General features: G+C 35.2%; 4 protein-coding genes and 1 pseudogene across 4 annotated transcripts; 3 read left to right on the top strand and 2 right to left on the bottom strand.

Annotated features, from left to right (window-relative positions):
- The first annotated feature begins 4669 nt into the window (after positions 1–4669).
- LOC25496048 (cationic amino acid transporter 8, vacuolar) lies at positions 4670–5988 on the top strand. Its single transcript, XM_024786667.2, has one exon. It carries the CDS (start codon positions 5011–5013, stop codon positions 5746–5748), a length of 738 nt encoding a protein of 245 aa, XP_024642435.1. The 5' UTR covers positions 4670–5010; the 3' UTR covers positions 5749–5988.
- Positions 5989–10242: 4254 nt separating this feature from the next.
- On the top strand, positions 10243–12039 carry LOC25496047 (protein MITOFERRINLIKE 1, chloroplastic). Its single transcript, XM_013596318.3, has one exon. It carries the CDS (start codon positions 10302–10304, stop codon positions 11394–11396), a length of 1095 nt encoding a protein of 364 aa, XP_013451772.1. The 5' UTR covers positions 10243–10301; the 3' UTR covers positions 11397–12039.
- An 8518-nt stretch (positions 12040–20557) lies between these two features.
- On the top strand, positions 20558–23512 carry LOC112422752 (uncharacterized acetyltransferase At3g50280-like; annotated as a pseudogene).
- Positions 23513–26364: 2852 nt separating this feature from the next.
- On the bottom strand, positions 26365–30392 carry LOC25496043 (receptor-like protein EIX2). Its single transcript, XM_024785858.2, has 2 exons — positions 26975–30392; positions 26365–26604 (listed from the first exon to the last, which is right to left on the bottom strand). Exon 1 carries the CDS (start codon positions 30331–30333, stop codon positions 27133–27135), a length of 3201 nt encoding a protein of 1066 aa, XP_024641626.2. The 5' UTR covers positions 30334–30392; the 3' UTR covers positions 26365–26604; positions 26975–27132.
- Positions 30393–47648: 17256 nt separating this feature from the next.
- Positions 47649–48784, bottom strand: LOC25496042 (receptor-like protein EIX2). The gene is made up of 2 exons (XM_024786396.1): positions 48292–48784; positions 47649–47749 (listed from the first exon to the last, which is right to left on the bottom strand). Exons 1-2 carry the CDS (start codon positions 48782–48784, stop codon positions 47649–47651), a joined length of 594 nt encoding a protein of 197 aa, XP_024642164.1.
- Between the last annotated feature and the right edge of the window lie 23305 nt (positions 48785–72089).

Below are 72089 nucleotides of genomic sequence, written 5' to 3'. Positions count from 1 at the left end.
TCCAACATCTTACAGAGTTGTCTAACCACATGTTGGAACATTGGTTCCAACTTACAGAACAAGGATATTTGTTTTAGCAATAATGCAGCCAACACAAATACCCAACATATTTACATAAAGATTTATTTATGCAGATAAAACGTATAAAATTTGCAACGGGAGTGATGCAAACATTGAACAATATTTTGCATATAAAATAAAAACTTATTTAACAGAAGCATTACATTGATTTTAATATTTTGAAAATAATCATGAGTTTTTTTAAAAAATAGTTTATTTACTTTCTCAAAAATGTATATAAAAATTCGTTTTCGCGTACATAAGAAAATAAAATCCACAACGATTCAAATATTTAACATTATTTTTTATATATTAGGAAAAAAATATTCAATAAAAACATTATATTAAAAATCCACAACGATTCAAATATTTAACATTATTTTTTATATATAAGGAAAAAAATATTCAATAAAAACATTATATTAATGTTGATCATTTCATTTAATATTTTTAACCAATTGATGATATTACCAATGTAATAATTTTTATATGGTGGTCGAGCCCGCTTTCATGTATGGGTATCGATTGACTATGTTGTAACTTGACAGGATGTTATTCTTTCCGTGATTGTTATGGCACGCCTTATGCTGCAACAATTACGTTTACGTTGCTCTTTTCGTGACTATGTTGTAATTCATTTTGGTTTCTTAAAATAAAAAAAATAAAAAATTATATGATTATCACAATGTTACAGTCCGGGTCTATTACTAATAACAAAATAAAATATAATAAGAAGAAAATAAAAGCTAACCTAGTAGGGACAAAAGAAATGTTTCATCATAAAGAAAAAAATAAAATAAATAACAAATAATAGTAGCAAGTCAGAGTCTTGCAGTTTGTACATTAATATGAAATTGATGGGACAAGACTTGAAGTTGTTCAGATCAGACATGAGATGAGAGATATTTGGTGTTAAATTACAAATATTTGGGTCTGTGGTGCAACATAAAAAATCCAGGGGAATAGTAACAAAATATTTTTGCAAAGGTGACAATTATTATGGAATAGACGAAATAATATCATATAATAGAGACTGAGCGTAAATGTACTAAATGTTTTTTCTACTTTTCTTTTCCCTTTTTTTTTTTTATTATGGAATAGAGGGAATAATATCATATAGTAAAGACTGAGTGTAAATAAACTAAAGTGTTTTTTATTTTTAGTTTTTTTATTAGGAATAGAGCGAATCATATAATAGAGACCGAGTGTAAATATACTGAATGTTTTTTCATCTTTTTTTTTTTTTGAAAGAAAAATGTTTTTTCATCTTGTGTGTTCAGTTTTTTTTTGAAGAAGAATTGTGTGTTCAGTTTTTATGTATCCACATTTATTGAGGTTCCAAATGTGGACTTTTTAATATTAGTAAACTTGAATAAAATATCACTATTATAAAATTTATTTACTTTTTACAAAAAAACGGTGAGATATATTTGAACCTTTTTTTTAAAGGTATTAGATTGAATTTATTTATTGAGTCAAATCAAAATATACACGTTTATTGAGTCAAAGATTGAGACTTGTAACATGAATGGAAGAAAATAAAGAGCATGAATTATATGTTAATAAAAAAATGTTAATTATAATTAAAATATATCTAATAATAGACACAATTTACTAATTTATGACTATAAATAAGGACATGTGAAAATTTGTTTTCAGTGTAGAATTTAAAACACACAAATCTTCGTAAATTTAATATAGATCAAAGAAATATAAGCATTGAGAAGAGTCATGGCAATGAACAAGATGAAGAAAAGTATCACCTTAATGATGATGATGGTAATGATTATGATCGTTGTGACTCAAGTTTGTGATGCAACTCAATCTATAGATATTAGCACTAAAGAATATTGTCGTCGCTGTGAGACGAATTGTTGTGTAGGATTTCACAATTACGCATGTGTTAAACAGTGTATGGAGTTGGAATGCCGTTGTTGCGTTACTGGTTCCCCAGCTTGCGCAAAATGATTAATTCTTTGCAGACTTGGACAATATTGAATAAATTATTTGTATGTTATGTGACACTTTGCACAAGAAAATAAACTCAATAATAAATAAATGAAATGTAATTTAAAATATTCATTGACCATTTTGTTTATCAATTTATTTTTATATTTAATTTCTTCTTCTTCTTTGTTTTAAGAGTAAATTATTCTTTTCTTCTTCTTCAGGGAAGTTTGAATTACAATTCCTCTCCTTTTATGTTGAATTATACAATATTTTTTGCTCACGTTTGTTACTAATTTTTTTTTAGAGGATTTAAAGTTCAATCTTTAACATTATTTTTTGCTCACATCTGTTACTAATCTTTTTTTAGAGGATTTAAAGTTCAATCTTTAACATTATTTTTCTTAAGAATTGTAGGGACCAAAAATATTGACAGAGACTAAAAATGATGATGATTTTTTTTTATAGGGACTAAAAATTAAGACGGAAAATTATATAAGGACTAAAATGTGTAATTTTATTTTGTAGGAACTAAAAACAAGATTCTGAATATTTATAGGACCATTTACTTTATTAACCCTTATTTTTAATAGTAGGTGTGCTTTAAACATAGAGTTTTTATTATGTTGGTATGAATGTCTTTGATATTGAATTTCGATTTAGAACGTGTGTGATGAAGAATACATTTATTTTTTCTATTATTCTTGACAATTATAATTTTTCGAGGAGATTGTTGGTAATTATTGCAATCTAAAGAATTAATTTTGATATGTAACCAAAAAAAAGAATTAATTTTGATATGAAGATACTCTGTAACATTCATTATGCTACCATCAAAATAATATTTTTGGATAAACCAAAAAAAGTGTAACATACCACTTTTGTTTTTGTTTTTATAAATTGAAAAGTAATTGAAGTTGGAAGAGAAAGATAAAATGCCGGAATAAAAATAGAACAAAAATAAAACTTCCTCAATTGTAAAAGTTAAAAGATGAGATATGTAACACTCCTTTGACTTGTTCTTGCCCTGCATGTTATATTATTGAACAAAAATTAACATTAATTATATGGTTTTTTCTAGATTACTCCCTCCGTTTCAAAATATAAGCAAATTTTACTTTTTAGGTTCATTCAATTAATGATGTATGTGGTTCATAAGACCACATACATCATTAATTGAATGAACCTAAAAAGTAAAATTTGCTTATATTTTGAGACGGAGGGAGTACCTTTGAAGAATGGTGGGTAATTTACCCACTAACCAATGAAAATGAGCAATTTGTTGGTGGGGTCAAGATAGTTCATGGATACCACTTAAAAATATGCTTATGTGGCTAATGTGTATTGGTTGGGGTAAATTACCCACCATTCTTCCATGGGTACCCTAGTTGTCACCTAATTATATATTTTCCCATCCTTTGAAGTCAAGATATTTCAAAATGGATGACATACCTGTTAGCCTGTAATTTCGACAGGCTCATTTAATATGGTCAACATTTGTTTGACCTTTAACTTTGCAGGAATCAAAGAGCTTTCTCATTTCAATTGGAGAATTTCAACAAGACATCAAGCCTAACACGCATAGTTAGATTTTCGACAAAACAAGGTTGAAAGAGAGATCGCGTCGAAGTCAGGCATTCAAGGCGGGAAAGCACGATTTCAAGCTTAAAGACGGTTTTCTTTAGTGGAAACGTGACGCAAGCAGTTGTCCAAAATTGAAGAAGTGTTGATCATGGGGTTAGTGGTTCGCTAGTTAGGTTTTTAGTATAAATAAGTGTTTCCAAGCCGGAAAATGGGCCACAAATCATTTATAGAATTCTACAACACTCAAACTACCGGCGTCTAAGGAAACGAGTTATACAGAATGTATATAAATTGATTTGTAGACCACCTTTATTTGAGTAGTTTCTTGGCCCTAAATTCTGGGGCGTTAGAGTAAGCCAGTTGAGCTTGAAAATAAACTTATTGAAATGTGAAAAAGTCTAGGAGAAATTTTATCCTCAAACCCGACCGTCCCAAATCGAGACCTACTACAAGAAATTAATATCCACAACTTTTTATTAATCTAATTCATTTAAGGTAGGAAAACACCCAACACCATATTTGATATCAAACGGACCTCTCCATGAGGTAATTAATCAATTTCAAACTAGGGTAATGATAAAGTTCAAAAATATCTCAGAAGTAGAGATAATATTTAGAGACTTGCATGTTACATATTAATATATTTCTACATTACAGGTTCGAAGTGAGTATCTATATCCCTATTATCCGCCCCGCACCCGTACTTTGAAATTGGGGAAAATCAAAACCCAGTCAAAAGGGGAAAACCTATCAAATCGAGATGAGTTCAGTAGAGTATCCGCGTATACAAGTTTTATTATTATGTTTAAGTTCCACAAGCTAATCATAATAGGAGCATGGGCTACCATATATCTTATCATAAAACCATTTTCAAAAGGTGAATTTGACGATAATAAATATAATTTTTTTTAAAATATCACTGTATTGTTACAATTGTCTTTTTTAAATGTCAATGTAGTTTTTAAATTAGCATTTATTCATTCGTTTAAGTTTAACCTCAATATCTTTTACTCCTATTTTTTATTTTTTTAAGGAATCTTTTACTCTTTATTTATTAACTCAAACAATTTGGACTACCGGTCAGGAAGCTCGTTCTGTTGCTGGTCCTTCCATTATCCTCTCCTACGCCGCTTCAGGATTCTCAGCTCTTCTTTCAGCTTTCATCTATGCTGAATTCGCAGTTGAAGTTCCCGTTGCCGGTGGTTCGTTTTGATTCCTAAGAATCGAACTCGGTGACTTCCTCGCTTTCATTGCTGCCGGGAATATTCTCCTTGAAGCTATTGTCGGTGCTGCTGGTCTTGGTCGTTCATGGTCATCCTACTTTGCTACAATGATAAGAAACGATTTGGATTATTTTCGTATCCGAATCAATTCTTTTAAAATTGGTTTCAATATGCTTTATCCATTAGCCGTTATGGTATGAAATGGGGTAAATATTTAGTGAGTATTTGTTCTTTGAAAGGAATGACAACAAGTTTGCTTGTTGGGTCAATGGGACAAGCTAGGTACACTACTCAAATTGCAAGGTCACATATGATTCCACCCTTTTTTGCACTTGTTCATCCCAAAACTGGAACACCTATTAATGCTACACTTTTGACAACTTTGTCAAGTTGTGTTGTTGCTCTTTTTACTAGTGTGGATGTTCTGGCTAGTGTTTTTTCTGTAAGTACTCTTTTCATTTTTATGCTTATGGCTATTGCGTTGCTTGTGAGGAGATATTATGCGAGGGAAGCAACGGATAAGAGTGATTTATGGAAGGTTCTTTTGTGTTTGTTTGTTGTTGTTGGTTCGTCTGCTGTTGGGACTGGGCTATGGAATTCTGGGTTGTTTGGTTGGATTGGGTATACCGTGGCTGCTTGTGTTTGGTTTTCGGCAACTTTGGTGATGAGTTTGCTTCCGAAGAAGAGGCAACCGAAGGTTTGGGGGGTTCCGTTGGTTCCGTGGGTGCCATCATTGTCAATTGCGAAGAACCTTTTTCTTATGGGATCATTGGGTTCTGAGGCTTTCTTTAGATTCTTGATTTGTACTGGTGTGATGCTTGTGTATTATTTATTTGTGGGTGTTCATGCAACTTATGATGTGGATCATGGAATTGGTCAAGAATCAAACAATGATGAGAGAATGGAAGGTGCCAATGTTGTTGTGTTTGCATAGTTTAGCCCTATTTGTTGTGGAATCAAGAAGAGTAAGTCTTTATGGTAATTGAAGAACAAAACTATGGAGCGATGGCCAATTGTGAATTACATACAAGTCATAACAAGCTCTTTATTGGAAAAAAAAAATGTGGTTAGTATAGACCATCTAGTAATATATATGTCAAATGAAGACCCAAATGATTAGGTTCATATATTTATTGATTAGTGTGCTGTGTTAAATGGAATAAGGATTGTACATTTTTTTTTGAGGGAAAGTAAATTATATCATTTCATTAAAAATCAGGTCGGTAATACATGTTGGAATATCATCAAAGACCTGGAAGTTAGTACTAGACGTGGCTGCCTTAGCTAGAGCATGTGCAACCTCGTTTACTTGCCTCCTAATAAACTCGACATGAGAGTTTGTTAAATAAGTGTTACAAAGTTGGACACTACTATCCATAATGGAACCAAACTCGGTGACATTTCCACGACCATTGTTGAAATAATTAGCTACTCTTTTTGAGTCAATCTCGAAATCAACATTTAAGAGTTGAAGTTCATGAATCCACCGAATCGCATGATGTAACGCCAGGGCCTCCCCAATATCAACATAGCAGACTGGAGTAAACCACATAGTTTTAGAGCGAACATGGTTCCCATCGGAGTCTCGGATGCACATTCCAAAACCTACCTTATTTGTTGTGTTGGGAAAAGAGGTGTCGACATTACATTTATATCTACCACTTCTTGGTTTTCTCCATCTAAGATTTGCATTGTCATTGAGATTTGAGGACCTCGGAAGGGGAGTGGCTTGTCTGGCCTTATAGGAGCTTGCTTTCGATTGGCCTTTCTCCAACCATCGAGAAGGTGTCTTGCTCTTTCCAGAATGGTAGTGGTTGAATCGGACACCTGTTGCCATAACTTAAGATTCCTAGCCTTCCAAATGCTTCACATTATAGGGACAATGATCTCAATTTGAGTTGTCGACAACCTTTACAGTAAATTGAAAATGATATAAGGAGCATTATCAAACTGGTTTAGGGACGGAGAGATCAAATGTCAAATGTTAGTTGTCTGCCAAATATCGATTGATCTCGGGCAATGAAAGAGGATATGATAACTATCTTCATGAGGATTGTACATATAATTGTTATATTTGATTGTTTTTAACATAGACTATGCTCTCAAATTCTTATAGGATTGGTTATTTGTGAAAGTTACTTTATTGTTGGCACAGTTTCTATTTTGCATAGCTATTGTTGCACGAAGTTATTCCCCAAACAATGTCAATAATAATAAGGCTTAAACACACTTTTGGCCCTTAAGTTTTTCAAAGTTGTGATTTTGGCTCCTAAAAAAAACAACTCTTTCCAGGCCCCCTAAATTTACTTTCTGTTGCAATTTTGGCCCCCCAAGCCAATTTTGACCCAGTCAACAGACACGTGTGTAATTTTTTTTTTAAATTTAATTTTTGTATTTAATTACAAAAAATAATTTTTTTGTTTTTTATTACAAATAAAAAAAATTTAATTACAATTTTTATTTGTTTTTTTATTACAAAAATAAAAAAATATTAAAAATACAAAAAGGTGTCCACGTCAGCGTTGACTGTGTCAAAATTGGGTTAGGGGGCCAAAATTGCAACAGAAAGTAAACTTAGGGGGCCTTGAAAGAGTTGTTTTTTTTAGGGGACCAAAATCACAACTTTAAAAAACTTAGGGTGCCAAAAGTGTAATTAAGCTTAATAATAATAATATCAATGTTCATTCTTATTCTTTATTAATTACTTACACACTTATGAGAGACCTATATCATTGATATTTTTTTTAATAAGCCTAAGAGAAAGGTTATGTATCAGGGGAAATCTGAAGCATCTTAATTAGGTTGGCACCGAACAGAAACCTCATTCCTTTACCGTATTTCCAATACATAATATTATTAAAAAAAAAAAAAAAGAAGGAAAAAGTATGTACAAAAGGGGGACTAGGCCAAAATTTAAAAGAAATATAGAAGTATGTACCAAAGAAAAGGAACTGAGAAGACTAAGGAAATATGAAAAGAAGAGCAGTACTCAAGTGTTCATCTATCCATTTTTTTTAGATATTTTATAAAAAATTGTGCGTAAATTACAGTGGATACTTTATTTATATATATATATATATATATATATATATATATATATATATATATATATATATATTAAAACTATAAGTATAAATAAATATTTGTGGACTTCAAATATAACAAACTCAAACTATATTTATCTTTTTTAATAACAACAATAATATAACAGTCATCCAAGGGAAGGGTAAGTGAGAATTTTCTTGGCCAATGCCTCATTTTTTGTATCAGATATCTAGGAATGTTCATATCACATAATGAACCACCTTTTATGTTAAGGCCACAATGCAAGTTCATTGGAATCTCTTGAGTTTCAACAATTGGCTTATCCAGCAATCCATCTGTCCAGAAACTGAAAGTATTTTCATTGCCTATAGAACTGGAGGAGTGTTCATATATTAAACTAAGATACAATTTCATACCAGACAAAATTGAAGATCAGACATTGAAGTTACTAAAGACCAACAAAGTTGTAAAATGGAGGGCTGAGTTGACCAATCTAGGATCTAAACCTCCTTTCTCCTTTGGTTTACACAGTCCACTCTAAGCTACAGTGCATATTTTTTGACTGATTAACGTTACCACTCCAAACAAAGTTTTGAAGCATTTTAGTAAGCTTTGGAAGTGTAGTTGCCTATGGTATACTGTGTAAAACTTACTATTGTTTATATATATATATATATATTTTTTTTTTTGAAGAAGTACTATTGTTTATATTAATAACTTGCCCCCATTATTGTGTATATTATTTAAGAAGTTACTTGAGGTACTATTACATAAGGCGTCTTTACGGAATATGAGAATATCATACGCATAAAGACAGTAACTCGGGGCCAAAAAGTCAATGGAGTTTAAGGGAAGTAATTAGACTCACATTCAAACTCTTATATAAAACGATATGTATTTTAACGACAAACATTCACATTCAAACTTTTTTTTAGTCAGGTAGTCTTGTAAGAGTTAACTTAAAATCAGGTTTCTGCAGAATCGTGGTACGATGGTTGGGCAACATGGTACGATGGAGGTTTCAGTTGTGAGGTAAGCACTGGAAAAATCGTGGCACGATGGGGTCGCATCGTGGCACGATGGTGCGCTGGCAGCGAAAAACAGAAACATATTTTTGAGTGCAGATTTGTTTCAAATTTTAAACGAAACTTTTACTATAAATATAGACCTTGTATCAGAGCAAACTTGGAGATAGAGGGGGCTGAAACAAAGGCTTAGAAAGGCAACAACAAAACTAGGGTTTGTATAGAGTTTGTCTCTTTGGAACAAACACTAGGTTTTGAGGGTTGATTCACCTTGGGAAACACTATTAGGATTGAGTCTCTTGGTTACGGGAAGAGGCTGGGACTTTGGGTAGAATTAGGCGGGAGACTTATTCTTGTAACCCATTGATTTCTCTTTTGTAACGTTACTCATCATATAGTGGATCGGAGGGCTGCTCTCTCCCCCAGACTAGGTCAATTTGGACCGAACTGGGTCAACAAATTCTTTTGTGTTCTCTCTTCTTTTTTCTCTCGCTGTTGTTTTCTACTTTTGGCTTGTGATTGTAATTGTTCCATACACTTTGTTTTGGTTGCTTGATTATTCCTTGCTCCACACATCAAGTTGTTATTGGTGTGATTTTTCATCGAATTCACAACAAATTTAATAGCTAGAATTCACCTTATAAGATAAACAAGTGGGGTGTCCGGGGTTCAAACCCGACCCCTGCATATAATAATGCATTATTCTACCAACTGAGCTATGCTCCCGGGACAAACAATATGTATTTTAATGACAGACATTCACATTCAAACTCTTATATAAAACGATATGTATTTCAATGCCAGACATGCCTTACATTAAACTTTTTTCTTTTTAGGAAATGCCTTAAATTAAACTATTTTTTTTGGTGGTGACCGAGGTTGAACTCCGGACCTTGCATATATTATGTATTGTCCATACCATTTGAGCTAAGCTCACGAGTAGGGGTGGGAATAGGCCAGGCCAGGCCAGACTTTAATAGGTCTGAGCCTGACTTACGAAAAAATTTACAGGCCTAAGCTTGGTCTGACCTATTTAAAAGCCTAGACTAGCCTGAAAGCCTACTTCAAGGCCTACTTTACATTAAGGTCATCAAATAGTCATTTGACCTACTAAATAAGCTAAACATGCCTTAAAGTCTACTTAAAAGACTATTCCAGTACAAATAAATTTTAACTAGATTATAGCCTACTTAAAAGTCTATAACAACAAAGCTTATTAAGGGACTAATGTTATTAATTTTTATCTTTGTGTTAACATATTTACAAGATCTCAATTTAAATTCCTTTCAAAACAACATATCTCAATTTAAAATTCACTTTAAACTTATAAATTCATTTAAAAAAAGATCTAATAGGACAAAAATGAAAAGATGATGTTGTTTGTTTGATTTCTCTCACACATTGTATATCTTCTTCCATGGATTCCAACATCTCATCCTCTCTTACACTTCAATCTCCAAAACCAAACCATCTCTCGTTCGATTTCAATGGCATCATTCTCACTCTCACTAACCCAAACCCCTTCGCTTCAATCTCCGACTCAACCCGGTTCAACCCCGGTCCAACCAAACCCCTCTTCAAAACCCTAACCGTCTTCGAACGCGCATTCATCGGCGCAGGTGCCGGCGGAATCGCCGGCGCATTCACTTACGCCTGCCTCCACCCTCTCGACACAATCAAAACCAAAATGCAAACCAAAGGCGCTTCACAAATTTACAAAAATACCCTTGACGCAGTTTCCAAAACCTTCACCAATAGCGGCATTCTCGGCTTCTACAGCGGCTTTTCAGCTGTTGTTGTCGGTTCCACGGCTTCCTCGGCTGTTTACTTTGGTAGCTGTGAGTTTGGTAAGTCATTTTTGTCGAAACGGAATTGTCCTAAGGTTTTGATTCCTCCGATTTCGGGGGCGTTGGGGAATGTTTTGTCGTCTGCGATTATGGTTCCGAAGGAATTGATAACGCAGCGGATGCAGACGGGTGCGAAGGGAAGATCCTATGAAGTTTTGATTAAGATTTTGCAGAATGAAGGTGTTTTGGGTTTGTATAGAGGCTACTCAGCTACATTGTTGAGGAATTTGCCTGCTGGGGTTATAAGTTATTCGTCGTTTGAGTATTTGAAGTTAGCGTTTATGAAGCATACAAACAAAGATTGTTTGGAGCCGGTGCAGAGTGTGATTTGTGGGGCGTTGGCGGGGGCGATATCGGCTTCCATAACTACGCCGTTGGATGTGGTGAAGACGAGGTTGATGACGCAGGCGAGGAATGAGGCGGTTGGGAAGGTTGCGGAGGTTATGTATGGTGGGGTTAAGGATACGGTGAGGGAGATTTTGAAGGAAGAGGGGTGGGTTGGTTTGACTAGAGGAATGGGTCCTAGGGTTCTTCATAGTGCTTGTTTTTCGGCTTTGGGTTATTTTGCGTTTGAAACTGCTAGGGTTGCTATTTTGAATGAGTATGTTAAGAGGAAGCAATTGGAGGAGGTGGATGTTGTTGTTTCTAGTAGTAGTAGTAGTTGAGTTTGGGAGATCGATTCGATTTTGTTGCGATTTTGATCTATGAAGCTTTGACACAGACTTGGACACTGGACGCAACACTGAGTAATATGAGAAAATGGAATAATTGAATGTAACCATGTCAATAAAACCAGACAGGCCTTCAATCTGAGGTATTGGTGCTACATAGATTTTGACCGTTGATGAGAATCTATAGTTTGAATATTGTAGTTCATGATATAATGAACCTGTTTGGTCAGATGCGAATGTTGTTGATTTTTTGTATGGATTGTTGATTGCAAGTTTATATTATAGAGATGATGTTGTTGTTTCTAATAGTAGTTGAGTTGGGAAATGGATTCATTTTCATTACAATTTGTTCTATGAAGCTCTCTGACTCAGACACCGGACGCAACACTGAATAGTATGAGGAAATGAAATAATTGAACATAACCATGTCTTAGTCGTGTTAGTTACATCAGACACACCTTCAATCTGAGGTATTGGTGCTAGATAGATTTTCACCGTTGATGAAATTCTATAGTTTGAATATTGGTTTCTGTAGTTTATGATGTAATGAACCTGTTTGGTCTGATATGAATGTTGTTGATTTTGTATGGATTGTTGATTGCGAGTTTATATTATAGATATGATGCGGTTGTTTCTATAGTTTGGGAAAGGGATTCATTTGTTGTAACCTTGTCCATTGATGAAATTTTATAGGTTAAAAATTGTTGTGTAGTTTGAGATACATATTGTTTAATTTTACATGAATGGTGTTGATTTTAGATACTTTTTGACTCTATGGATTACTGATTCTCAGATTTGAGCATTATATTTGGTTCTATCTTCCTTTATTTTATGAGGATTTAAGTTACTTGATTTCTGCAACGCTTTTTAATCATATAAGTGGATTTTTCTTTGGAAATTTGAGTTATATTGGTGCATGATAGGATTGTATATTGTAAATGTGCCACTAGAGTGCTATATCTAAGCTGAAATCACCTCTCTCTTTTTACATTGAATTCCTTGCAGTTGCAAATTCATGGTGTTTCATATATGGACCATTTGATCAATTGACCGAACAGTCTGTTTTCTAACTTGGTGTTTTGACTGATTTTGCAAAGTTGGTATACAAGCAGTTTGCGTCGATCATTTTGTATTTTTCTTCTTTTGAGTAGGAACCATTTGTGGAATATCTATGTTCAAATTGTTCATAATGTCCATTTGTAATATACACTGTTGCTTCTGCTTGCAGAATTACCATTTGATTCACAAAAATCCATCTCCACAAAACCGCATTTCATTTCATAATTGGACAACTTCAATTAGTTCCTCAATTCTTTTCTCCTAATTTGGATAGACAAAACAATTTCACATTTTATAATGCAACATGTTTTTCTTTGAGTTTATTCACACAAAAGAAGCAATATTTTAGGGATCAATTGAATTAAGTATAAGATTGTTGATGCAGTGATCTATAAAGCACTATATTTTTTAGGCATTAATTGAATTAAGTATCAGTTTGCTTAATTTTCATGAGGAGTTTAGTTACTTTACTTCATAAGACTTTTTGATCATATGAATGCAATTTTTCTTTGTGCGGAGGGGTTTAGGATACAGTTAGGGAGATTTTGAAGGAAGAAGGGTTCGTTGGATTGACAAGAGGAATGCGTCCGAAGGTTCTTCATAGTGATTGTTTTTCTGCTTTGGGTTATTTTGCATTTGAAACTGCTAAGATCGCTATTTTGAATGAGTATGTTAAGAGGAAGGAATTGGAGCATGTGGTTGTTTCTAGTAGTATCGAGTTTGGGAATGGATTTGTTTTCCTTGCAATTTTGACCATTGATGAAGTTTTATTGGTTGAATATTGATTTTGTGTAGTTTATGATATAATGAATCGTTTGATCTGATATGGATGTTGATTGATTTTTGATTTTTTATATGATGTTTTTTCTTGTAGTTGAATTTCGTAATTAGATTCATTTGTTGCGATCTTGACAGTTAATGAAATTTTATCGGTTGTAAATTGATTTGTGTAGTTTATGATATAATGAATATTTTGATCTGACATGTATTGTGTTGATTTTAGATACTTTGAGATTGCATGGATTGCCAATTGGAGTTCTGGATTTGTGGCATTGTATTTGGTTCTATCTTGCTTAATATTCTCTTTGGAAATGAATGTTAGTTATATTGGTGCATCATAACATGATTGTCTATTATGGAAAAAGTGCAACTAGAGTGCTATACCTAAGCTGAAATCACCTTTCCCTTTGTAAAATGATTGCTTGCATTCACACATTCTCGTTGATGCATATATGGACTATCCAATCTTGACCCAACAATCTGTATTTTGACTTTGTGATTAAGATTGGGCAAGGCAAACATGTGATTACATGAATATGTGTTTATCCTTATTGTAGTGAAGTGAGGTCCCTCCGTTTCTTGTGATCCTCTTATATTTTTGTGCTTGCATTGAAATATTGATATCTCGAAAAAGGAAATTGATGCAGGGCTTGTGCTGAAGTTTAGGCTTGGTTAGCACATGGTTACCACCATGTTAATCTATTTGTACATATGTATTGCTTTTTGCATGGATGTTCAAACATCTAAAATATTGAAACATCCTTTCTGTTTTTTGTGATCCTTTTTTTGAGTTTGAAATACAACATGCTTATCCTGATACCCAAAAAAATGATGCAAGGTTTGTGTTGAAGTTTAGTCTTTAGTTAAAAATAACCATAATAAGTCTAGAAATTAATTTCTAATAATTGTTTAGGTTGAACCATGTTTATTTATTTCTCTATAGATGGATATTTCATTGACATTTCAAAAATTAATGCATTAGATTAGATGCTTGTTGGTAGCTTGTCTCAGCTCTTAGATAGATTGGTCATACTAGTATATATGGTTTGAAAATTAATGCCAATTGTGTTTGCATTGATATATTGATACCTCTGAAAAAACAAAAAATAAAAGGATGTATAGCTAATGGCTTGTGCTGAAGTTTATAAAAGGTTTGAGGGAAAAATCTTTGTTTATATCTCAAATGGCCTCTCTTTGAGGCTGTAGCAATTTATATTCTAGCTGAACTATGAACAACTTTACTATTTAGGTAGGCTTTGTGGTTCTTGATTTCGGTATCTTATGAATCCTGGTTTTTTTCAATAATGAACGTTAGTCTGTTACTAGAGATTTTTATTTTAGAATACAGATGGATGTTTTTATTTTTTATTTTGAAACTTGATATCCGGTCCAAGGACCGACTAATTCGGATGAACAATCTCACCGTCCACTAGCGGGGACTCAATTGAAGCCAGAGCAAAGCCCTATATGGACTGGACCACTTCCGAAATTGTTAGCACCAGAATCTTGAGAGGAGCACACTCTGAGATCTTGAGTGATATATTGTTTATACCTTGCGAGTCTGTAGAAATATTTATAGTTACTATATACTATGTTGTAGTATATTGTATTTTAGTAGTTGTGTATCTGGAAGGCCTCCTAAGTGGGAATGATAGTAGAAGCTGGATTACAAGTTTAATGTTAGGAATAATGACTTGGATGTGGATACCACTCTTTTTAATCCGATTATGGTTTTTGATTAATCGAGTAAGAATGGTGATAGGGGCACAGTTTGGGCTGGTAGAAAAGTTGCTTAGTCTTTTTATTTTATTTTATGTTTTTCAGGACTTGAAATTAGTTTTATTTTCGGGATGAGAACACTAAATCATTGTCGGAATTGAAATTTATAAAAGCTTATATCATCCTTGCATATTTCCCTACATTTTATCGAGTAGATTTATGTCATGTCTTGGTAGAGAAACTGAGAAGAAGTAGAATGTACAATGTGTCAATCACTCAATATATAATAACTTGGGAACGCCGATGGTGGTGTTATTTGTGTCCAGGACTGCTTTTGCTGGTTTTTGCCCTTATCTGTCGGGAAGGTTTAAGTCTTTTGGTTTGGTTTTCTTGTTACTGGTGTCGTAGTATCGGGTTTTGGTGTGTCTTGTCATATTGTAACAAGGTTTCTTTCTTTAATGGTGGTGTTATTTGCCCTTATCTCTTATCGTATTGTAACAAGGTTTCTTTCTTTAGTTCTTAGTTCTTATTGTGGTGTTATTGTTTTTCTTAGTTTAAGTGATTGTTTGGTTGAAGGAGTATTGGGGAGGAATTTTCTCTTTATTTGTACTTCTTGGCAAGTATTTGTGGTTATGAAGTCTGTTATAAGTACAATTTCATTTGCTTTTCTAAATTAAGATATGATATGATAGTTTATTGTATCTCATCTCTCTTATCTTAACCATTAAACGAACTCCTAATTAAGTCTTTGATTTGAACTAAGTAGGTGATTAACTTCAAAGTGATTAATCTAGTGCTGAAGGCCAATTAACGAATCAGCTACCGTATAAAACCAGCCAGACTAAGCACTCTTTCAACCCTCATTCATTGCAAGACGACACACTATATATGGAAATATTAAAGACAAATTGATGAAGAGCAATGCTAGCATCAGTCGCTGAAACACTCGCCTTCAATCACTCACTCAAATATGCCATGTCACTATATTCACTAAACCATGTAATTGGCAACCGGTACAACTGGTTTTAAAATTCCAACACCCACATCTTGTTTTCTCTCTTTCAAACAACCAGCCACACCATCCTTAACCTCGTCTACGAAGCATCCCAAGACACCGACTGTTCATCGACAACCGTAAAACACCCCCTCATCTCATTATTACTATGTCTTGCTCTGTCAATTGATGATTTAATTTGAAATCTGGTTTTGACGATTAAAAATCAACCAACAAAAGATGGAGAAGCTAATGGGTATGTCGTCAGTTTGGAATCCACTGAGGTATCATGGCTGTGATCGATACAATATTGAAAAGACTATTATTTTTCCCATCCTCTGTCTTTCCTCGCGTGCCCTATTTTTTACTAATTTTATCCCTGATCCGGATTTCGTTTTTTCGGATGGTATTGTTAGAATTTTGCAGATGTTTTCGGATTTGAAAATCCGGAATAATGTTTTACCAGAAGTTTTGCAATTTTAATCTTCAAAATTCGTAAAATAAAATGCAAAAAAAATAAAAAAACAGAAATAAAAAGACACCAACATAAAAACAATTCATTTTATTAATATATGAACAATACATTACAATAATTTTCAAGCTTTTTAAGCTTATTACATAAGATCCTAAATCTATTTCTAATCTCCTATGAGCCTAATTCTAATCTCCTAAGAGCCTAACCACTAGTATGTGATGGGACATACCGGTAGTTTGCCTATTGGAGGAAAACCGGAGGAGGCGGGAAGAAGAAAACATGCCCCCTGAGGGAGATGGGGGGTGCTCAAACTTACGCCCAGACAGGCCAAGCTAAGAACCACACTGACCCACATGACCCTCAGATGAACTGCGCTTCGTTGTAGCGCGGTTCCATCCTCATTGACCTTTAATACAAACCCTGAAAGTTTTCAACGAGGCCCTTATCTATGAAAGGCCAACGATGAAAAACCATGGTTGTAGAAGGAAGAAGAGGGGGAGAGGGTGGGAGAGGATGGTGTGAGAAATGGTGGGGCTTGAAAGGCTATTTATAGGGAGGGGTGGGTCAAAAACGGTTGGGAGACCATAAATGCAGTCAAAAAACGCATTTTACCACATTTTTTTTACCTGACCACCGACAAAAAAGTGTGGTGCAAACCACCAGCCATGACTGATGCATTCCGGAATATATAATCCGGAATTCATATGAAACGTTGTTTTTTTTTTTTTTTTTTTTTTCCAGAAAAAAATCTGGATTTTCTTTATGGTTATGTGCAAATATCCCATGAAGTTTATAATAATCAAGCAAATTGACCCCTCTGACAAAAAAATTATTATTTTGCTTCCAATGAAGAGATTATTTATGGTTATGTGCAAATATCCCATGAAGAGATTATTTTTACTAAGTTACTAGTTGGGTCAAAGGGGAACCAAATCGGGGTTTTTGGATGAAAATTGGAAGGGTTTCCAAGAAGAAACCCAAAATTTGGATTCCCCTGTACTGGTGAACTCATTGTACCGTGATGTTCCATGTCTCTTAAAAAGAAGATCTATAATTGTATTTTGGAGCTCATTAATTTCGTTGAATAACAAATTTCTATAATATACAATTAAGATCTTATCAATATTATAATATTAAGAAAAAATTCGTAATGAACATATGACAATTCTTACAACATTTTTTCGTAGTTGCACATCAAAGTTGAAAGTATAACATAATCATTAATCGATAGAAACACTGTTGTTTGAAATGTGAAATATCTGTCATTTACAAAACAGGTTATATCTCTAAAATTAATTAGATGAATAGTTGTACAAAAGAATAATCATTGCTTAAAAAACTAATAAAATACATCCATTCTAATCAAAGTGTTTATTCCAATTTCTTTACGGTTCACACCATTTGTTGATTCTTTCATCACATTCAACGTTTGAGATCCACTTCTGCAACAACTAAATAGAAAGTGAATAATGATCAAGAATAATTGACAAAGAAAAACAGAGAGAAGTTTGTTTAATTGTTGTACCTATGAAAAATATTAGAAATTGATCCGGTCTTAAGACTTAGATCTAAGAAGAAAAAAATGAGAATAAGAAGTAAAAATGAATAAAATAAAAGAATGATCTCGAGAAAATTTTCAAAATTTTAGTATGAATCTCGAAATTGAGTTAGAATGTTGAAACCAAAAAGCATGAATCTCGAAAATGAATGAGAATGTTGAAACCAAAAAGCACAATGTATAGCAGTGATATGAAAATTGTGAGTTGTAACTTAAAATGGTGTAAAAAGTGTGAGCCTCAATACCAATATTATAGCAAACATGTATGAAGCAATCACAAAAAAAATTCTATGGATGTAGTAATTGACAATTAAATTGTACATTAATTATCAACAATTTGTATGATTAAATTAAAAAGAAAAAAAATACTCATGATTTTTTTAGGGGAAACAAATACTCATGATGTGCATCTTTATTAAAAAAAATACTCATGATGTACATCTCTATTTAATTTTTTTTTTATTTAAATGTGTAAAAAATTGTAAATGTGTTCAAAAACCAAATGTATAATTTTTTCATGAATGTAGAAAATAATTTGACTAATATTAGTTAATTGTGAAAACGACATAGCTCATTTTTTTTTTGGTTACAAAACGACATAGCTCATGTTGTCAAGTAAAATTTAACATCCTTGCTTTATAATCATAATAAAAATGAGACGAAAGGTGTACTGATTTTTTTGGTAGTGAAGGTGTACTAATTTTAATGTAGTAATAACAACGTCATTAATATGTCAAAACAAAATAAACAATGTCATTAAAGCCTTTTATTTGTTTTATTCGGCGATAATAAATTACGAAGATATTTTGAAGACTTCTGCTTAATGAAACGGTCTATATTACTCCATCTGTAAACATCTTTAATAATCTATTAAAAAAATATGAAAAATTGGTATTTTAAAAATATTAATCGAGACGAATCCAACATTTTATGCTATATTTTATCTTTATATATTAGTACAAAAATATGATCAAATTATATTATGTAAACAATGCATATTTTTAAATTATATCATTTAAAATGTGACGGAGTATTTTTTTGTTACCGATTTATATTATTTATTTTATGTCATTTAAATTATGTCATTTAAAATGTGACGGAGTACTTTTTTCTGAAGGAATAATTTTTTTTTATTTTTAAACGATATGAATTTGAAAAATAATGGACGGTTAAAATGGGAAAATATCATAGCAATGGAAATAGCATTTAATGAGCAATTAAATTTTTATCGCTCAAAAAAAAAATTGAAATAGAGAAATGTCACTTAATAAGTGTGCAATCAATGGAAATAGAATAACGTAAATTAATGGAAATAGAATAACTTAAGTGTGCAATATATCGCATTAAAAATACTTAAGGTCTCCTTTCACAAAAAATAAATAAATAATAAGTGTGCAATTAATGAAAATAGAATAACGTAAATTTTAATGAGCAATAAACACCGAAAATTGAAATAGAGCAGGACGAAAGTTATTGCTCAATTTGGTGTTTAGAGTGATTAAAATGAGAAAATATCATAGCAATGGCACGCTAATAATGAGCAATTAAATTTTTATCACTCAAAAATAAAAAAATGGAATAGAGAAACACACTTAATAAGAAATTTAATTGAAACACTATTTTGTTAAAAAAATAATAATTTGTCTAATACCATAAATATCATTATTACGAAAATAAAAAGTAAGAAATGTCTAACATTATTTGATGTTTTTTTTTTTTTTTGAATAAACACTATTATGCGTTATTATTAATAAAAAAACAAATTTGAATAATTCAATCAATTGTTTTATTTTAATCTTTGAATTCAAATATTTTAATTCAAACTATCTTTTTTGAAAGAATTTTAATTTAAACTATTTGATTATTAAAAAAAAATTATTTGATTCAAATTTGTACTTTTTGAATTCGAAATGTTTGATTTCTAATATAAATTCAAGTAATAGAATTTGATATTGTAAAACTTCCTTTTATACATGAACATTAAATACAAATATGTGAGGATGATTGTGGTGAGAGCATTTTGTGAGGATCAATATGGTGAGAGCATTTGTAAAAAAGAAAGGGACATGTGGCAACACCAAAACAATAGTAATTCATTTCAAGTCTATGAAATGGGTCATAAATTTATATTATATAGATATAGATTTTTGAAAACAAATAATTTACATTTAGCATGTGCAAGAGTACATCTCCGCAACTGTCACCGGACATATCTAAACTAAGTCAAAAGAGGTATATGAAACGGTCACACATCGGTCCCTCTCCAACTAGGTGTAACGGTTCGATTTGGATCAGTTTTTGGTAAAAAAATGTTCGTATCAATGAAATCTTCATTGTTTTGGTTTCGTTCAGTTTTTACTGTTTTTTGAAAAAGAAATCAAACCAAACTAATCGGTTTGGATCAGTTCGGTTGATCGGTTTGTTTGAAAATACAATTAAAAAAAATTTATATTTTCACAAATTTGTATTTCATGCATACAACATGCTCAAATATTTCATAGAACTTTGTTTTTCATGTTCTCTGTTTTTCAAACTACTTTGTATAACTAACATGAAAAAACTAACAAGAGATGGGCGATCTCAGAGGCGATAACAACAATGAGTTAGATGTGACCGACGGCTAGTGTTCTTTTTTAGTAGAAATGATATAGACCGTGAGGGATGAGATGAGATGATGATGGAAGAAAGTGGATGAATTAAGGAGTATTTTATGTTGGACTTTAATTTTGAGATTAATCATAAGTGTGTGTGAGGAGGGATAATATTACTAAAATGGGGAGTGAGGATAGCATCAGTTTGGTTCATTGATTCATTGGATCTCTAAATTAAAAACCGAGAACCGAACCAAACAAGATCGGATACATTTTCGGTTTAGTTCGGTTTAGGTTTTCGATTTCATTGGTTTTATCTAAACCACTTACACCCCTACCTCCGTGCATCCGTCCCACAAAATGAAGTGGCACCAACACCTACCCCTCTATGGATAATCATCTAATCTTTCCACCACGTTGAATATAATCTCCCTACTTCTTTTAATTGCCCCATTTTCTCACCATAAAGCGCCACTAAAATCTTATATCATAAATACCTTCACTTCACATATATCCTTCAACACCATTTATCTAGACAGAAAGAGTTTGGGCAAAATTTTAACCGCAAATTCACATGTGACATAATATATAAATAGTCATAAATCAAGATAAAAGAGGTTTGTCATTTTGACAATTAAAGTACAATTTGAAATAAGAGAGATGAAACATAACCTGTCAATAGTGTGCTAAATAAAATTAGGAGGTAAATGCCCTTTCTGAGACCTCTTTCGGTGAATGTTCGCAAAATATCAACATCATCAAGTGACTTGAATATCTTCCGCTCGGTGTAACATATGATCAAGTCATTGAACCACACATCGTTGATCTTATTGGTAACAATTCTTTCTCACATACTTATAAAATTATTTTACTAGATTATAGATGGGGTTTGACAACTAGTGGACTTCATACTTTTGCTGATGTTGGTAATAGCTTTGCTGCACCCGCTATTTTTGAAGATCTAGAAATTAGAAATTAAAATTTGATTTATTATGCCCTGTTGTAGAAGTGATTGTAAGTTTTTTTATGTATGAAGTGATTGTAAGTTGTAACTTGATAGTATGTCATTTTGTCTGTTGTTCTTTAAAGAACTTCCTTTAAAGAGATTTAATTCAGAAAATAAGCAATTTACTATTGTTCTTGTTCGAACACCGACAAGATAGTCAAGTCCTATATACCTTCTCAGTATAGTCAAGCAAAAATGGATTATAATAACAGTGCTAAAACAATCTTCTCAGTATAAGGAGTACCGAAAAGACAGCAAAAAAATAAACAGTTCACACGGAATACAACAAGTGGCTAGCCTATGTCTAAATACGACAATGGACTCGACCACCACATATGTTCATCAAATATATTTCTTAAAGTATCAATTTGTGTTAGAATTCGGAAAGTAACTTACACTCAAAAGATAATTTATTCATACTCATACAAAAATTACTTACTATATAGTAGTAGTACACTAATAACTTGTAATACGGAAAGATAAGGAAAGAACATAAAGCTTAAAAGCAGAACAATATATATCTATCATTGGCAATGACATATAACTTCAGAATCCCAATATCGCACTACCATGAGTTTTATAACCAAACTATCGTTGTTCAAAAACATGAAATCACACAATCATATCAACTATTACAAATCATTGGCATGTCTTCATCATCACACTTTGTCTAAACCAACTACGAGTGTCGTTCAAGTCCTCTCCACCACTAAAATCTATGCACCCAATAACAATGTTTGTTGTGACTCAAAAATCCATTTGACCCCATGGGATCTCCAATTCCTCCCCTTTGGAGCCAATCAAAAAGGCCTTCTTTATCACCACCCCCAAAAAACTTTAGAAACATCAAACCAAATAATTCACCAACTCAAATCCTCTCTTTCCTCCACCCTTGCATTTTTTCCACCCTTTGCGGGCGTCTCAAAATTACAAAACATGAAGACGACGATGAAGACACTATTTCGTGTTACCTAAAATGTAACAACGCAGGTGTACTCTTTGTTCATGCCGCTGCAACGGATATTACTGTTGCCAACATCCTTCAACCCATTTACCTTCCTCCTATTCTCCACTCATTTTTTCCACTTAACGGAGTTAGAAACTATGAAGGGACATCAGAGCCATTGCTTGCAGTCCAAGTAACAGAGTTAGTTGATGGCATCTTCATTGGCTTTACAATCAATCATGTCGCCGTTGACGGAGTGTCCACTTGGCATTTCATCAATTCATGGGCTGAAATCTGTAAGTCAAAGGGTTGCCTTCAAATATAAAAAATGCCGACACTTGAACGTTGGTTTCCAAATTCCGTTCAACTGCCTATTCAATTTCCTTTTACAATGGATAAAAACCTTAATGACGATGAAAAAGAAAAACTCAATCCACCAGAGAGGTTATTCCATTTCACAAAGCAGAAAATTTTGCAACTGAAATCAAAAGCAAACACAGAGGCCGGAACAAACAACATATCTTCCTTACAAGCGCTTTTCACTCACCTCTGGCGCTCTGTGGTCCGCTCAAATCAATTTGACCCACAAGAAGAAGTTCATTATATGGTAGTAACTGGTGTTAGATCGAGATTTGTTTCACCATTACCGGAGGATTATTTTGGAAATGCTGTTATAATTTGTGGGGTTTCAATGAAAGCTGGGTAGTTATTAAAGGATGGTGGGCTCGGTAAGGGTGCTACGAAGATGAACAAGATGATTGCTTCACACTCTATGGAGAAGTTGAAGAACCATTATGAAAATTGGTCGAAAACGCCTAGTTTTATTAGGCTTGGTAGTGTGGCCAATAGTAATTCATTGGTTATCAGTAGTTCTCCACGGTTCAATGTTTACGGTTGTGATTTTGGATGGGGGAAGCCTGTGGCTCTTCGGAGTGGCGATGCAAATAAAAAAAATGGAAAGATTAGTGTCTTTCCTGTGTAGAAGAAGGTAGTATAGACTTTGAAGTGTGTCTTCCTTACAAGATTTTGGAGGCCATGAAAAATGATCCAGATTTTATATAGTGTCCAACTAATGTACCTTTTACTATATCGCATGAATGTTTATGTTATGTTCATGTTTGATTTTAGTTGTGAGTAGACACATGCACTCAGGTAGATTCAACAAAATTTATGGGGCTCCATGTTTATTAAAGTTTAGTAGATAAATCAAATACTACATAATTTCATCTTATATATAAAAATTTAAGCTTAATTGGATTTTTGGTCCCCTAACTAATTTGTTGTTTTCATTTTGGTCTCATAACCTGTAAAATTAACGTTTTGGTCCCTTTTGTTTTGCTTTGTTAGTCAATTTGATTGTCTAATTAACGTTTTGGTCCCTTTTAATTGTCTAAAATTTTTGATTTGATTTTAACCATTTGATTGCATGTCTATTATATTTTACATGAACCATCAACATCTAATTTTTTTCACTTTTCATCATCTTCTCTCTTCTTCTGCAAAATCTTCATCAACCTTTTCTAGATTATTTTTTTCTTCTTTCCTTCCTCACGACAACACAGCAACAATACATTCTCTTTTCTCTTCTCTCTTCTCCCTTCCTACAACAACACAACAACATCCTCAAATCAATACCCTTTTTTCACAAATACTCAAATAACCAGCAAAAATCCCAAATCAATACCATCACAAACCTTTGCCTACGAAACAGAGCCGTTATGTCCGTGGACCTCGCTACCGAAACCGTTGGGAAATGGTTACCGTTCACCGGCTCCGGTGATGGTCCTAGCAGTTACTGGAACCGTGGTATCTCAGCCTATGATGTATTTGACAGTGCGGCACCGATCTTTCGTAACAAACCTTTAGCGGTGATCGGTGGTTGAGGCTTTTGGAGATGGGGAGAATAAGAATCTTGGGGGTTTGAAGGTGGAGAATGTGGTGACAAAAGAGGTTTTTGATTTGAATGGGTTGTTCTTTTTATGGGCATGAACCGGCGAGATTTGATTGTTGCGTTCCTTCCATTGCTGCGTTCCTTTTCCATTATTCTGTTCCTTTTCACAAATTTCAAGGTTTTATTTGTGAGATTTTATTTTGATGGTTTGTATTATAATTGTGAGATTTTGGTTGTTTGTATAAAATTTGTGAGGTTATTATGTTGAATATTTGAAATAAAAAATTGAATGAGATAAGGTTGCTCGAAATTTGTGAATAGGTATTTTACAATGTTTTTTTTATCATCTGGGTTTTTTCAAGATTAATATGAGTTTTTTGATGAATGTTTGAAGTTGTTAATGAAGGTGAAGAAGAGGAGTATGGAAGAAGATGAAGAAAAGGTACAAAAAAATTAGGTGTTGATGGTGCACCATTAGATAAAATGACTTGCTTAATCAAATGGTCATCTTTTTAAAAAAAATTAATCAAACAGTTTAAATTAAAATAATTAATATGATCTATGATGGACCCCTCTCAAGGTTGGTCCACAATAGACATTTGAGGTTAAAGTTAACGGTTAGAGACCAAAACATTGATTTTATGAGTTATGAAACCAAAATGAAAACAACAAATTAATTAGGGGACCAAAAGTACAATTAAACCAAAAATTTAAGCTGTAAGTTTGCAATGTAAAACTTCAAGTTGATTATAAAAATGTTAAGTAAATGACTAAGAGTACTATAAAGTTAGAGTGATAATATTTGAACCAACTTAGGTGGAAAATGAAGAAAATTTATCGGAGATAGCCAACTCATCTGGCTTCCTATGAGTACCTCATCCTAAATCATCACCATACAACAGTAACTCCTCATCATCATTGAAAATATTATTTTGGCATATGTATATATTTCTCATTCTTTCGTTAAACATTACAACATTTAGAATCTGCACTCGTCAATAGATCTCACGCTTACTACTATATCATTCTTCCCATCAGCATACCCGACTCTTTATTCTTAATTTAAAATTTTACCTCGCCATTATTATTAATGTGATCCCTCGAGTCCAAACTCCCTTAAATTTTTTATTTTTTTTAGCCAAGTAGTCTAGTGGTTAGAAATTAATTTTTTGAAGAGAATAAATGAGGTGTCCAGGTTTGAACCCCGGTCCCTTTATATATTATGCAATATCCCTACCAACAGAACCACTACTAGAAGCTCTTGATTTTCCTGCGGAAATACCTGCAGATTTTGGGAAGGTTTGCTCAGGAAGACCATTTCCTGCGGAATTTGCTAAGGATTTAGGTTCCCAGCTAATACCTTCGTGGGTAACTGTTTCGTGAGAATTTTCGAAACCGCAGGAAACTTGACTGCGGATATACTCGTATGATAATCCGCCCGTGACTCTGTTTTCTGAACCATACCTGCAGGTACTTCCGCAACAAATGATTTAAGAATACAATATAATCAAAGAAAACAAAAAAAATCACAATTTTGATTTTATTTTCTTGTCGATCACAGAACACTAAACATCAAACGCAAACTCATCACATAAATCAAACCAGAACACAAAAACACAAAGTTTGAAACACAGAACATCAAGCATTACAAAGACAAACAAATCTATCTTGGAAATCAAACCATAACACAGAATCTATCATTATTTACATTATGTATTAGAATTACCATTTGCGTAGATCATATTAAATTATTATAGCTTGTCACTTTATTAACCCATGATTTAGAATTCATAATTTCACAAGGAAAAAAGAGAGATTCTAGTAGTTAGCTAAATTCACAAGGACCCCTAAATTTCTTTTATCAGCGGAAAAATACAAATAGATATAATGGCGAGATTATTGAGAAATGTTACAACTCTTAATAGAATTCATAATTGAGAAAAAAAAAAAAAAGTGAAATGAAAATATTATTTATATGAGAGCATTGTTACATCAAGATTTATGTTTCCAATTCGGCCAACTAAAACCTAATTTTACATCTCTAATAGAAACATTATTCAAGAAAGAACTAACAAGCTTTATCGAACAATGATTTTGCTTGTCATTATACTTTGAACTCTAATACAACATAATATTTTTCCTTCGAGGCCAGCAACTCTCAATTGCTACTAGGATTCTGTAACCTGCAAAATTTACAGCGCAATACAAACATTATTGGTGATCCAGGAACAAAATTAGAGTGATCAGAATGTTCGTAATGAAATAAATTTAATTAAAAATATTCCCAACTAAATAATTACTGGATTTAATTTATACACGCCGACAACATAAAACTTTTTGACACATCCAGTAAACCTAATTCTTGACTCGGTATTTGTCTCTGTGTATGAATAAATAAATTAGTAAATAACAAAAATTAATTTTATGTTAACATGACTGTTTTCTTTATAACAAATACACAATTTCATCTTCCGAATCAAATTAATTTTTGATTTATGCAACAAAAAAAGTAAAAGCTAATAACTTAAAGAAGAGGTCATTAGCATTATGTACCTTCTAGTTTTTGAGCCACACTTGGAACCTTGCCACATTGACTGCCACCAATACATATATATAGTCTATCAATTTGTTCAAGAACCTTATATAAGCAATTCTCCAAGGTCTCCAAAGTAGTATTGGCCCTAATAATCCCCAAAAACCTGTGAAATAGCTTAGCCCCAAGCACATGTAAAATCCTTCATGGAAAACTGAATTGTCATCTTCACCATAATTTCTGACCCTTGAGGATTTACTGTCGTCGCGTCTTTGGGACATTTTTTTTCAAGTGGTTCCCCACAAAGATCAAGATTTCCTTCAAAACCTGAGGGATCTAAGGTTTGCAATTGTCTGCCAAAAGGGATTCTTCCGGAGAGAGAGTTGTTTGACAAGTCTAAAATTTCTAGCCGATCGATCTTGGAAAGAGTGGAAGGAATTTTACCAATGAAACGGTTTCTTGACAAGTCGAGGAAATCAAGTGAAACTAAATTTCCAATTTCAGATGGAATTTCTCCGCTCAAATTGTTTCTTGATAAATTCAAAGAGACTAATCCAACCAAATATCCAATCTTTTTTGGTATTTCACCTGTTAAGTTATTACTTGAAAGATCAATGCTGTTAAGACGCATCTCTGGATGCTTGAACCCACGTTCCATACCTTTCCAAAATATAGCTGTGTTAAACACGTAATGCTCGAAACTAGAACCATAAAGGTAAGTGAAGCCTTCCCTTGTCGAATATATTTGACTTTCAGTTTCATCAGTATAGATGCTCTTTTCAGACAATGATGTAAAATTCTCAATGCATTTTGGAATTCCTTCTGATAAGTTATTTCTGGAAACATCCAAAAGTTGAATATGCCTTAAATAACATAGATGAATAGGAATATTTCCAGAAAAGTGATTCCCTTTCATGCTCAAGATTATCAATTGTTGCATGTTTTCTCCTATCCATGATGGAATTGAGCCAGACAGCAAATTTTCACCTACATCCAACAACATTAAATTTCTGCAGTTCTTCAAAGTGGAAGACAATTCACCAGTCAAACTATTATTTCTTAAAACCAAAGCTTCCAATTTATCAAGGGTGCCAATGGACTGTGGAATCTTCCCCCAAAGTTTATTGTTTGACAAATCAAGAAACAATAATGTGCTTAAAGAATTCCAACAATTAGGAAGCTGTCCCTCTATTTGATTGTTTGATAAATCTAGAGTGACCAAGTTTGTTGTTGGTGAATTTTTATCACATAAAAATGAAAACAAATGTGAAAATTTATTTTCGGAGAGCATAAGACGTGAAACTTGTAGCAAAAAGGATGGAACTCTACCCTCAAATTGATTTGAATTCAAAAATACACCCGAACTTTCATAAAGCTTATATGGAAAATCTGGAATTGTACCGATTAGATTGTTGTGCGACATATTCATTAATATCATAGCATGCGAGTTGTTCCAAAACCATCCGGGTACACCATCATTAAGCCCTGTATCAGAAATATCAAGTTGCACTATGTATCTTTGTGTCTGGAGCCAACTTGGAAAGCTTGAACCCAACTTGCAAGATGCCAACTTCAAAGATGTTAATTTGAAAGGAGGAACCCAACTAAGGGGAAACTTTAGGGATAATGAGTTGTATGATAAGGATAATACTTGCAATTTGGAAAAATTGGTGAGATGTAATTCATTGATTTCACCTTCCAAAGCATTACCCTCCAAGTTTAGATACTCCAACTCAGATAGCAAGTTGATGCATTCAGGTAGCGCACCTGTTATTCTATTATGAGATAAATCTAAATGTGTAAATATGTTTCTATTGCACCCTGAATTTTTGTTGATCAAGCTAGAAATTTCACCACTCAAGTTGTTATTTGATAGGTCTAAAGTATGCAATGTGCACATGTTACTAAAGAAAGATGGAATATCTCCTTGTAAATTGTTATATGAGAGATAAAGATATTCAAGAGAGTTCATCACTTTCCCAAATCCATCAGGAATGGGACCTTCTAAAGAGTTACCAACGAGGTCAAGGCTATGAAGCCTAGTGGTAAAGTTAAAAGCCCATAAAAATACTTCTGATGATCTCAACATATTTGAGGAAAGATCGAGGATGAGAAGGGAAGATGAAGAGTTCACAACTGAAGTGGATGACACAAGAAAACTTTTATCTGTAAGCATGCAACTTGTTAGATAAAGCTTTTGCAATTTCGAGCTAAAACTGCGGATACCTGGAAATTGGGATGATGAAATATTATTATATGAGAGGTCAAGGATGACAAGAGAAGGAAAGTTTGGATAGAAATGAGATGACAAAACAACATTGTTTTCAGAAAGATCAAGCTCTTGAAGATTAAGACTAATATTTGACAAGAATTGAAAAGCTGATGATGTCAACATATTGGAAGAGAAATCAAGGATGGTAAGAGAATTGGAAAAGTTAGAATGAGAATGAAACAAAGACGCGACATCATTATCTATCAGACCAAATTCAACTAACCTCAACTCTCTTAAGTTTGGAAAAAACTTCATGATTGTTTGCAAGTGAGAAGAGTCAAAACTAAGATACATTCCTCTCAGGGAAAGACTTGTTAAAGAAGACAGTGTATACAACCATTTTATATTATCATTTGTAAGATCCAAATACACATCAAGTTTAAGAGTTTGCAAAACGGGAAGATTCCCTGGTTGAAAAGGGATTACTCCAGTAAGAGAAGTTCCTTCAAGATCAAGGTACTGTAGTTGTGAGAGATTTCCAAGTCGACAAGGGATTTCTCCAACAATATTAAAGTTATCTCTTAGATTGAGATATCGTAAACGTGTAAGATTCCCGAGTTGAGAAGGGATTTCTCCTTTTGTACCATAAACCATCCCACTTAGATCTAGATATTCAAGCTCTAAAAGTTTTCCAATTTGATAAGGAATCCTCCCACGAGGTAAAGATTCTGAGAGATTGAGATACTTTAACTTGGTAAGTGAGCCTATTTGTTCTGAAATATGGCTGCCAGGAAAATCGTTAGAGCTAAGATCCAAATATTCCATATTTTGCAAGACAATCAACGAAGTGAAATCAATTGCACCTACCAAGAATTGTGAATCATCACCACGAAGATCAAGTTTCTTCACATGGCCTGTTTCTTTCTTGCACTCAATTCCTTTCCATTTGCAGCAGTCTCCATCTTTGTTATTGTCCTTCCATGTAGACAGCATGTAAGAGTCGTCAACGATGCTTTGTTTGAACTTGAGGAGTGCTTGTTTTTCCCTCTCTATGCACTTTGATTCTACACTTTCAATTGTAGTATTTTTGAACTCATGAGTGGATCCAGAGGTAAGCAATAAAAGAAATTGCAATAGATAAAATATTTTGAGAAAGTATTTGCTCATTTTGGTTCTGTTAAATATTTTGCTTCTGTTAATATATGTATAGGCTTTTCTTTTTATTTGTGAAGTATGAATACTCATGGGATAGATTTATATAGAGGATTGCAGGAAAGAAGTGGCTATCCTCTCTCCTTATTTTCCTTCTTTGTTTGACTTACGAAAATAACTCTAAAAACACGACAATGCATTTGTTTTTTGCAACAAAAAAAAAAGACGGTTGGTATTGAACTAAGAGGCTAAGAAATTAGAATAATATGCCTAAAATAAATGGTTTAGATAGCACTGAACATAATATTTCAACACCGTCTATTGGAAAAAACAAAGGAAGTTACCCTATTATTAAGGAGCATAATACACGCTTAAACAAATTCCAACTATTACAAGTGGGCATGTGCACAAAAGTGGGCGTAATTATCAATTAGAGGTGGAAAATATGCCTATAACTAAAGTGGATTTGGTGGAAGTGCATTTGATAAGTGACATCAATAACGAATTGGGTGGTGAACATCAGTCACCACTTGCTAATGAAAACACAAAGGGAGATATGGTTACTTACAGTGGTTTATGCTAGTCCACGGGAGAATGAGAGACGTGCTACATGGATTAAGTGGTATGACAATGCTAGTAGTATTCAAGAGCCCGGGCTAATGATGAGTGATTTCAATGAGATTGCGAGTACTGACGATTCATATTTTACTAACAATAATGTTGGGTATTTGTATTGGTTGCATTATTGTTAAAATAAATATCTATGTTTGTGATGTTGGATACGATGTTCCAACATCCTGGCACGGTTTAGTGTGTCTTGTTCTATGCCTGATTGTAAGTGTGCTTTATCTTATTAAGGAATTCACGTTCTCATATCTTGCTGACCAAGCAACGCGCATATCTGTACATAATTAGTTGTGCTTTTATTCCTAAAGGAGTGACAATATTTTGGGGAATAATTGGATATGTTTGGAAGTTCCGAAAGATGTTTCTACTTCTTAGGACTTTCCTTTTTTGTTACTGATTCGTATTATGTAGATCAGTTGAACGATCTACTTTGTTCTGAAGCCCAACAAGGTTAATTAGCCTATATTGTTTAAGTATATAAGGAAGACTTCAAGACCTCATCTGGTATTCAAGCCGTCATTTCTAAAAGAATAGTGTTAGGGGCTTGAGTCGTGTGTGTTCTTCTCTTGTATCGTGTTGATGCAAGTCTAGGACTGTTTGTTAATTGTGAGCCTTTCTTGTATCTTTTTGACACAGGTTAAGGACTGTTTATTGAGTTGTAACTCGTGTGCTACACCAAAGCTTTAAAGCAAGGTTGTAGTTTGTGTTTGAAGGTAACTTCATTTGTGTTTAAATCTGATAATCATAGGAGCTATGATTGATTGTAGGATAGTGAGATGAGATATCAGATGTAGGAGTTCCTAGGTTGAAGTCTAGACGGGTAGGTCCTAGGTCTTCAGTTGTAAACGAGGAGTTTGCTGAGAACTTTAGAATAAAAGACTACACTAATAGATTTCCTTCGTGGCTTGGTAGCCTTGAGGGTAGGTGTGTTTGTCACTGAATTGGGTTAACAACTCTCCTCTGTGTCATTTACTTTCTTGTCATTTATTTTCTTGCGTATTATTTACTTATTTGCGTAATGTTGAAACATTAACCTCAACATCCGTTTTCTGTGTGTAAGGTATTGGAACATCGAATATAACATCTTAATACTGTGTGCTAGAATTTCAAATAATAAAGACCAACTTTTAGAACATTTTTTTTTTGTTTCATATTAGACACATCCTCATCTAGTTTTACTATACTATAAGAAAATCAATCTCCAACAAATTTTTTTAATTAACCTCGGTTAAACTCATAATCCTTTTTTAAGAAAAAAAAAACTTATAATCTTCTTAATCTTATGGGTCTAATGGTCATTTTGCAAATAAAAAGACAAATTTATTATGACATAAATATTGAAAAACAGTTTATTCCCTTCTCTTATACCATACCGTACTTGGGAAAACAAGTTTTTCTCCTCTTCTTATGTCAGATATATGAAAATAGATTATTCACATATCTTTTAATTTCTTAATCTCACTGAGTTATATATAAAATAAAATATATTTTTTAATAGAAACACTACATTAATGTTGATATTTTAAAAATAATAATGAGTTTTCAAAAATTTATCATATCAATACATAATAATTGTCTTCCACAGAAGTAAATACATAAAATCTGCAATGAGTACGGTTCAAATATTTAATGATGTTTGAGATATAAAATACAAAATATTTAATAGAAACACTACAATATATATCAGTAAATAAATCATATCAGTAAATAAAAATTTTGTTTTCAAAATACCACGTGTTGAAGTTTACTTTTTTTCTTCTTCTTTCCACTCAAGTTGAATTCTAGTCTACTTCATGTTTTATTTATTTAGCATTTATAAGTACGGTTAAAATTTAGTAAGAAATAAGTTCGTTAAATTTAATTAGTTACATACATTCATTTAATCTTACAAGTTACATAGGGGAAATGAATTTTTTCTAAGTTGACAAGAAGTGTAGACAGACACTTTAATAGGAGACAATTTAAAGTGGACCCAATGTACCAAGTTAACAAAAAAAGGATTTGGAGAGAGCATAACGTGTTGGAAAAAATAGACATGGAAATATAACAATCCATCATGTCCTATTTATAAAAAAACAATTAAATTTTTAAATAAATATTCAACTATTTCTGTATCAGAGAATGATCATGATAAGTAACGTCACACTATTAGGATATGTTTGTCACTCACATAACATAGGGATAGTGACAAACCAAAATATTTACATATACACAAAATAACATTTAAATAAAGCTTTTTGCTTCAAAGCAAGGAGTTATTTCTTCCTCTCAGGTGAATAATTCTCAGAATGTTGGAGGTATTAAGCACTCTTCCCGTAATTTGAAGAGAGTTGCACAGATGCCCGCCAAGGATAGGAGGGAAATTTAAAAATATTGAAAAAACAAGCAAATGAAAGGAAAATGCGACATGTTGCTAACTCGTCGAAGAAGAAGGGTAGGCGTGAGCTTAGAGCGGACGTGAGGAGGAAGATGGCGAGTGGGGAACAAGGAGGGATTGGGGGTGGCGTGAATGTTTGTTAGTAGTTGGTGGTGGGTGTGTGCATTGGGGTGGAGGATCTTTTCAATGAAGATAGTTTTTAATAATGTGAGGGGGTCAGGTCAGTTTGAAAAAAGAAACGAGGTATGGAGGTTAGTGTCTGAAAAGAAGTTGTTTGTGTTATGTCTTTAAGAATCAAAGTTGAGTGTGGTGGATGATGTGGTGATTGCGGCGATTTGGGGGTAGTTCTTCGTCGACATATTCCTTTCAACCTTCGGTTGGAGCATCCAGAGGTCTTTTGACTATATGGGACCACAATTGGTTGATGTGTGGTCTACTTCAAGCTTTGATCATGTTTTGGTGATTAGAGGGTGAGTTATCAGCACTGATTAGGTGGCGAAACAGGCTCTGTGGGATCAGCTGACGTCTTTTGTTACTAATAATAGTAATGTTAATCGGTGTCTGTATGGTGAATTTAACTTGGTTTGTTCCATGGATGAGAGGAAGGGGAGTAGTTCATCTTTCCGACAACATGATACAAGATGTTTTTAATAATTTTATTGAAGACAGTTTTTTGGTGGATTCGCCGATATGTGGTAGATTGTTTACTTGGTACCACGGTGATGGGTACTCCATGAGTCGTTTGGATAGATGATTGTTGTCAGCTAATTCGTGCTCTGTCTGGCCGAATTGTATTCAGGTTGCCCTCCACTGTGGTCTATTAGATCATGTCTCACTAGTGCTTCTTGTGGATGAAGACAATTTGGGACCTCGACCACTTCAGATGATGAAATGTTAGGCGGACTTCCCTGGCTATGCTCAGTTTGTTCGCGATAAGTGGTGTTCTTTTGATGTTAATGGATGGGGAGGTTTTGTTATGAAAGATAAGATAAAGTTGATGAAAGGTAGCTCGAAGGAGTGGCATTGGCGACATTCTCAAAATATGGAGGGGAAGATTCGTGAGGTGAAGGAGCGGATGTCATCCCTAGACACTAAGGGGGAGACGTCTGATCTTTTGGAGGAGGAGATGGTGGAGCTTCATGACCTGTCTTTGAATTTACAGTCTTTGTCACGTGTTCAGACTAGCATATGTTGGCAGCAGGCAAGATTGAATTGGTTAAAAGAAGGTGATGGAAACATTTTTTTTCATGGGGTTATGTCTTCAAGACGGCCATGTAATGCTATACAGTTGATTTAGGTTAATGATGTTCAAGTCGAGGGAGTTCAAAATGTCTGGGATATTGTCTTTAAATCATTTTGCATCTCATTTCAAAGCAGTCAATGTGGAGCGGCCAAGGGTGGAGGAACTAGATTTCCGTCGGTTATCTATGGAGGATTCTAGCAATGTCACTGGGCCTTTTACGTTGGATGAGGTGAAACAGGCATAGCTGACAAAGCCAACACATAAAAATCATCTTACCAACAAAAGTAGATTTCCAGTATATTTCCTAACTAGAAAAACCCTTAGCAATTATTCAAGACAATTCTGCCAAGATGAATTCCTATTCTTCTACCACCTTCCAATGTACCAAAGCACAATAGTAGCCTACAATTTAATACTAGAACAACCTTAGAAAGTTGTGATTGTTCTACATTTTATAATATATTCTTATCCTTGCTATGAAATCTAAACCATCTCAAATATATTGGATTGTAATAAATGATCCAAATGTTAATTGTAATATTGTATAGTTTAAAGTATTAACGTTAACTGTTAATTGTCTGCCTTTAATATCTTTTGAGTTATGGATAAGAAAAAAAAATATAAATTTTGAAGTTCAGGGGGCCTTTTGTACATAAGTGCACAACTTCAGGGGGGTATTTGCATAACGTCATGTTGACTAACAGAAGAATTTGACGGAGGGCATAAATTGATTAATATTGTGCAATTTCATGACGGTAATTAAAGTTTTGTTAATTTCATAAGGGTATTTGACGTAACTTACAATTTTAGGAGAATAATTGTCTATTTACTCATTCTTTATGTTCACCATTGTTACTTTCTTTCCTCTCTCTTTTCACCATGTTTCTTTCTTAGTTTCTCTTCAACTCTTGGACAAGTTGGTTTCATTTTAACAAATTCTTCCATAAGGCCTTTTGTTATTTTCGTATTTAAAAATTCAGAAACTACTACCGAAGAGATTATCGGGTTGAGTCATGACCAGGTCGCTCTCTTTAAGACGTTTCATGATACTTACGAAGTTTGTGCAAGGTAGACTAACAACAACACCACCTCCAAGTTAAAACATCCCAGTTCACTGTTCAATTACGTATGTACAGTATGTAATTGTTTTAGAATATACACCTCAAAAATATGGTTTAATCGTTCGATAAAAAACCACTTTATATGGTACGTAGACCACTTAAATCGAAACCGAAGAGACAGAAAGGAGTAGAAGAAGGACTCGTCAACATACGTCGAAAGAGGGAGAAGAGAGGAAAAGCACAGGAATCATCAACTGTGAATTTCGGTGTAAAGAATGAGTGGGGAGAGCTCTCCTTTTATAGGTAGAGTTCGTAACAAAAAACGAGTGACTTAAGGATTAAGTCAGCTTAATCCTTAAGCAACCGCATTTATGTTTCTTAGTTGGATATATCCGGAAAATTCTGGATACTCAATTCAAGTGATAAAAAATATATATCTTTTTGACACCAGCCCGACCGGACGACGGCGGCGGCATCACACGTGATATATATTTTTCTAAGCGTACCTTTGGAGGGCACACCCTTGGAGGTCACATCCTTGTAGGTCACCCCACCCTTATATAAACACTTTCTAGTTAGTGTGGCTCACCTATGTGGAACATTTTTAAGTCATACACACACTAGTTCTTACCTTGCATTTTTCTATCCAACTTCCACTAGAATCAACTAGTGTTCCAACACCTTCATATCTACTTACTATATTATAAAGAAAATTCACTAGGATTTTACCATTTTGCCCCTAGAAGGGGCATTTTAGTAATTTCCTATTGATGGGGTGTGGTTAGTGCCACCTCATCATTTTTAGGATGAATTTCCCATTTTGCCCTTCACCATTTTTTTTAATTATTTTATAATTTTTATATTTTTAATAACTTTTATAATTTTTATTTTTTTAACTATTTTACAATTTTTTCACCCAAATTCAGTTGCTTCTAAATTGCCGTTGTGGGAGAGTAAGGTATCGCTTGACCCGACTTTTTTTCCAACTTCTCTACATTTTTAAGGAGAAGTTAGGTCAAACACACTATCAATTATTTTAATTTCAATATTATTTAATCATCACAACCTCACAAAAAAATTTATTCACACTGTCATTTAATGATACCAAATACTTTTATTTCCTTTCTTCAATCTCGCAAATATTTACACACACATTAACGTTTAGAGTAATATTTTATGTCCGTCTGTCTATGTTTTAGTTACGCTGATGCATATAATTTTTTTTTAGTGTTGCTTGGTTGAGTGCTACCTCACCGATTTTTTTTAACTATTTTTCAATTTTTATATTTTTAAAAACTTTTAACTATTTTCCAATTTTTGTATTTTTAACTATTTTCCAATTTTTTCTCCCAAATTCAGTTGCTTATACACGGCCATTGTGGGAGATTAAGATACCGTTTGACCCTTTTTTTTTTTTTTAACTTCTCTACATTTTTAAAGAGAAGTTAGGTCAAACACAATATCAATTAAGTACTTACTAGAAAGAGAACATTTTTTAATGCATAGAATTGAATGAAATGAACTTTGACCAAAAGTTGTTGAATGCTACTTTAAAAAACTACTTCTCGACAATATATTTCACAAGCACCTCTTTTCAACTCACGTTGGGAACCTTTTCTTTTATTTTTTAATATTATATTTTTATATGTTTTCTTTTCATTTAACTTTATTTCATTTTATTTTTTTGAACAGTTCCATTTAATTTTATTATCTTTTTTTCAAAAGATTTTTATTATCTTTTTATCACTTATATATTTAATTTCAATATTGTTTAATCATCACAATCTCACAAATATTTTTATTCACGCTATCATTTAATGATACCAAATATTTTTATTTCCTTTCTTCACCCTCGCGAATATACACACACACACACACATTAACGTTTAAAGTAATATTTTATGTCCGTCTGTTTGTTTTTTGTTACGCTAATGCATATAGTTTTTTTTAGTATTGCTTGGTTGAGTGCTACCTCACCGATTTTTATTAACTATTTTCCAATTTTCATATTTTTAAATTTTTTTTGACTATTTTCCAATTTTTTTATTTTTAACTATTTTCTAATTTTTTTTCTCCCAAATTCAGTTGCTTCTACACTGCCGTTGTGGGAGATTAATGTAACACCCACTTTCGTTTAATCGTTTATTTAATCGAGTTTAGGTGATTATATTATAATTATATAATATATGCATGATTTTGATATGTTTTGATGATTTATGATGATTTGATCGATGACGTGATGAGTTATGAGTTTTGGAAGATTTGATAAGGATATGAGAATTATTTTATTGTTAAATAAAATAAAGATTTGAAAATAATATAAAATATTTAGTTGATGGCTGTTTTGATATTTTAGATAGTTTTGGGGGAGAAAGTGAGATAAGATAAGTTATTAGAAAGAGGTATAAATAGGGAAGACCTAATATCTTTAGAAAACTATTGTACGTGAAAACTTTTGGAAAAAGGGAGAAAAGCTTAGAGAGGAGCAAGAGACCAAGAGTGCTGCGATTTTCTTCAAACAAGGTAAGGGTGAGACTAATGATTCAATAGCATTGATTGTTGTAATTCTGATGATTAATTGACAAAGTTAGGATTGATTTAGAAAAGTTTTGGAATTAGGTCAAAACCCTAAAAATTGATGATCAATCGGTAAAACTGGTTTAGTTTGATGTAGAAACCGTCCTTTAACCTTAGAACATGTTTAGGATGGATTATGGAATCAAAATTAGGCTTTGAACCATGCTGTGTGTTGGATTTTTGAGAAAAACCCTAGTCTGCCCGTGCTTCTGTTTATCGCTCGCCACGGCGAGTGATGAACTTCATCGCTCGTCACGCGAGCCCTTTCCCTTCGCCTCGCGAGTTGTTTGGTGCAACTCGCCATGGCGAGCAACCCTTTCTCGCCTTGCGAGCTTAGGCAGAGTGCATGTCATATTTTGTGTTTCGACATTTTTAGTTGGACCTTGGATGCCTTTGAGTGCCTGAACATACCTAGTATTGATTAGGAATGAATGTAGGATCAGAGGGAACCCAGAGCAAGTTTATTTTGGGAGTTGAGTGGTACTCGCCATGGCGAGTAAGAACTCTCGCCTCGCGAGTACAACCAGAATGTACTTGCTTGAGTGTTTGTGCGATCTGTGTCGAACGTGTTGATCAAGAGCGAACCCCTAGTTGGTATTAAGACCTAATGATGACGTTTAATGCAGTCTGTAGAGTTGTTTAAGTTATGTTGGTGTTAAATGAACATGAACTAATGTATTGTATATTCATGCAAGATACGAAGGTTGATATTCCTGATATTTATAAGCTATTGATATAATGATATCATCTTGTTTATGTGATCTGTTTATGCTGCTTCCGTTATTTAACTAAGTGCATAAGTTTATGATGAAGTTAGCTCCAAATTATTGGATGCATGTCGATATGTTGATTACGATGTTTTTGTTCATAAGTGTCCATGCATAGCATCTCATTGAGCTTAGTCCTCACCACGAATAATAGGAGCTTTGTCCTCCGCACGTTTTATAGGAGCTTTGTCCTCCGCACGATTAAAGTATATTAATACTTATGATGACGATTGGTACCACATGCATATAGGGAGTCTAAGAGCATTGTCACATTGTCATGATTAAGATGCCTTGTTGATGATGATTGAATACGTGATTACGTGATAAGTGTTTATCAATTATGTGATTTTGTTCATGATAATTGGATATATGATTATGTTATAACTGTTTAGCAAATATGCAATGTTATTTAAGGAATGATTATGATGTTAATTTATGATTCGCAATTACATTGATTAATGTTATTTGATTATGAAATCTCACCCCTTCTGCTTGAAAATGTTGCCCTTCGTATGGGTAACTTGCAGGTGATCGTGTTTAGTGTGCAGTTTGCTTTCGTGAGTTGGCCTTGCCTTCACTGTGTCGTCTAGGTCGCTCTGATACGTAACGGGATGGGGTTATATGCTATAACATGCTTCATTCTTTTACGTGAACTGCTATGATAATTTCTGTTTTGATTAACTCTTTTGAGATACTTTATTGGGGCCTGCGTGCCAAACTGATTTATGGTTTATGAACTAATATTCCGCTGCTATGTTAAGATATTATGTGGAAGTTAAATTATTATTTAACTGTTTTGGATTACGTTTTTATGTGATATCCCGTTTATGGTTTTTACTCTGATAAATGTTTAAGAAATCTGTATATTGGGAAAACGGGGTGTTCCAATTAAGATACCGTTTGACCCGGTTTTTTTTCTTCAACTTATCTACATTTTTAAGAAGAAGTTAGGCCAAGTACAATATCAAAAAACTACTTCTCGACAATTTATAAAACTGAATGGAATGAGCTTTGGCCAAAAGTTGTTGAATACTAATTCAAAAAACTACTTCTCGACAATTTATTTCACACGCATCTCTCTTCAATTCACATTGGAAACCTTTTCTTTTATTTTCAAATATTATATTTCAATATGTTTTTTTCTTCCATTTAATTTTTTTTTAGCCGTTCCATTTAATTTTTTAAAGGAGGGTCCATTTAATTTTATTACCTTTTTTTCAAAGAAATTTTATTATCTTTTTATCACTTATATATTTAATTTAAATATCGTTTAATCATAACAACCTCACAAATATTTTCATTTACGCTATCATTTAATGATACATAATATTTTTATTTTCTTTCTTCAACCTCACAAATATACAGACACGCATATTAGCGTTTAGAGTAATATTTTATATGTGTTTGTTTTTTTGTTACGCTAATGCGTATAATTTTTATAAAATTTTGATTTTATTTAAAAGTAAAAGTGTAGATGTCTTTTCTTCAAAAAAGGTATAGATGCCTAAAAAAATTATGCTTATCTTATATATATATATATATATATATATATATATAGATGCCTAAAAAAATTGTACTTATCTTATATATATATATTGTACCTTTTAATCGTAACAAACTATGCATATCTTTTTCTTATTCAAAAAAATTAAACATTGCTAAATAGGAAAGATATCATTTTATATTTTGTCAACATTAGATGATAGAATTTTGTATAAGTTTGATAATGACCCGAAAAATGTCTTTCCTTATATAGTGGGAATATAATTGATGTAACACTATGGGAAAAATAATCTGTATCTTTATCATTTACCATCTATTTACCTTGCTTCCATTTTGTAGTCAATGAAAACCCAAATATATGTAACAATTGGTCAGGTTCGAGGTTGCTCATCAACCTACATCATCCGGTTGTTGAGAAGTTTAAGACTTAGTAAATTTGCATTATAATTTCAAAATAGAGTGTTAGAGTAACTTATTATTTCACAATCCGATTTGATTGTTTTTTGACCATGTTTCTTGAATTGTTGTCGTGACTTTAACACTTTTCAAGCTCAGAGTCAAAACTTCAGTTAGAACTTAAGTCAGAGTTCAACTTCTTCTCAACGTACTTCGTACAACGATTTTTTCAAACTGTCTTAGCACTACTACAATAATGGCAATTAGTAACACTTGAAAATTGTAACTAAATCAAGAAAAATGTTACTAATTAAATTTAGCAACACTTGAACAATTGTTAGATAAAGCCCGTGTTACTAAAGTGTTTTAGTTACATTTTATAGTACTATCTGTAACAATAAAAAAATGTCGCAAATGGTACCTTATTGTAACACTTTTTGTATCACTTGTAACAATAAAAAAGTGTTACATTTATAATTTTTGAGGAGTTGTAAAAAGTGTTGCAAAATTGTGTAAAATAATTCAAACAACTTTATAAATTCACAATTCAAACTTCATAGCAAACAAGACATCCTTGACGTGATAAGAGTCTCCGCTCTTTGAGATTAAAAACGATACCGAGCTGCGAGGCAACGACTTATTAGCACCTTATCACAGTACTTCAAATCGACCTCTCTCATTTGTGTGCATTTTTCAACCACATGCGTCACTCCTTTGTCTGTGACACCTTCACAAAATTTAAGTGACAGTTGCAAAAGCCCACTACAACTCTTTGAGATCCAATAGAGTGATTTATCGTCAACTCTTGTAAATGACAAGTCCAACACCTCCAGTTTGGGAACTTCAAAGTTCAATGTACGTAGCTTCAGTCTTGAACAGCGAGTTAAATTCAAATGTCTAATGTTACAACATATCATTAAAACATGAACAATACCTTCTTCAGATACATCTTTGCAATGGCTCAAATCAAGTAGCTATAAATTTGGGAAACAATCAGCAATGAGGAACAGGTCAGTGCGATTGATAGATTCAATGAAGGAACACGTGAGAGAGGTTAAATTTTTAATGTTTTGAGAGAAAGCTTGCAACCCATTTGTCGGGATGGTGGTTTGCACTGAAAAAACGAGTGATGTGAGTCTCAATGGAAAACTAGAGATTTGGCATAGAAGCTTGTTGAGGTAACCCGAGTAACAAAGCTTAATACCATAGTCTAAATCTAGAACAATTCATTACTATATCTAAAACTATTTCATTTTCTGCCTCATGTAACAAAGCTTAAAATTACAAACTCATTTCTATGAACAACAAACACTAACATGTCGACACATACTCATTAATTACTACTACTTCTCAACACAAAACTTCAGTTAAATTTCTTATACTTACACACGCGGCAACATCAATCAAACACAGATTTTAAAAAAATACAAAATTGAGTTTGAAGAGTAATCAGCAAATTCCAAACAACTTTTTTTTTCAATCACAAATCCACTGGAACAAAAATTGAGTTAAATTGCGAATGAAAATCATGGATCTGCAACTGTGAAGTTAATTTCGATTCATAACTCAAACAATTGAGTTAAATTTCAATTCATAACAAATCCACCAATCCACTCTAGGATAATTTCTTATTCTTTGGCAACATCGAACACATGAATTTCAAAGAAATTATAAATCACAAATGCCAAACAGAACAAGAAGAATTTGAGTTAAATTGTGAAACGAAAATTAAATACATAGAATTTCAAAACAAAATTCAAACAATGTGAACGAAATAGATGATTCATAACAGGAAAAAAAAAAAGCACGAATCTAAGATAATTGCGATGAAATCTAGCGAAATCAAAACCGAATGCGCGAAAAATGCCAAACCGAAGAAGAATTCGAGAGTGTTACCTGCGTGAGCGAAAGAGGAAAAAGGATTTGTGAAGCTCGATTGGTGAAGTGTGAAGCTTGACGGTGAGATTCAGTTCCGTGAGAAGCTCAACGGAATGAGAATGCGTGACGGTGGAGCTTCACGGTGGTTCTGACAGAAGCTCGACGGTGGTTGGGAATGAGAATCCGTGAGAATGCGTGAGAAGCTTGACGGAATGAGAAGCTCGACGGAATGAGAAATTCGTCGGTGAAGCTTGACGGTGGTTGATGGTGTGAGCGTGACGGTGGTCGAAGGTGTGCGACGGTGGTGAAGCTTGACGGTGGTGAAGCTGAATCACGGTGGTTGGAATTGAGATCTCGAGAGAGAAAGGTGATTTTTGAGGGAAGAGAGAGAAAAGTGTTTCTCAAATGGTTTATAATACTTTATTTATTTATTTTATTTTGACTATTGTTGACCAAAAAATTTAACACGTGAATGAATAATGAATGGTACTTGTTACTCTTTTAATACTTGTAATTTTTTTTTTTTTTTTTAGGGATGGTACTTGTTGTATTGGATGTAACACTTTTACTCAATTGTTACTATATCACTATATCAGCTAACAATTTTTCAAGTGTTGCAATCACCTTGTTACTAAAAGTCATTATTGTAGTAGTGTAGGTTAGGTCAATTGCTGAATTTATAAACTTAGTCAATGTCTGCTTTTTTTATGCACAAACATATTTTGAGTTTTTTTACGCACAAATTAAAAATACATATTGCATTATTCTTTATTTCATGTGCATAATTTGTGTTAGGAAACATATTACATCACTATTTGAAAACCAACTAAATTCAATCCTAACCAGTTTGAATTGTATTATGAGAGTTGCACCAAATGTTCGAAGACATCAATGTCAAATGGTGCTAGCTATATATGCACATGCAGAAGTGATGCTTAATTTCCATTTGTTTCAACAATGTTAATTGGTCAACGGGGTACATATAATGTACATGCATGCATTTATCTAGACTTTATAGTAAGATAATAGGATGATAAATTAGAAGTCATGTTACATTTTCTTTAGCTTAAAATCAGTTATGCTACATTTATTTTATAAATTATATGTAACTATATTCGCATACATCTTATCCATGTAAATATGCATTAGACTAATATTGCAGTTATTTTCCTGTTTAGCATTTCTCAAACGAGGTGTCAAGAACAATTCTGAAAGGAAAGCGCAAAACAATCACTCTCATTGATGATCAGACACAGAGACAGTGTAACTGTCATCTCATTACCGCCGATAGAGCAAGCTATGAAAATTACTTGGGTGGGCAGTGGTTCAATTTCTGCAGATAACGAGTGATGGAAGAAGGTGGTAAGCTCATCTTTGATCTCGAAAAGTCACCGAAGAACTTGCAAATTCGAGTTGTTCCAAAGTAAATCTTTGTTGTTGAACTATTTTAACTTCTACTATTTTGACGTATCGCTTTGGACTATAGTCGTAAACTATCTTGACTTTGGGATGTCATTTGTTCTTTTCATTTTGTCTGATGTAAGTATTGGTAAAAATCCCTTTTTGGTTAGTCTATGAAACTTGCAATCTCTTTTATAAACCTAACTATTATGTAACGTTAATCTGCACATTGTTGGTTCCTTCATTGGTTCCAATTAGTATCATGTTAATTGTAATGTTGTTTTCCTAATGCTTTGGTAAATGTTTTAGAAATGTACATATATATAACTTCTAATTAACACTACAATTTGTTTTGTACCTAACACTTCTCAAATGAGATATCAATGACATTTCTAAAAGGAACACGAAAAACAATCACACTCATCGACAAACAAGCTCAAAAAAGGTATAAGTTGTTGGATCAAAATGTGTTTCACAATAAACCTTAATGAGTTTTGATGATAACAAGGTATTAAAAATTGTCAATTGGTTATTGCTAATAATTGTTCAAGTGTACAGGACCATAGACAAAGTTTATCAATTTCAATAGGTCTTGGAAGAACAATAGAAAGCAAAGAAATCCAAAGCATCTGAAGAAAACTGCGTCTGAAGCTAAGAAGTGCTTCTGAAGTAACAAGTGCCTCTGAAGTAATGACATCATCAGAAGCAGAAGTTCATCAGAAGCAGAAGACCATCAGAAGCAAGATTTCATCAGAAGCTATATCATCACCAGAAGCTACAATTGATCAGTAAATTTAAACTAAAGATTCAAAGGAGCTGTTTTTCGTCTCAACCTCGTCTAAGAGAACGAAGAATTGAAAGGGAGGTATCAACGGTCATTTGAAAAGCACTGGGTACTTGTCCTTCGTTATCAGAGTTGACAAAGTACAAGTGTACAACCACTACCTCCACTACTCTGTTTTTGTCTACGCTACAAGACAAGACAACAGCTCTGCCTGCAGAAATGTTCCTTCAAGATGGGAATGAGTTTGAAGTTGATCCTTCAAAAGGACTACACCCAAATCAGGCAAAAGATTACTGGTGGATGATCAAAGGAACTCAACGACTCTTTAGACGTGCTAAAAATCTCAACGTCTCTCTACTCACCTCTATATAAAGGAGTGAAGACTTGAAGATTGGCAAGAGACATCAACACAAGTTAAAAGCACCAAAACTCTGCCAAATTTGATTCTATAAAGCACTTTGAATTTCTGCACTGATTTGATACATCTTAGAAATTCTCAAGTCTAGAGTCTTTATTGCATTGTATTGTGAACACCACTGATTGTATATCAAGTGTTCAAAGTCAAACATTTTATGTGTATTTTTGTTTGAATAGAAGCCTCTCGCCTGTGTGCTTGAACATTAGAAGACTCTTGCTTTAGTGCTTGAGCATTGGAAGTCTCTCACCTGCGTGCTTGAGCATTTGAGAAGTCTCATACTAAGAGAGTATTGAGCATTTGTAGTCTGTGTGATTATTAGTGAAAATCTCCTTGGAAGTGCAAGGGGGACTGGACTACTTCCGGTTTGTGGAAGGAACCAGGATAATTGCTTGTGTCTCTCTCTTTTCTCTGCTCTGTTTTTTTCCGCTGCATATCTGATTCTAAACATCACATCAGAAGCATTCCTAACCAGCTTCTGAAGTGTTATCAGAAGAAGAATTTTTAGAGAAAAAGAAAACACAATTCAACCCCCCCTTCTTGTGTTTTTCTCACCTTCATAAGTGTCACTTGATATATAACGGCAAAGAGAGCAAGTTACAAAAAATACTTAGGCGGCCAATGGTTCAAATTTTGCCGAGAATATATGTTAGAGGTAGGTGATAAGTTAATTTTTGATCTAGAGAAGCCACCTAAAAATATGCACGTTCAAGTCGTTTCCAAATAAAGATTTGGTGTTCATGATCCGCACTTTCAACAGATCACCTTAACTCTAATCCTAGACTAGATTATCTTCACTCACTGATGCTACTTCTTTGCTTGATTTCATTTGATGTAAATATGGGTATTACAACAACACTCTTTTTTATAATTTTGGATAATATGTAAATTCACACATCATTGGTTCCTTTATTGGTTTCAATTGTTTTCATCCTAAATATTATGTCAATTCCTAATCTCTTAAACTGATTATATACTCTCTTAATCAGGTCATACATATTTTATGATGAATCACAATGTTCCGTCGTTTTAACTTATCTTCTTTTAAAGATTTTTTTTATCGAATACATTATTGAACCCGTGCGAAGCACGAGTTTGTAACTAGTTATCGATGAAAAAACATATAAGATTCAAATAGAGACCTCTTTTCAGCCTTGTTCAATACGCAAACATGTGTTATATGCAACTACAGGCCTCTTTCAAACCTTGTTAATTAGCCGTTCTTCGAGCATGGTTGCTTTTGGCCTTCGCAGATAACTGATTTTCTAACAAGTTTCTCTTTTTTTAATAAGCCAAATTAACCCATCAAAATTGACATTAGAGTGAAATAAAGTTTCGCCTTTTTCTTATCTTTCCCTACAAATGGAGTGAAAACCTGGTGGTCAACGGATTTCAAAACTTATAAGAAGTTTAAACTGTGCTTAAGCTAGTATGTATAAAATAGTAAAGCTCATATATCTATGATGTTTAAGCACAATCTGATGTTATTGAGTAAAGTTCATCAAGATGTGATGAGGCACGTGTTTTCATCCCCATTCTCTTTGTTGGGATGAAATTTTGGAGTCTCCTCATTCTACTTCTCTATGGGAACTTGGACCACCACCCTGACATATTGGTCGAAATATATGAATAAACAAGCAAAATTTGACCAATATTTTGTTAGAACCTTTATTAGGGGTTTGCTGCAATAACTTGATGAAGAAGATGATGAAGAAGTGGAGTGCACATAAATTTCAAAGCATGTGTTGGACACACTAACCTTTAGGTTTGATTCGCCCCCACTAGTTATGCCAACCGGATGCAAAAGGGTTATACCAGCGAACCCCTTCAGGATACGATGAAATCCTTGATGTGACTTGCTTATTCACACCAAGTTTATCGACAATGGTAGTTTATAGAATAAAATTCTGTCAAATTCTCTCGTGCACTAGATAAAAGAAAGAATGATATAGTATTATATAACTTTAAATCATTCTTTATTCTGTAGTGTTAAAAGAATTTTTAGAGCTAAAGAATTTATACATGTTAAAATTAGTATAACTCACTTGCCTTCTTTTATCTCTTAAATCATTTTCTTAATTAGTAAACACAAAGGTGTGAGTTCAACGTCCGTTATTAGTGTAAGAATCTCGTTGATGGGTGGTAATATGTGATTGTAAGTAAGTACCAATGTGAGCCATCGATACTCAACTTTCTAAATTTATTTTATCAATAGAAAATATATAATATAATGCAAGATTATTATGAACACATAATTTTACATCTCGAAAATAAACTTATTCAAGAAAGAACTAACAAACTTCATGGAACAATGATTTTGCTTGTCATTATATACTCTAATACAACAGAATATGTTCCCTTCCATTCCTGCAACTCAATGCTTGCTATTAGGATGCTGTAAACTGCAAAATTTACATTGTGCAATACAAACATTAATTTAATGGTGATCAAGAAACAAATTAGAGTGATCAAAATGTTCGTGATCAACTAAATTTAATTAAAAATATTTCCAACCAAATAATTAATACATTTAATTTGTATATGCTGACAATGTAAAACATTTTTACACATGCATCTAATTAAATCATGTCATATAGATATTTTAGAAACTAACCTATAAAAATGACATTTTAGAGTGATTTGATTGGACACATGTCTAAAAAGGTTTTACATTGTAAGTGCATACAATCAAATTACTCCTAATTAATTATTGGCGGACTAAAGATATATAGTTGTAAGGTTTAAAACTTCAAAGAAAAATTAAATGAGAAAATATCAAAATCATTAGCACTATGTACCTTCTGGTGTTTGAGCCACATTTGGAACCTTGTCACATTGACTGCTACCAATACATATATATAGTCTATCAACTTGTTCAAGAACCTTATATAAGCAATTCTCCAAGGTCTCCAAAGTAGTATTTGCCCCAATAATCCCCAAAAACCTGTGAAATAGCTTGTTCCCAAGAACATGTAATATCCTTCATGAAAAACTGAATTGTCATCTTCACCATGAATTTCTGACCCTCGAGGATTTACTGGTGTCACGTCTTCAAGACATTTTTTTTCAAGTGGTTCACCACAAAGATCAAGATTTCCTTCAAAACTGGAGGGATCTAAGGTTTGCAATTGTCTGCCAAAAGGGATTCTTCCAGAGAGAGAGTTGTTTGACAAGTCTAAAACTTCCAGCCGATCGATCCTGGAAAGAGTGGAAGGAATTTTACCAAAGAAATGGTTTCTTGATAAGTCGAGGAAATCAAGTGAAACTAAATTTCCAATTTCAGATGGGATTTCTCCGCTCAAATTGTTTCTTGATAAATTCAAAGAGACTAATCCAACCAAATATCCAATCTTTTGTGGTATTTCACCTGTTAAGTTATTACTAGAAAGATCAATGCTCTTAAGACGCATCTCTGGATGCTTGAACCCACGTTCCATACCTTTCCAGAATAAAGTTATGTTAAACACATAATCATAAAAAATTATAAGAAAAATGTAAAAGTTGCCTTCACTTGTCAGATATATTTGACTTTCAGTTCACTAGTATTGATACTCTTTTCGGACAATGAAGTAAAATTCTCTAAGCATGTTGGAATTCCTTCTGATAAGTTATTTCTTGAAAGATCCAAAAGTTGAATCTTCCTTAAATAACAGAGGTGGATAGGAATATTTCCGGAAAAGTGATTCCATTTCATGCTCAAGATTATCAATTGTTGCATGTTTTCTCCTATCCATGTTGGAATTGAGCCATACACCAAATTTTCACTAACATCCAACAACATTAAATTTCTGCAATTCTTCAAAGTGGAAGGCAAGTCACCATTCAAACTATTATTTCTTAAAACCAAAGCTTCCAATTTAACAAGGGTTCCCATGGACTGTGGATTCTTCCCCGAAAGCTTATTGTTTGTCAAATCAAGAAAAAATAATGTGTTTACAGAATTCCAACAATTTGGAAGTTGTCCCTCTATTTGATTGTTTGATAAATCTAAAGTGGCCAACTTTGTCGGTGGTGGATTTTTATCACGTAGAAATGAAAACAAATGTGAAAATTTATTTTCAAAGAGAATTAGATGTGAAGATTGTAGCAAAAAGGACGGAACTCCACCTTCAAATTGATTTGAATTCAAAAATATCGCCGGATTTTGAGGAAGCTGGAATGAAAAATTTGGTATTGTACCTCTGAGATTATTGTGAGACATATTCATGAATAACATATATTGTGAGTTGTTCCAAATCAATTCTGGTACATAGTCATTAATCCCTGCATCAGAAATATCAAGTTTCAATAGGGACCTGTGAGTTTTAAGCCAACTAGGAAAGCTTGAAACCAACTTGCAAGATGCCAACTTCAAAGATGTTAACTGGAAAGGAGGAACCCATCTACGTGAAAATAATTGTTAGGGAAACTGAGTTGTAACTTAAGGACAACGATTTTAAATTGGAAAAATTAGTGAGATGCGATTCATTGATGTTGGCTTCCAATGAATTCCTTTTCAAGACCAGATGCTCCAACCTTGATAGCAAGCAGATTCTTTTAGGTATCATGCCGGTTATTCGATTATAAGATAAATCAAGTATCCGCAATTTGTTTTTATTGCACCATGAATAATTTTCAATGAAGTTAGAAACTTCACCACTCAAGTTGTTATTTGAGAAGTATAATGCTTCCAATGTACACATATTCCCAAAGAAAGATGAGATCTCTCCTTGTAGATGGTTTTGAGAAAGGTCAATATTTTCAAGAGAATTCATTACTTTCCCAAATCCATCTGGAATGCGACCTTTTAACAAATTATCATAAAGCTCAAGGCTATGAAGATCGGTAGTAAAGTTAAAAATCCAGAAAAACACTTCTGATGATCTCAACAAATTTGAGGAGAGATCAAGGATGAGAAGGGAAGATAAAAATTTGAAAGTGGAAGTAGATGACACAAGAAAACTTTTATTTGTAAGACTGCAACTTGTTAGATAAAGCTCTTGCAATTTGGTGCTAAAGGTTAGGTTACCAATAAATTGGAATGATGTTAGATTATTGTGTGAGAGGTCAAGGATGACAAGAGAAGGAATGTTTGGATACACATGAGATGACAAAACAATATTGTTTTGAGAAAGATGAAGCTCTTGAAGATTAAGACTAAGATTTGACAATAATTGAAAAGTTGATAATGTCAACATATTGTTAGAAAAATCAAGGATGGTAGGAGAAATGGACAAGTAAGAATGAGAATGAAACAAAGACGCGACATCATTATCTAGAAGACCAAATTGAACCAATCTCAACTCTCATAAGTTTGGAGTAATTTTACTGATTGTTTGCAGGAAGTGAGGCAACGAGCCAAAACGAAGAAATTGTCCTCTCAAGACAAGATTTGTTAAATGTGAGATCAAAATTTCCATCGAGTTTCAGAGTTTGCAAAAATGGAAGATTCCCAACATGAAAAGGGATTGCTCCTGAAAGAGAAGTTTTTCCAAGATCAAGGTGCTGCAATTGTGAGAGATTTCTAAGTTGACAAGGGATTTCACCAATAATATTGGTGTTCTCTCTTAGATTGAGATATCGTAAACGTGTAAGATTCCCAAGTTGAGGAGGTATTTCTCCATTCAAACCATAAAAACTTTTACTTAAATCTAAATACTCTAGCTATAAAAGATTTCCTATTTGATAAGGAATTCTCCCGGGAAATACAGAAAACGATAAATTGAGATATTTTAACTTGGTATGTGATCCTATGTGTTCTGAAATATGTCTGCCAGGAAATACATTAGAGCTAAGATCCAAATATTCCATATTTTCCAAGACAATCAACGACGTGAAATCAATTGCACCTACCAAGTATTGTGTCGGACCACCACAAAGATCAAGTTTCTTCACACGAAAGAAAAAAAAAAACATTTGTTTGTGTAGTTAAGCATCCCGGTGGAACCTAATAATTCCAATTTGAAACCATGTCAAGTATGGTTAGTTGACCTTTGTTTTAAATCAGGGAGTGCACATCATTATTTGAAGTTAATATATGTCTTTTTCATATTGAAAAGAATAAATAATAGAGGCAATATATGTATGACTGTTGCAATTTTGAACTTTGTATCAAATGTAAGCTTTTGAGATGCTCTTTAATTATGCTTTTACTATAAATAATGCATCAAATGTAAGATTTCTACTCTTATAATTCCGGTTAATGCATTTCAATCCATTGTAGTATTCATTTCGAATTTTTTGCTATTAAAATAAAGTTTTCAATTTCTTCTCTCTCACTCTCTCTCATTGCCACTAACTCGATCCCACCAGAGCCTTTCCTCATATTCCAGTGCAACCAATGTAGGCACTGTCTGGCTTATGATATCATCTGAGAGATTTATCCATAAATAGAAGAACAAATGTTCGTATATCTAGCTCTTTTCCTTTGATTGTTGTATGCTTCTTAGTCTTTGCCCTGCCTATTTTGCATTGAAAGACATTTATTGTCATTTGCTGCATTGAAAGACAGGTCTGTAAAATCTCATTGGTCATTTTGCTACTATTGATTTTTATGTCCATTAAGCAAAGGTTTTACAAGGATGTTATGTGTTCGCACTTAACATTAAGATTTGAGCTTTTGATTTCTGTATTTTGTTGACACTTTCGATTTCACACTGGTTTGCGTCTTGCATTTTTGTTTATATGTTTCTAGCACAAATTAAGGAAATTGTTCTTATAAATAATTGTTGAGTTTCATTTGTTTTGTTTTTTGTCATTGAGCAATATAACTGTTGCTTATTATCTCAGTTTTTTTTAACACACCATTTTGTATCACTTGATGGTCTAAGTCATAACTTATAATGTTGTGCAGATGAAACCTTAGGATATAGCATTCATAAGTTAGATGATGCATGTGCTTTAGAAGTGGTTAGGGAAACATAAATAGGACTTTAGACAGCGTCTTTAGTTTAGTGTTGATATAGTGTTCTTGAAACTTTTCACAATTTAAAGAAAAGGTCTAATTTCGTTCATATATAATGTCTACACATAGTCATTCATGTTTCCATAGGCTTTGGCATTGTTTCTTTTTCAATTTCTGATATTTGGATTTTTCAAATTGGAGATATTGGTTTGGGAAAATTATAAAATTGCAAGGCTTTGGAAATGGTGGTCTGTTTAGCAAGAAAGGAACAGGTGTCTGTTTCATAATATTGTCCTTTTAGCCGAGTAGGCTGTTGAGAATGTTGGCATGACGGTTGTTTTTTGGTGGTACAATAGACCACCATTAGTGGTCACAAAGCGTCTTTCATTCCGCTCTTTGCTTTGGTCTACAAATGCTTTGCTACATAATACAAGTTTTTAGTTTATGTTTTAGCTGGCTGTTTGCATTTTTGAGCCATGCTGGATTTTCAGTTTAGGTGGGTGTGGTTTCGCCTTTAAAGATAGTTTGTTTTGGTTTGTTTTCTTTTGGGTGGCTTCTTTTGGTCTCTCTATCTTCCTTTTGTTTCTGTGATTATTTTCCACTAATGTTCAATAGCTTGGAGCAAGATGATAGCAATGAACATGGTAGCTTAATGTTGGAGACAAAAAGAAGACTAAGTTTTGAGCAAGTAAAAGCCTTATAACAGAGCTCAAGTTGGACAACAAGCTAGAGCATGTGTGATATCAGAGATTTTGGTGTTCTCATTCTTAAGTTTGATTATATATATATATATATATATATATATATATATATATATATATATCACTTTGATTGCACAAACAAATAATCAACTTGGAATCCATTAGTTATGTGAGAACCTTCAACTAAAATTACTACATCAATATGGTATGTACATGGTGGTATCGTGATGACTGACAGATTTTTTATTTAAATTTAGTTTTTTATACAGTAACGTAAAGAAATAAATAGGCTAAAATATGGTTTTGGTCTCTGAAAATATGTCGCGTTTTGGTTTTAGTTCTTGTAAAAAAAATTGTTGTTTTTGGTCCCTTCAAATATGTCTCGTTTTGGTTTTGGTCCATAGCCCCACTTTTGTGATGATTTGCACATGATGACTGAACCCACTTAATAGAAAAATAGTCCCCGGAGGGACTATTTTCAAAAACAAAATATTTTATAGGGACAAAAAACAACAAAAAAAAATTTACAGAGACTAAAATCAAAACGAGACATATTTGCAGGGACCAAAATCATATATTAGCCAAACAAATAATAGATAGCTAAACACAAGGCTAAATATGATTAAGTTTATGTTTTGTCCCTCTGTCCTTATTTTAAGCTTATTTTAAAGATAATTGTATTCTTAAATATAAGTCCCTTTTTATTTCTTTTCGAACAAGAATATTAACCCCTATTTAACGTATTATGCGTGTTGATTTTTTTTCCTTTATATATACAAATTCATCTTAAATATGATAAGGTAAAGAAAAACACATTAATAGCCAAAGAGTATTTTAGAAAGATCTATGTACATATAAAATAGTTACATTAAATTCAACGATGGTTATTTTAATATATATGAGACTAAAGAAGAGGTACTTATAATTGTGATGAGGGGAACAATTTGCAAGTTGTCCCGGTAGTCATATTATAAATGCTAGAATAATGGCACTTATAGCAACATGCATGTTATCATGGTTTTTGGGTGCCAAGCCATCAATTGGACTTGAACCTTTCGACCGTTGATATCTCTCTTTTTTCTTGGGAAGGGTAAAAGGAGAAAAACCCTTAAAAAGTTCTAGATTCGGGGGTCGTTTTCGCTACGGGAAGGTGTTAGGCACCCGGAGCGATTATGGTACTCCATAAGAGCCGCTCTCCTAAATTTATTTCTACGCTTTAGTTTTATTGATTATTTGTAAAAAAGAAAGTGTAATTAGTTAAGAATGGGGGTGAGAAGAAGTAGAATTTGATTTTATTTCGGCTTGGATGAGTTTTGACTCATTGCCTACGTACCCTTTTAAGGGATCAAAACCGTTCGTAGTTCTTGCTAAAAAGACTTGTTTTTTGTTTTAATTGTTTGATTTTAAGTTTTGAAAATGGTTTTGAAGAAGGAGATTGGGAGGCTTCATGAGCATTAGATTTAGCAAAAAAGTGAGGTTTGATTAGTGATTAAAAGGAAAGTCTAAATGATTAAGATGAATTGAATTTTTCTTAAGAAAAAAAAGAAAGGAAAAATGAAGTGTTGACTTCATATTTATTATGAAAATTTTTGAAGTGAAGTTCAATTGTTTTTTTTTGAAAAAAAGATGGATTTTCTCTAAGTGTTTAAAACCTAAGCGCTTATCTAACCATACAATCCTATGCATACATCTAAGGTGAGTGTGTGTGTGTCGGTGCGTCATAGTGTCCATAGTCCATATTACAAAAATTGCCTAGATACATTCTATGGCCCCTTTGCCAAGCTACAAACCAATGATAACAAATTACATCACTAAATGAATTAAAACTTGCAAAAAATAAAGGCTAGGCTAAAGAAAGTGGAGGAGGTAGTGAAATGCTATGAGTGAAGTCACATGAGGAACAAAATGTTAGTGAAACAAGGAGAAATATAATGGGAATGATGAAAAATGCACCAAATGAATATGCAATAAAAAAGGGTAAAAACATGAGAATTTATCAAGCACAATGTGTAATAAATGGCCTATAATGCAAGAACAAACACAAATCAAATGGAAACAGTGGCACAATCATTGGATCATCATCACATCTATCATGTAAATGCATTCTAATTAGTCATGCTATGCACCAAAATTTTTAGGACAAGAATCAACCTAAAAAGCATGACAAAGCTAACTAGAGAAGTAATTTGAACAAGAGACCTATGCACATATTTTTACCAGCTATTTGCAAGCAAAATATCATTAAAAAATCATTAAGTAAGTGGTAAAAACATGTAGTAATTTTTTGGAATTTATGGTAAAAATAAAAAAGAAGCAATCAGAGGTTCAGATAGCAAAAGAACGGTGTGAACAGCACAAAAAAGCAAAAAACGTGAAAGAAAGCTTAAGCCCAAACCAAAACCCAATACAGACTGGGCCTGGATCATCCAAAGGCCTCAGAGGCGTTGGATTGATCCATACTCAGATCTAACGGTTCAGAACGCGCAGCGCATGGTAACGTAAAATAAACATATGGTAACAACGCATCACAGCCATTCAACAAAAGAAACCCTAGATCCTACGGTTCAAGATGAAAGCAAAATAAACCGGACCGGTTCAAACGTCTATATAAGGACGTGGACACCGGTCCAGTCCATTTCTTCCATCTCTTTCTCTCTCTAAGCTTACCTCTCCTCTCGCCTCTCTCTAACCCTCACCGCCGGTGAGGATGAAGCCACGGCGGAGACCTTGAAGGTCCGCCGGAAGCTTCATCTTCTCCGGCGAGTCCTATGCACTTTCCGGTGAAAAATTTCCAGAACTTAAAGATTTTTACATTAAACGATTCGTCCTTTAACCCTAAACACGAATCCAGCAATTATTTTCTCAAACACGGCTTGATACGATATAGATCTGAAATTTTCGTACGGTTTTGAAATGGATTTTCTTTGATCTTTTTTGAAGGAAAAGGTTTAGATCCTTACGGATCTACATCGTTTCGTAGTTTAACTCTTTTCTGGTGCTTGTTCTTGCTTTCAACACTTAGATCCTTATGGATCTAGATTTTGTGTTTACGGTTACGGTCTTATCTTTGAATTCTGGAAATTTTTAGATCTGTTTCGCTTGCGTGATTTTTTTTACAGGTTTAAACTATGATTAACACTTTTTGAGAGAGAAAATGAGTTTTACCTGAAGTTTTGGTTGAAACTTTTAATGGAGGAAAATCTTTGGAAAAAACTTGAATGTTCTTGATGATTTTGATTCTTCTGCTTGCTTTTGGACCGAAAATAAATCGGTTTACCGGTTCTGTTTCTTCATCTTCTCTGATTCTTTCTCTACTTCTCTCTCTGTGATTTCGTGCTTGAGCTTGCTTCTTGGACTTACGTGAGGAAACCCTGTGATCAGTGCTTGAGCTTGCTTCAATGTGAGCTCGCACTTGGAATTGCAGGAAAATCTTCAATCCAGTGATGAAGATTCACACGAATCTCTGAGGATTGATGCAAAAATCAATGAAATCGTGTATGAATTTTGGTTCTGGAAATTTTTAGGGTTCTTGTGTTCTTGGTGGATTTGGTGGTTTTGATCTGTAACTGAAAGGAGAGAGATTGTAGTTTCTGTTTTTTGATGTGGCGTGTAATTAATGGCTCTGAATCTGACTCACTGTTTATATAGTTGACATGTGTACTTGAGATCCAATAAAAAGGTGACACCTGGAATTGTATGGGAGGGGCACGGCCTTGGACTTAAAATGGACTTTTCTGCAAAAAAAAAAAAAGAACTTGAGGACTAAAATGTAATTAACAAAAAAGGACTGAAATGTAAATTAGAAAAGAAACTGGACTGAAATGTAATTTTGGGACCTCAATTGAGGGACCAAAATGTAATTAAAAAATAAAATTGAATAAAAACGTAATTTGACCAAACGTAAAGCGAAACAAAAATAAAATTGACAAAACGGACTAAAACGAACCAATGGCCTAAATGAGGTACTTCAAAGTAACCTCCCCATGCCAAAATTTTATGTGAAATGACCAAAATGCCCCCGGGGCTAAAAATGACCTAAACCAACTCAAATTGACTCTGACACTGACTCAGATGCGAGTTTGAAATGAATTTAAACAGGGTTTACTGATGAAAAGTTAAAAATGAATTTGAAAAGACTCAGAGACAGTCACAAGGATGAAAATGGGTCCCACTGCAGGAAATGACCAAAATACCCTTCTGCATGACTTTTTGCAAATTTTGAAATAAACTGTAGAAAAAGCAATGTAATGATTCAGAGACACTTTTGAATGACTTACAAGACAAGTAAAGACATTTTGAAAGGTTTTATGCAAGAAAAACATAGGTAAAATTGTGATTGAAAATACTGCGAGGCAGAGACAATTTGAACTGTGCAGTTGAAATTTGATAACTGACAAAGTTTGCAATGAAATTGGGCCCAGTATTTTTAGGTCCAAAAACAGGGTATAACAGCTGCCCCTATTTAAGTTTCTTTGTCTGGAGAGTCAAGAGACGGAGTCTTTGGCTTGACAGGACGAAGATACTTAAATATTAGCATTTGCACTGTGTTTGGACGTAAAAATACGCCTACCCCTTTTCAAATAATATGCATGCCATGCATCATTTGGATTATGAATGCAAGACCTCATGGGAATTGGAATTAACAAAATATGTCGTATCCAATGCGGGATTGGTAGACATTGACAAAGATAGTGAATAGCAGAGTAACGGGAAACTAGAAACAAGTTGGACAGGTACAAGCTGTTCTTGGATTCAAACTAGCCGCTTGACCGGGGATGAAACAAACAGACAACTGCGAGTTGTTCTTATGGATTCGAACTGGTCACTTCACAGGGTATAGAGGTTACTGGACAAACATGAGTTGTTCTTATGGATTCGAACTGGTAACTCACTTGGGGATATTGAAAAGTGCGAGTTGTTCTTATGGATTCGAACTGGTGACTCGACTGGGAAAAAAGAAAATTGGCAAGTACGAGTTGTTCTTATGGATTCGAACTGGTGACTCGGCTGAAAACATGTAAAATTGGCAGGTACGAGTTGTTCTTGGATTCGAACTGGTTACTCGACTGAAAGCAAGGCAAATAGATAGGTGCGAGCTTGTTCTTGGATGCGAACTGGTTACTCCACCGGACAGAAACAGATAGACAGGTACAAGCTGCTCTTGGATTGAGCTAGTCACTTGACCAAACGGAAACATATCGACAGGTACAAGCTGCTCTTGGATTGAGCTGGGCACTCGACCGATAATATAAGCAAATTGATAGGTACAAGCTGTTCTTGGATTTGAACTAGCCACTTGACCAAACAGAAACATATTCACTGGGGATTGGTTTTGTTGACAAAATATAGATTGAGGTTGACTTGGCGTCGATTTGAATTGAAAGGTAGAAATTGACCGATATTATTGGCTCACAAGGTTTTGACAGAGAACCTGACATGAGTATCGAATTGAGACTGATGTTGACATTGGAAATGCAATATGCACGGATGATATAACGGTTTCATTAAATGCATGAGCACGTAATATGCATGATTATGCATGTATGAATGCTTGTAATGCATGACTGTTGGCATTTTGTAGGCACGACTTCACGGGGAAGACAAGACATCAGAGTATTGGGCACGTAGTGGCTCGTGCTATATTACACATTCTTGGAAATCCTCTTTGGAGATGACGTCGTTGGGAGACGTATCGGAACCATGGCTGAGGGCAGGTAGGTATGCAACTTGCTGGGGATAGAATCTTGAGAGACTTTACTGGGGATAATGCCGGATGTATCGTGGACATCGCATCTGTGGTCAATGCTTTTTGCATGTTATTTTCTCAACTTTCATCATTCATTTTTTGCACCCCATTTTTGCCTGGATCGCCCTTTCGGGTTTTCGATCCACCGGGGAAATAAATTCTTTCCAATGCCCCATTTTTGCCTGAACTGCCCTTTCGGGTTGTCAATCCAGCGGGGTGCTCATTTTTGCCTAAACCGCCCTTTCGGGTTTTCAACTTAGCGAGCCTATTTAATTTCATGCATTTTTGTTCTGTTTTTTCATTCTTGCCATTGACCACAGACTATCCTGGAGGAGAACCTGCTTGTAACATATATTGAAATAGACATTAACATACTCTCGCTCATGCATGTTTCATTTGAATGTACCCTGTTGCTCAGGTTTGCTTTTCAAAACAGACAAAAAGTTTTCAATTTTCAAAATGTTTGTTTCAAGCATTGTCATTATCAAAATAGAAAGAAAATGTTTTGTATATAGCTTTGAAAGTAGAAGAAAGCAGAGTTTCAAACAAAAGCACAAGCTCAAATTGATGTATAAGAGTGGTGGTCAGCCGAAGGCGTGACTCCACGGATTTACAAAGCTTGGAAAATGGTAATTTTATTGGTTGGTGGTACATTGAACACAGTAATCATGACATTTCCCAGAAACTTTGAATTCGCAAGCATAAGAGCTTTTGATGAAGACGGTCATTAACAGCTGCAGATGCCCCAAGGGGGACGGTGGTTGGCCAGATATAGTTACTTGCCTTTTGTTTCAATCTCATTTTTGCATGAACCGCCCTTCCGGGTTTTCGGCTCATCGAGACGCTCATTCTTGCCTGAGTTGTGTACAATCTCAGCGAGCTTTTCATATATATTTTTTTGTCCCTTATTTTTGCCTGGACCGCCCTTTCGGGTTTTCGATCCACCGGGAAGCGCATTTTTGCCTAGGCCGCCCTTTCGGGTTTTCGACCTACCACGCTGTTCTTTTCATATTTCTAGGCAAAGTATTTCTTGACTATATCGGCATTCACTGGATTTGGAAGTTCTACGCCATCCATGTGTGTAAGGATTAAAGCACCACCGGAGAAGGCCTTCTTGACAACATAAGGACCTTCATAGTTAGGCGTCCACTTGCCCCTTGGGTCGGGTTGCTGGCTTATCCTCCTTTTCAATACAAGTTCCCCTACCTTGAATTCTCGAGGATGGACTTTCTTGTCAAAAGCAGTCTTCATTCTTGCTTGATATGACTGTCCACGAGCCATGGCATCCATACGTTTTTCCTCAATCAAATTCAACTGATCATACCGGCTTTGGCACCATTCAGCCTCAGATAACTTTGCTTCCATGATCACACGGAGAGACGGGATCTCCACTTCCAAAGGAAGAACTGCTTCCATACCATATACAAGAGAGAAAGGGGTTGCCCCGGTTGAACTGCGCACGGTAGTACGGTAGCCATGCAGAGCATAGGGTAACATCTCATGCCAGTCCTTGTAAGTGGTTACCATCTTCTGGACAATTCTCTTGATATTCTTGTTGGCGGCCTCAACTGCACCATTCATCTGAGGTCTATAAGGAGAAGAGTTATGATGCTCAATTTTGAATTCTTCACAAAGAGCTTGCACCACATTGTTGTTCAGGTTGGTACCATTGTCGGTAATAATCTTGCTGGGAACACCATATCGACAGATGATGTTGTTCTTGATGAACTTAGCTACCACTTGCTTGGTCACATTGGTATAAGATGCTGCTTCAACCCATTTGGTGAAGTAGTCAATTGCCACTAAGATGAAACGATGACCATTTGAAGCCTTCGGTTCAATCCTTCCAATCATATCGATGCCCCACATTGAGAACGGCCACGGGGATGACATAACATTGAGAGCGTGCGGAGGCACATGAATCTTATCAGCATAGATTTGACATTTGTGGCACTTTCTGGCGTGCTGGTAGCAATCATGTTCCATGGCCATCCAGTAGTAACCTGCCCGTAACAACTTCCTTGACATAGTATGCCCCGTAGCATGGGTCCCGAAGGTACCGTCATGCACATCATGCATTAACCGCTCCGCTTCATGTTCGTCAACGCATCTTAACAATACCATATCATAGTTTCTCTTGTACAGAATATCCCCATCTAACAGGAATCTACTGGCCAATCTTCTCAAGGTCTTCTTATCTTGTTTGGAAGCACCCGGCGGATACTCACGGCTCAACAAGAACTGCTTGATGTCATAGTACCAGGGTCTATAGTCAACCACATTTTCACCAGCCTGATCGATCACATCCCCAATAGCAAACACATGCGAAGGCCTTTCAAGGCGTTGCACTTTGATTAATGGCACATCATTCCAATGGTTTACTCGAAACATGGAAGATAGAGTAGCAAGAGCATCAGCCATTTGGTTCTCATCACGAGGAATATGGTGCAGCTCGACCTTTGTAAAATATGTCAGAAGACGTCTCGCATAATCACGATAAGGAATCAACTTAGCATGGTGGGTCTCCCATTCACCCTTTATCTGATTGATGACGAGCGCAGAATCTCCATAGATGTCGAGGTGTTTGATTCTCATGTCAATTGCTTCCTCGATCCCAAAGATACATGCTTCATACTCAGCCATATTGTTGGTGCATTCGAACAAAATTCGGGCGGTAAAAGGAATGTGATGCCCTTGCGGGGATACAATGACTGCCCCAATTCCTTTACCATAAGCATTGACAGCACCATCAAAGACTAAACCCCACTTGCTATTGGGATCTGGACCTTCATTAATCAACGGTTCTTCGCAGTCTTTGGATTTCAAATACATGATCTCTTCATCAGGGAAATCGAATTCAATTGGTTGGTAATCATCAAGAGGTTGATAAGCAAGGTGATCGGCAAGAATGCTGCCTTTGATTGCCTTTTGAGTTTTGAACACAATATCATATTCAGACAAAAGCATCTGCCAGCGTGCGATCTTCCCAGTAACGGCCGCTTTCTCAAAGATATACTTTATCGGATCCATTCTGGATATCAGCCAAGTCGTATGATTCACCAAATAATGACGCAGGCGTTTGGCAGCCCAAGCTAGAGCACAACAAGTCTTTTCAAGCATTGTATACCGAGTTTCACAATCGGTGAACTTCTTGCTTAGATAGTAGATAGCATGCTCTTTCTTTCCGGTTTCATCTTGTTGACCAAGTACACATCCCATGGATTCATCAAATACTGCCAAATACATAATCAAAGGCCTTCCTTCCACGGGAGGGACAAGGATAGGTGGTTCCAGCAGGTAATTCTTGATGCTATCAAAAGCTTCTTGGCATTCATCATTCCATACAACAGGCTGGTTCTTTCTAAGTAGCTTGAAAATCGGCCCGCAGGTTGCAGTCATATGAGATATGAATCGGGAGATGTAATTCAAACGTCCCAAGAAACCTCTGACTTGCTTCTCTGTCTGTGGAGCTGGCATTTCTCGGATGGCCCGGACCTTATCAGGATCGACTTCAATGCCCTTTTGGCTGACAATGAAGCCTAATAACTTTCCGGACCTGACACCAAATGTACATTTGTTGGGATTCAAACGCAGCTTGTATTTTCTCAACCTTTCAAACATCTTTGTTAAATATTCAACATGCTGCTCCTCATCTGCTGACTTCACAATCATGTCATCCACATATACCTCAACTTCTTTGTGAATCATGTCATGAAACAGAGTGGTCATTCCCCTTTGGTAGGTAGCACCAGCATTGATTAGGCCGAACGGCATCACTTTGTAGCAGAAAGTACCCCATGGAGTGATAAAGGATGTCTTTTCTCTATCTTCAGGAGACATTTTGATCTGATTATAACCGGAAAAACCGTCCATGAAGGAGAACACCTTAGATTGAGCAGTATTATCAACAAGCACATCAATATGAGGTAATGGAAAGTTGTCTTTTGGACTGGCCTTGTTCAGGTCTCTGAAGTCAACACACATCCGGACTTTACCATCCTTCTTTGGCACAGGCACAATATTGGCAACCCATTCGGGATACTCAACTGTCATGAGGAAACCCGCATCAATCTGCTTTTGAACTTCATTCTTGATCTTGAGGGCCATGTCAGGACGAGTCCTTCTCAATTTCTGCCTGACGGGAGGACATTCAGGCTTGGTAGGGATCCGATGCTCCACAATCATAGGGTCTAGACCTGGCATATCTTCATAGGACCATGCAAAAATATCCGGATATTCCCGGAGGAGTTGGATGATCTTCCGTTTAACCCCTTCCTCTAGAGTGGCACCAATCTTGATTTCTCGCTTGTTTTCCTCGGTACCTATGTTGATAAGCTCAATCTCTTCCTGGTGAGGCTGAATGGCTTTCTTTTCTTGCTCAAGTAGCCGAGTGATCTCATATGGTATGTCATCACCTTCCTCATCTTCGGCTTCATACACAGGGAAATCAAAACTTGGAGGAACCGTAGGATTACTGTGTTCAACGGGTTTATTATGGTTCAACCTGCATATAATGATTGGATGATTTTAGAAAGAGTTTTTTTTTTTTTTTTCATGCAGGTTTTTGAAATTAATAAGAAAATACAGACGTTTTGGTTTTTTCTGGCATTACCATTGTTTCCAAGGGAAAAAGCACTAAAAAAAAGTAGTCGTGGAAGAAACGACAAAATTTTATTAATCAACGGCAATGCCGAAACAAACATGCCCTTACAGAAAATATCACTCTCGCTTTGGGCAGAGCGAGAGGATTGTTATTTTGAAAACAAAGCATTAAAGCAACAAGACACATTACTTAGAAACATGCATGATTGAAGGAATGTCAATGGCATCCCAATCTGTCGCAATGCCTCCTGGTGTAACAAATACAGGCCTGAGACCAGATCCAGTGGCTTCTTCAGAGATAGCATTAACAAACCCTGCACTGTGGAAGACTCCCGAGGAAACCCTTGATGACGGGGAGAACCCGAGACCTTCTTTACGCTTGTTCTCACAGAGCTGTATCACCTTGCCCCAGCCGGCAGTCTAACCTTCTTGGATGGCTCTCTGAGCATCCTTCAATGAAGCCATAGCAGCCCCAGCTTCCTTGGACTCTGCACCTTCAATGGTCAAACCTTGGAAAGCAGTCCCTTCAGCAGACCCTGCTTCAATACAAAAGAAAGAAGACAACTGGCTGACTAAGTATGCTTCTTCACCATGGATTGTAACGAGTTTTCCATTCTTTACAAATTTCAACTTCTGATGTAAGGTGGAAGTAACCGCACCTGCATCGTGTATCCACGGTCTTCCCAACAGGCAACTGTAGGATGCATTAATGTCCATCACTTGGAAGGTAACCAAGAAATTCTCAAGGCCAATGGTTATCGGCAAGTCTATCTCCCCCAGCACATTCTTTCGAGATCCGTCAAAAGCTTTGACCAAGAAAGTACTCCTCCTCAACGGGGTCCCACGGTAGCTCAACTGATCCAGAGTTGTCTTGGGCATTACGTTGAGAGAGGAACCAGTATCCACCAACACATTTGATATCATGTCTGATTTGCAATTCACCGATATGTGCAAAGCCAGATTGTGACCCTTTCCCACTTCCGGCAACTCTTCTTCACTAAACCAGAGGTTGTTACAAGCAGTAATATTTCCCACTATGCCACCGAAACGATCTACCGAGACTTCGTGGTCAACATAAGCCTGCTCCAGCACTTTCAACAAGGTATTCCTGTGAGCCTCAGAGCTCAAGAGTAGTGACAAGACGGATATCTTTGAAGGAGTCTGCAGCAACTGATCAACGATCTTGTAGTCGCTCCTCTTTATTATTCTCAGAATCTCATCTAAATTCGAATCCTCTATAGATTTGCCTGGCTGATTCACATCTGTAGCAATGGGTGAAACAACGGTTGGAGTTGCTTCTTCAACTGGTGGAGTGATTGGCGTAGCTACTTTCTTCTGAAATAATGGCGGACGAACCTTCCCGCTTCTCAGCGCTGCAGAAGTTCCTTCGGCAATATTGCTTACTGTGGCAAAGGAGGCTAGAGGCACCTCTACTCCATTTTCTATCATAGTAGCATTGTACTTGTATGGCACTGCCTTGTCCGAAACATAAGGAATTGGTCCTGGCAACCTTATCACCAAAGGCTCAGCACACTTCTTCAAAGGTACACTCTTGACAGGCGGATCGTGAAAAACTGGCACAATCACGCAAATATCACTGACAGTCAGAAGATTATCATTCATCAAGCTTTGGATGTCGTCCTGAACAGTATGGCAACCCAAGGGATTACAAAGGCATCCTAGACACTTGGCATGATCATGGCTGAACAGAGAAGCTTTGCACAGCTTGATGTGCAGAGGTACCAGAGGAGTGGCAACATTGCGGACATCCAGTCTAGGAGCTTCCTCACACACTTCGATCATATTCACAGCGGCATGATTTGGAAGAGGATTGTCGAGGACGTGTGGGACATTATTCTCAAAAGTCAGCTTTCCCTGATCAATGAGCTTCTTCACGATATACTTCAAAGCATAACACCCCTCGACATCATGACCTAAGGCACCTTGATGAAAATCACATTTGAGATCAGACTGAACCTTGGAGGCAATGGATCAGGTGGTGGCTTGCCCTGTCTAGTTGTACAATGCCCTCTCTGGAGTAGAGTTGGAAGAAGTTCTGCATACAACATTGGTATAGGAGGAAAAGTTGGTCTAGTATATTGCTGCTGTTGTTGTTGTTGTTGAACCGGCAACTGTTGTTTCATCTGCTGGGCAATTGCATTGACGGGCACTTGAGGCTGGCCCGGTGGCAAAGGGTACTGATGATAAAACGGTGGGAAGAACGGATGCTGAGAATACGGCATATATGGGTATGACGGAGGCATTTGGGCTGCATTGATAGGAGCAACAGTAGCCATTGATTGACCGGCTCCAGCTGACACCATCCCCACTTCCGTTTCTTTCTTCTTGTGGTGTCCATTACCATATCTCTTCGATGCACTCACAGAGGATTCAGCTTTCTCAAACACAATGATTCCATCCCTGACGGCTTCCTCAAGACGGGTTCCCATAGTGACCATCTCCGAAAAGTTGTTCGGGGCAGCGATGATCATCCTTTCAACATAATCTTTCTTCAAAGTCTTTAAGAACGTCTGGGTCATTTCTTCTTCATCTAAAGCAGGAGTGATACGGGCAGCTGCCCCTCTCCACCTTTGCGCATATTCACGGAAACTTTCCTCCTTTTTCTGAGATAGGGACCTGAGAAACTCCCTATTCGGCTTCAATCGAGTGTTAAACCCGTAGTGGCTCTTGAAAGCAGTGGCTAGCTCATCAAAAGTATGGACATCGTCTTTGCTTAGACTAGTATACCACTCCGCAGCATCTTCCATCAGGCTGTCTTGGAAGTAATGGATCATAAGGGAATCATTGTCCTTGTAGTTGCCCATCTTCCGGACGTATTTGACAATATGATTTTGAGGACAAGTCAGCCCGTTATACTTGTCGAACTCCGGGACTTTGAACTTTTTTGGAACATCTACCTTCGATACTAAGCAGAGGTCCTGGGTTTTAATGGAGTCCCCGTTTCCCCTGTTGGCCTTAATTTCCCGTCGGAGCTCTTTGGCAAGTTCTTCCATTCTCTCTTCCATAGTTCCGGCTGTGGCAATACTCCCGTGGTGCGCATTAGCATGGGCAAATAGAGGCACCGCATTCACAATGGGCTCGGTAACAGTTGTTGCAGCTTGAGTCAAGGTGGTACTAACAGGAGTTAAGTTTGCCCCTGGGATTGGGCCATTGTTGGTAGTACCAGAGGTCCCTGCCCCTGTATTAGCAGTATAGTACAGCGGAAGTCCGTAAGGATACCCGGATGGCATGATAGAGCGGGGATCAGTTGTTACGGTAGGAGTCACATTTGCAGCTGTAGAAACTACAGGAACTGGTTGTTCCTGAGCAGCCAACAGAGCAGTCATAGCATCATGAGCTTTGGCCAATTCCTCCCTTAAAGATGCCAATTCAGTACGAAGCTGCGTGTTCTCTTCTTCCATAGCCCTTTTCTTTCTTCTGTATTCTCTGGTTCGATCGGTTCTATCAGGTTCGTAAACTCTCTGAGCACGAGCCACTTTTCACACTGCGGCAGAGAAACCAGGGGAGAGTGAGCACTCGGAAGCCTTTGTGACCAATGCATGATGCATATGATGCATGATATGCAAATGCAAATGCAAAAGACTTATTTTTTCATCGAAGGATTTTTAAACAAATTAGAAATCTTGCAAATAAACAAAACTACATAGTATTCTCAACAGAAAGACTTTGAAATAAACACATGAAGCCCTCAAGCATAGGAAGTAGTCGGAGGATCATCGGACTCGGAATCTGAATCACAGTATCTGGCAAAGAAGTCTTGTCGTCCTCTGGCTCTCTTGGAATCCCTCATAAGCAGCTCGTCTTTCTCTTCCAATTCCTTCCGGGCCTTAGCTAGTTCTTTCTTCAACATTAGATTCTCATGAGTCTTCTGCTCATCTCTACCATCCAAAGTCATGATTAGATTCTCGGCTTGATTGTACCGAGCTTTCCACACTTGCTTCTCACGACTCTCCATAGCTAGATGCTCCTGATACATATCCTGAGTCGCGGGAAGTAGAGGTAGAGGCATAGATGGAGTAGACGAAGACACGTATCTCATAGCTGGATAAGGCATACCGATCTCCTCAGCTCGATCTATCACCCACTGAGTATAGGCCTCATGAGCAACACCGGATCTCACACCTAGATGCTTCACACTCTTCCTTCGAACCTTGGACCAAGCATCCATGAAAGCTTTCCTTTGTCCGGTAGGAGCATTCGCATAGAAGAAGAACTCTGGAGATGTAGCAAGATTGATGGGCTTCGACTTCATAGGGAAACCAAACTGTCTCATAGCAAGCTCGGGATTGTAGTTGATTCCTCCACGGGTACCAAGAAGAGGTACATTGAGAAAGTCTCCACAACCCATAATGATTTCCTTCACTTGAGCGGCAGGAGTGAGCCAGACGACCTCATTAGGAGTGAGGGCCATAATCCGCTGCGAGTAGGACCAGTTCTCCGAGTTATCATGGAAGGAACTCGGAAGGTGCGAAATAAACCACCTATACAAAAGAGATATGCAGCAAAGAATATACCCACGGCCCTTGAGAGTCCTGTCATGAATGGCGTGGTAGGTATCCGCTAGCAAAGTAGGAACCGGGTTCTTGGAATGGAAGATCTCGATAGCATTCATGTCCACGAAGTTGTCGAGGTTCGGAAAGAGAATGAGCCCGTAGATAAGCAAAGCAAGAATAGCCTCGAGCGTATCCTGACAAGTAGTACTGAGATTAGCTTGATCAAGAAGATACTTTGAAGTGAACCCCCGGATGTGAGACTTGGTAATAAGATGGTTGGAGACGTCGGAAGTCTTGAGGTAGAGATCCTTAGCAATAACCAGAGGAGTAAGAGAAGTCCCGGGACCGGTGAAAGGCGTCTTCTCGGCTATAGGTAAACCCACTAGATTGGAGTAAGCCTCGAGAGTAGGAACCAACTGGAAGTCCGGGAAAGTGAAGCAACGGAAGCTCGGATCATAAAACTGCACTAGAGTGTGCACTAGCTTCTCTTCCACATCGGTTCGGAGCAAAGTAAGCAATCCTCCATATCGGAGTCGGAACCCTGTTTGACTCTTGACCTTGAGTGCCAACTCTCTCAAACTAACCAAATCCACTTCCTTGAACTTGTAGCACTTAGTCTTCTTCATACCTGTAATTATTTACAAAAATTTCCATTTGTTTAAGCCCTTCGATGAATGCATGAAAAATGTTTATGCATGAATGCATGTATGCATGATTGTGTTGTTTAAAAGTGGATTGGGTTTCAAAGTAACGGGGCCACGGATGGACACGGCGTCCGGTGAACTAAGGCTTTGGATAGTAGTAACCAAGGTTCTAACACAGTTCCCAAACTGCAACCTCTCTCACATATATCATGGTAGTACAGGACGACACCCGTTCCATGATTATTTGTGAGAAGGTCTAGTTTGAGTGTAGTATCGCGTGACGACTAAAGTTTGAGACAACACTCAATTTAGCCACCGCACTACGTCCTAAAAAGGCTAGGATGGGTTTGGTAACTACGGTTCATAGCTTCGTCGAACAATTGAAAGTGAAGTGCCTAAGCATGACAACACACGCCGACAATATCACCTTCAAAATGCCTCAGCTATGTGAGATTGATCGCATAATCCAATACACGAGGCAACCCCCGGATCGAATTGTCGATTATATCTCTACCTAAACATAAGTTCACTCAGCCAGGGTTAGGACTTTTGATATTCTCACCCCACACGTTGAATGAAAGTAAACAAATATTCACATATGTAAGTAATAAAATAAAGCGTAAATATAAACTAAGGAAAACTAGGCGCGACCCGCTAAAAAGATTCCCCAGTGAAGTCGCCATTTCTGTTATCATGGTTTTTGGGTGCCAAGCCATCAATTGGACTTGAACCTTTCGACCGTTGATATCTCTCTTTTTTCTTGGGAAGGGTAAAAGGAGAAAAACCCTTAAAAAGTTCTAGATTCGGGGGTCGTTTTCGCTACGGGAAGGTGTTAGGCACCCGGAGCGATTATGGTACTCCATAAGAGCCGCTCTCCTAAATTTATTTCTACGCTTTAGTTTTATTGATTATTTGTAAAAAAGAAAGTGTAATTAGTTAAGAATGGGGGTGAGAAGAAGTAGAATTTGATTTTATTTCGGCTTGGATGAGTTTTGACTCATTGCCTACGTACCCTTTTAAGGGATCAAAACCGTTCGTAGTTCTTGCTAAAAAGACTTGTTTTTTGTTTTAATTGTTTGATTTTAAGTTTTGAAAATGGTTTTGAAGAAGGAGATTGGGAGGCTTCATGAGCATTAGATTTAGCAAAAAAGTGAGGTTTGATTAGTGATTAAAAGGAAAGTCTAAATGATTAAGATGAATTGAATTTTTCTTAAGAAAAAAAAGAAAGGAAAAATGAAGTGTTGACTTCATATTTATTATGAAAATTTTTGAAGTGAAGTTCAATTGTTTTTTTTTGAAAAAAAGATGGATTTTCTCTAAGTGTTTAAAACCTAAGCGCTTATCTAACCATACAATCCTATGCATACATCTAAGGTGAGTGTGTGTGTGTCGGTGCGTCATAGTGTCCATAGTCCATATTACAAAAATTGCCTAGATACATTCTATGGCCCCTTTGCCAAGCTACAAACCAATGATAACAAATTACATCACTAAATGAATTAAAACTTGCAAAAAATAAAGGCTAGGCTAAAGAAAGTGGAGGAGGTAGTGAAATGCTATGAGTGAAGTCACATGAGGAACAAAATGTTAGTGAAACAAGGAGAAATATAATGGGAATGATGAAAAATGCACCAAATGAATATGCAATAAAAAAGGGTAAAAACATGAGAATTTATCAAGCACAATGTGTAATAAATGGCCTATAATGCAAGAACAAACACAAATCAAATGGAAACAGTGGCACAATCATTGGATCATCATCACATCTATCATGTAAATGCATTCTAATTAGTCATGCTATGCACCAAAATTTTTAGGACAAGAATCAACCTAAAAAGCATGACAAAGCTAACTAGAGAAGTAATTTGAACAAGAGACCTATGCACATATTTTTACCAGCTATTTGCAAGCAAAATATCATTAAAAAATCATTAAGTAAGTGGTAAAAACATGTAGTAATTTTTTGGAATTTATGGTAAAAATAAAAAAGAAGCAATCAGAGGTTCAGATAGCAAAAGAACGGTGTGAACAGCACAAAAAAGCAAAAAACGTGAAAGAAAGCTTAAGCCCAAACCAAAACCCAATACAGACTGGGCCTGGATCATCCAAAGGCCTCAGAGGCGTTGGATTGATCCATACTCAGATCTAACGGTTCAGAACGCGCAGCGCATGGTAACGTAAAATAAACATATGGTAACAACGCATCACAGCCATTCAACAAAAGAAACCCTAGATCCTACGGTTCAAGATGAAAGCAAAATAAACCGGACCGGTTCAAACGTCTATATAAGGACGTGGACACCGGTCCAGTCCATTTCTTCCATCTCTTTCTCTCTCTAAGCTTACCTCTCCTCTCGCCTCTCTCTAACCCTCACCGCCGGTGAGGATGAAGCCACGGCGGAGACCTTGAAGGTCCGCCGGAAGCTTCATCTTCTCCGGCGAGTCCTATGCACTTTCCGGTGAAAAATTTCCAGAACTTAAAGATTTTTACATTAAACGATTCGTCCTTTAACCCTAAACACGAATCCAGCAATTATTTTCTCAAACACGGCTTGATACGATATAGATCTGAAATTTTCGTACGGTTTTGAAATGGATTTTCTTTGATCTTTTTTGAAGGAAAAGGTTTAGATCCTTACGGATCTACATCGTTTCGTAGTTTAACTCTTTTCTGGTGCTTGTTCTTGCTTTCAACACTTAGATCCTTATGGATCTAGATTTTGTGTTTACGGTTACGGTCTTATCTTTGAATTCTGGAAATTTTTAGATCTGTTTCGCTTGCGTGATTTTTTTTACAGGTTTAAACTATGATTAACACTTTTTGAGAGAGAAAATGAGTTTTACCTGAAGTTTTGGTTGAAACTTTTAATGGAGGAAAATCTTTGGAAAAAACTTGAATGTTCTTGATGATTTTGATTCTTCTGCTTGCTTTTGGACCGAAAATAAATCGGTTTACCGGTTCTGTTTCTTCATCTTCATCTTCTCTGATTCTTTCTCTACTTCTCTCTCTGTGATTTCGTGCTTGAGCTTGCTTCTTGGACTTACGTGAGGAAACCCTGTGATCAGTGCTTGAGCTTGCTTCAATGTGAGCTCGCACTTGGAATTGCAGGAAAATCTTCAATCCAGTGATGAAGATTCACACGAATCTCTGAGGATTGATGCAAAAATCAATGAAATCGTGTATGAATTTTGGTTCTGGAAATTTTTAGGGTTCTTGTGTTCTTGGTGGATTTGGTGGTTTTGATCTGTAACTGAAAGGAGAGAGATTGTAGTTTCTGTTTTTTGATGTGGCGTGTAATTAATGGCTCTGAATCTGACTCACTGTTTATATAGTTGACATGTGTACTTGAGATCCAATAAAAAGGTGACACCTGGAATTGTATGGGAGGGGCACGGCCTTGGACTTAAAATGGACTTTTCTGCAAAAAAAAAAAAAAGAACTTGAGGACTAAAATGTAATTAACAAAAAAGGACTGAAATGTAAATTAGAAAAGAAACTGGACTGAAATGTAATTTTGGGACCTCAATTGAGGGACCAAAATGTAATTAAAAAATAAAATTGAATAAAAACGTAATTTGACCAAACGTAAAGCGAAACAAAAATAAAATTGACAAAACGGACTAAAACGAACCAATGGCCTAAATGAGGTAC

Source organism: Medicago truncatula, chromosome 6 (genome assembly GCF_003473485.1).
Source record: "Medicago truncatula cultivar Jemalong A17 chromosome 6, MtrunA17r5.0-ANR, whole genome shotgun sequence".
Lineage (NCBI taxonomy): Eukaryota > Viridiplantae > Streptophyta > Magnoliopsida > Fabales > Fabaceae > Medicago > Medicago truncatula.
Note: the sequence above shows the minus strand (reverse complement) of the source record. Positions and strands in the feature narration are given on the sequence as shown.

What these genes read in the sequence shown, in the direction of transcription:
- LOC25496048 (XM_024786667.2), top strand. Translation starts at nt 5,011, where the DNA reads ATGAAATGGGGTAAATATTTAGTGAGTATTTGTTCTTTGAAAGGAATG.
- LOC25496047 (XM_013596318.3), top strand. Translation starts at nt 10,302, where the DNA reads ATGGATTCCAACATCTCATCCTCTCTTACACTTCAATCTCCAAAACCA.
- LOC25496043 (XM_024785858.2), bottom strand. Translation starts at nt 30,333, where the DNA reads ATGAGCAAATACTTTCTCAAAATATTTTATCTATTGCAATTTCTTTTA.
- LOC25496042 (XM_024786396.1), bottom strand. Translation starts at nt 48,784, where the DNA reads ATGGAACGTGGGTTCAAGCATCCAGAGATGCGTCTTAAGAGCATTGAT. An exon ending in GGGAACAAGCTATTTCACAG is followed by an intron (nt 47,750 to 48,291) that starts GTTTTTGGGGAT and finishes TAAATTTTGCAG; the next exon opens with TTTACAGCATCCTAATAGCA.